This window comes from Thamnophis sirtalis, unplaced genomic scaffold, assembly GCF_051295495.1.
Source record: "Thamnophis sirtalis isolate CommonGarterSnake01/CBP01778 unplaced genomic scaffold, rThaSir2_p1.2 scaffold_9, whole genome shotgun sequence".
NCBI lineage: Eukaryota > Metazoa > Chordata > Lepidosauria > Squamata > Natricidae > Thamnophis > Thamnophis sirtalis.
The window spans coordinates 2,294,079-2,356,426 of NW_028261389.1; the positions used below are offsets into that span (position 1 = coordinate 2,294,079).

General features: G+C 48.1%; 3 protein-coding genes across 3 annotated transcripts in view; all 3 read right to left on the reverse strand.

Moving 5' to 3' along the window:
- The window catches only part of AHCYL2 (adenosylhomocysteinase like 2), a gene marked incomplete at its 3' end in the record, with an annotated part of 55,777 nt that extends 39,292 nt beyond the window's left edge, over positions 1-16,485 (reverse strand). The window contains 1 exon segment of the mRNA XM_087722443.1: positions 16,107-16,485. Coding sequence (XP_087578569.1) covers positions 16,107-16,415 — 309 coding nt within the window.
- Positions 16,486-23,675: 7,190 nt separating this feature from the next.
- On the reverse strand, positions 23,676-48,187 carry SMO (smoothened, frizzled class receptor). Its single transcript, XM_087722616.1, has 12 exons — positions 47,595-48,187; positions 45,815-46,020; positions 40,966-41,175; positions 39,110-39,282; positions 37,119-37,338; positions 35,462-35,585; positions 32,891-32,983; positions 29,765-29,873; positions 27,826-28,011; positions 27,486-27,634; positions 26,099-26,233; positions 23,676-24,819 (listed from the first exon to the last, which is right to left on the reverse strand). Exons 1-12 carry the CDS (start codon positions 47,836-47,838, stop codon positions 24,179-24,181), a joined length of 2,490 nt encoding a protein of 829 aa, XP_087578742.1. The 5' UTR covers positions 47,839-48,187; the 3' UTR covers positions 23,676-24,178.
- Positions 48,188-52,351: 4,164 nt separating this feature from the next.
- Positions 52,352-60,185, reverse strand: TSPAN33 (tetraspanin 33; the record flags this gene model as incomplete). Its single annotated transcript, XM_087722617.1, is given in 5 exon segments — positions 52,352-53,200; positions 55,102-55,263; positions 56,871-56,999; positions 59,151-59,246; positions 60,111-60,185. Coding segments are annotated over 5 exon segments (561 nt in total), but the record flags the coding sequence as incomplete, so codon positions are not given.
- Between the last annotated feature and the right edge of the window lie 2,163 nt (positions 60,186-62,348).

The following is a 62,348-nucleotide window of genomic DNA, read 5'->3' on the forward strand; positions in this document are numbered from 1 at the left end:
TGAAGTCCACAAGTCTTAAAACCACCAAGTTTGGAGATCTCTGGCTTAGAACATAGAATCTTTGGGCTGGAGGGGACATGGGAGGGCTTCCAGGTGACCACGCCCCTGAGAAAGGGGACAGGATCATCTTTCACACCACCATTGCAACTTCCCTGTGGTCCCGGGATCAAAATCCCAGCTCCTTAAAGAATGTCGCCTTTTCAAACCTGTCCCTGTTTGATCCAAACAGCTCCCCATTTTGTTTGATGAGCAAGAAACGGCTAATTTCCTTCCCATCCGTGCTTAGCACCAATAGGGAAGCTAGATTTACAGAGATGAGACAGACAGATAGGGGGAAAAAAAGTCCTTGAACCAAGCTGGAAGTATCCTATCGGCACGGCAAGCTGACTCCCCGATAGGCAGGCTGGCAAGTGGCTTATCTCACGGCTCGGCCAATCTGAAAGCCCGGGATAACAGATAACCTGGCTTGAGATGAAAGAGGGCACGGATCAATAATTCACCAGGGCTCTATTATGATGGAGAAAACCTGCCAAGGGAACAAAGGGGCACCCAGCCTGCCAGGCTGGCACGGAAAAGGAAAACACACACAGACGGGGCACAGAGAACAATCGGTGCCTTTTCTGCCCGATTCGTCAGCCCGACACGCGGAGGGGATGGCAGGGAGAAAAATACCGGGAGAACAGGGCGAGGGAGGGGGGCGGGGGGGGGGGGAGACAGGCAGCTTGCTTGAGGAATGCCAGCCAGGAGGACAAACACAGATTGTGCAGCTGGGGTGCCATGGTTCCCATTTGTTTCCCTACCATCTTTTCACCAATAGTTCGGAGAGTTTGAGTAGGACAATTGCCCTGAAAAAGGAGAAGTAAACTGGGGGGGGGGATTCTGGGAGTTGAATCCCACCCCTCTTAAAGCATGCTGCCTGGGGGGATTCTGGGAGTGGAAGTCCACCCATCTTAAAGCATGGCTCTACTTTCCACTAAGGATGCCAGAAATTCGCCTGCAGTGTTTCTCAATCTTGGCCACTTGAAGATGTCCGGACTTCAACTCCCAGAATTCCCCAGCCAGCATTCGCTGGCTGGGGAATTCTGGGAGTTGAAGTCCGGACATCTTCAAGTGGCCAAGGTTGAGAAACACCGTTGTAGGTGCTCCAACACTGGAGATTTTTAAGAAGGTTGGAGATCCATTGTGTGTCTGCCTCCTCCTCTTCCTGCCCAAGCAGGGGGTTGGTCTAGAAGACCTCCAAGGTTCCTTCCAACTCCTTCCTGTTCTAATAATCTACTCTGTTCGATTCCTTTCTTATCCTTATTCTACCTACATTCTTTGTTCTGCTCCTTTTACATTCTATTCTATTCCCTTCCATCTCTTTTTAGCAGAGCATATGAATACAGATTTCCCCCCCCCCGCCTTCCTAAATTCGAAGAGAAGCAGCGTGCTTCCTTTCTAGGAGCTGTATAGTATTAACGCTGCTCTTGGCAGCTCCCCATGGGGGCCCATTTCCTAGCACAGAGGAGGGAGGAAAACGATGCCAGCCTAACCACCGATGAAAAGATACTGGCTCCAGACACAAAGGTTACACCTGAAGGCAACCGGTTGGCCTGCCTGCCACAGAGGTGGCATTGAAGTGACAATGGTTGTCAAGGTTCCTTTTCAATTGCCACTACGCTAGCCTGAAGTGCCCCCCTCTGAGCCCCCCCATTCAGGAACTTCCCACTGTTTGGCTCTGCTAAGAAGCTCCAGGTTTTGTCAGGGAGACAAGAGATAATGTACTCCCTCCTTGGGAGTTTTTACTGCAATCCTCTTCTCCAAAGGATTCGGCGTAAATACGGAGGAGGCCAGGTGGAAATTAAATCCAGAAAGAGAGCACCAGTCGAATGGTGGAGGGAGAACTCAGGTAGTTGGCGGAGGGAAATACAGGTAGTCCTTAGCAGTAGCAGTTAGACTTATATACCGCTTCATGGGGCTTTCAGCCCTCTCTAAGCGGTTTACAGAGTCAGTATATCGCCCCCAACAACAATCCGGGTCCTCATTTCACCCACCTCGGAAGGATGGAAGGCTGAGTCAACCCTGAGCCGGTGAGATTTGAACCGCCGAACTGCAGAACTGCAGTCAGCTGAAGTAGCCTGCAGTGCTGCATTTAACCACTGCACCACCTCGGCTCTTATAAGACTTGACTTACAACCGTTTATTTAGCGACCGTTAATAGAATAGAAGGGAATGGGGATAGGATAGGACAGAACATGGAATAGAATATATAGAAGAGAACAGAATATAGAACAGAAGAGAACAGAGACTAAAAAATAGAATACAGAACACAGAATAGAATAGAATGGAATGTAGAATAGAAAAGAATAGAACAAAATATAGAATAGAGAATAGAATAGAACACAGAATGGATATGTAGAATAGAGAATAGAATAGAGAATAGAATAGAATAGAATGGAATGGAACAGAACGGAATAGTATAGAATGAAATGGAATGTAGAAAAGAAGACAATATAGAAGAAAATAAAGAATAGAACAGAATACAGAGTAGAATGGAATTGAATGTAGAATAGAAAAGAATAGAACAAAATATAGAATACAGAATAGAATAGAACACAGAACGGATATGTAGAATAGAGAATAGAATAGAGAATAGAATAGAATAGAATGGAACAGAACGGAATAGTATAGAATGAAATGGAATGTAGAAGAGAAGACAATATAGAAGAGAATAAAGAATAGAACAGAATACAGAGTAGAATGGAATTGAATGTAGAATAGAAAAGAATAGAACAAAATATAGAATACAGAATAGAATAGAACACAGAACGGATATGTAGAATAGAGAATAGAATAGAGAATAGAATAGAATAGAATGGAACAGAACGGAATAGTATAGAATGAAATGGAATGTAGAAGAGAAGACAATATAGAAGAGAATAAAGAATAGAACAGAATACAGAGTAGAATGGAATTGAATGTAGAATAGAAAAGAATAGAACAAAATATAGAATACAGAATAGAATAGAACACAGAACGGATATGTAGAATAGAGAATAGAATAGAGAATAGAATAGAATAGAATGGAACAGAACGGAATAGTATAGAATGAAATGGAATGTAGAAGAGAAGACAATATAGAAGAGAATAAAGAATAGAACAGAATACAGAATAGAATGGAATTGAATGTAAAATAGAAAATAGAAAATAGAATAGAACAGAATAAAATGGAATATAGAAGACAATATAGAAGAGAATAAAAAATAGAACAGAAAACAGAATAGAATGGAATGTAGAATAGAAAATAGAATAGAAAGGAATAGAACAGAATGTGGAGTAAAAAATAGAATAGAACGCTGTAACGGGCATTGGCTTCTAATGGTGCATTTTAAAAATGGTCTTATTTAAAATGAATCTGTGCTGCTGGACCTGAATCAAATTTGACAGCTACGTTCAGACAGATTTGCCTCCTGGTGACAACCCTGGACAAACATCACACGTGGCCAGATGTCCTCCTATCCCCCCACCCCCACCCCACCCCAGGCTCTGCCCAGGACCACGCTGAGCAAGCCGTGGTTTAGGGCTGCCTTCGGTAACGCTGCCTTCCTCCCCTCCTCTACGTGAGGCCCAAACCTCATGGTGTCAAACAGGGGCCTGGTGTTTTTAAAACTATCCACTCCCCCCCCCCCCACACACACACACCTCAGCTCCCTGGGCTGGGAAGTGGCTCTCAGCACGCAGGGAGGACTGGGACATGGATGGGGGTGGGCCGTTTTTAAAAGCTTGGATGTATCTGGCCACTTGGGAGTCCTGCAATATGTAACGAGTCCTTTTATGTAAGCCGCCCGAAGTCCTTCGGGATTGGGCGGCATACAAATCTATTAAAATTGCAAAATTGCATGCAAGACAAGCGGCTGTAGGAATGGAATAAATAAATGGTGTCCTCGGTGCTCTCTGAGCCGAGTCTGCTTTGCCAACAGACATTTTATTACCCAATTAGGTTACATCATCAGAGGTAGTCAGTGTGGGGCTTACACCCTGGTGACATGCAAGAGCTTGCCCTGCCAGTTTTGCAGGAGATTGGGGGGGGGGTGTCCCCCGCGTTGGGGCCTGGACTGACTGTATCTTAACAGGGAACAAACCCCAAACTCAGACGGGTGAAGTTACCGTGTTGGGAAACAGCTGCAACAGCCTCAGGGAGCATCAAGGACTCCACAGTTTAACTGCAGGACAGATATTGAAGGACAAAGAGATAGGGAGGGATGAATAGGAAAGAGAGAGAGAGAGAGAGAGAAAGAGAGAGAGAGAGAAAGCGACAAAGAACTGGAAAAGGAAAGAAAGGAAGGAAGGAAGGAAGAATAGGGAGGAAGATAAAGAGGAAAGCAAGCAAGCAAGAATGAAGGGAAGAAAGGAAGGAAGGAAGGAAGGAAGGAAGAAGAAAGGAGGGAGGAAAGGAAGAAAGAAAGGAGGGATGGATGGATGGATAGGGAGGAAGAAAGAAAGAGGGAAAGCAAGCAAGAATGGAAGAAAGAAAGGAAGGAAGGAAGAAGAAAGGAGGGAGGAAAGGAAGAAAGAGAAAGGAAGGATGGATGGATAGGGAGGAAGAGGGAAAGCAAGCAACAATGAAGGGAAGAAAGGCAGAAAGAAAGAAAGGAAGGAGGAAAGGAAAAGGAAAAGGAAAAGCAAGGAATCAGGAAGGAAGGAAGATAAAGAGGGAAATAAGGAAGAAAGAAAGGAAAAGCAAGCAAGGAAGCAAGAAGGGAGGGAGGGAGGCTAGCAGCAAGAGAAAGAGGGAAAGAAGGAAGGAAGGAAGGAAGGAAGGAAGGAAGGAAGGAAGGAAGGAAGGAAGGAAAAAAGAAAGAAAGAAAGAAAGAAAGAAAGAAAGAAAGAAAGAAAGAAAGCAGTTGAGGGAGGGGATGGCTAGCCCCTTCCTAAAGCTCAGGGCTTGGGCAGGATGACTTGACACGGGTCAAAGGTCGCAAGGGTTCCGTGGAGGAGACTCTGGAGCAACCCAGTTACCCATCCAGATGTTCTCACCTGGCCAGCCTGCCTTGTCCAGGAACCTGCCTGCCAGCTGGAGGAGGAGATGCAACTACTGAGGAATTACTGTCAGACTGGGAAGCTGCTGGGTTCAACTTCTGCATGTAGAGATTATGGGGTTTTGTTTTGTTTTAAAAAAAGAAGACGATGCCGAGGACCGAATGCCTTTTCCTACTCAGAGCTGGGCTCCGGGTGCTAATTTCACAGGATAATTCTCCGGTAAATAAAATAGGCGCTCAACTCTTTTGGGGAAGCTGTGGAAGGATGAGAGAAGCAGGGATCGGATTTGAAAACCCCCCTGGCCTCTGCCATCCCCTGCCCATCCAAGGGCTGGGCATAGGAAAATGGGCCCCGGCTCAGATAAACCCTTTATCTGGGATAAGACAGGCCATCCGAGAGGGGGTTCTTGTCTCCCAGGCATGCAAAGAGGGGCATCCTGGTAGTAGCTAAGAGGGAGCCAACTCCACAAAAGGCAGGCAGGCCTCTTCAAAGGAGGACAAGAGGGTTCCTTTGTTGGCTTCTCCCCGGGATCCCTCTGGATCATTTAAATCTGGTGGAGGTAACAGGATGAGAAGGGAAATGCTTCCCTTTAAAAATCCACAGCAGGGAGCTGAAGCCGATGCTTAGTACAATTAGGGCAGATGGCGGCGGGGCTGAAACGGCCCACTTCCTTCCTGCAAAAATGAATATTCAGTATTCAAGGGGAAGCAGGAACGGATGAGCTAAGGAAGGGAGGGAGGGAGGACTGTGGTGGCACAGTGGCTAGGCCATGGTTTGGGTGGAGGGAGGGAGGGAGGAAGGAGAGAAGGAAGGAAAAGAGAAATAAGGAAGGAAGGATGGAAAAGAAAAGAAAGGAAAAGAGAAGGAAGGAAAAGAGAGAGAAGGAAGAAAAGAGAAAGAAGGAAGGAAAAGATGGATGGATGGATGGATGGGAGGGAAGGAAGGAAGGAAGGAACGAAAAGAGAAAGAAGGAAGGAAGGATGGAAAAGAAAAGAAAGGAAAAGAGAAGGAAGGAAAAGAGAGAGAAGGAAGAAAAGAGAAAGAAGGAAGGAAAAGATGGATGGATGGATGGATGGATGGGAGGGAAGGAAGGAACGAACAAAAAGATGGATGGATGGATGAGAGGGAGGGAAGGAAGGAAGGAAAAGAGAAGGAAGGAAGGAAAAGATGGATGGATGGATGGATGGATGGGAGGGAAGGAAGGAAGGAACGAAAAGAGAAATAAGGAAGGAAGGATGGAAAAGAAAAGAAAGGAAAAGAGAAGGAAGGAAAAGAGAGAGAAGGAAGAAAAGAGAAAGAAGGAAGGAAAAGATGGATAGATGGATGGATGGGAGGGAAGGAAGGAACGAATGAAAAGATGGATGGATGAGAGGGAGGGAAGGAAGGAAGGAAAAGAGAAGGAAGGAAGGAAAAGAGAAAGAAGGAAGGAAGGAAGGAGAGGAGAGGGAAGGAAGGAAAATAGAAGAAAGGGAGGAAGGAAGGAAAGAGATAAAAGGAAGGAAGGAAAAAAGAAAGGAAGGAAAAATGGATGGATGAGAGGGAGGGAAGGAAGAAAGGAAAAGAGGGATGGATGGATGAGAAGGAAGAAAGGAAAAGATGGATGGATGGGGAGGGAGGGCGGGACATAGATCAACAGACAGTTCGAGAATGGCAAAAACAGACAGACACATAGAGATACTGCCGTTGTTTAGTGTTTCTCAACTATGGCAAATTTAAGGGGTGTGGGCTTCAACTCCCAGAATTCCTCAGGCAGCCCTGGGGAATTCTGGGAGTTGGAATTCACACCTCTTCCAGTTGCCGAGGTTGAGAAACAAGACCCCAATGGGATGGTATAAGCCAGGGGGTTGGACTGGAAGACCTCCAAGGTCCCTTCCAGCCCAAGGATTCTACTTCCACTGCACAAATGTCTTACTTGGAAGCAAACAGAACGGAATAGAACAACAGAGTTGGAAGGGACCTTGGAGGTCTTCTAGTCCAACCCCACTGCTCAGGCAGGAAGCCCTCTACCACTTCAGACAAAGGGTTGCCAAATTTCTTCTTAAAAACCTCCAGTGTTGGAGCACCCACAACTTCTGGTGGCAAGCTGTTCCACTGGTTAATTGTTTCCATTCTCGGGAAATTTCTCCTTCATTCCAGCTTGCTTCCCTCCTTGATTAGTTTCCATCCCTTGCTTCTTCAAGGGGCTTTGGAGAAGAGGTTGACCCCCCCACCCCTTTGGACTCAATTGTGGTCGTAAGTCGAGGACTCCCTATATTCTCTGCAAACACTTGATGGCAGAAGCTCAACCATTTAACTGCAGCAAACACACCCAGAAGGGCAATGGGTTCAAGAGCCTTTAACCTCCAAAACATTTGTATATATATATCTATATCTGAGATCAAGTAACAGGCAGGATTTTGAGTGACGGCCCGTATTTGACCTCACCCATCCATTCCAGGGTGTCAAAAGAGTTTGCCCAAAGGCAAAGTGTTCATCACACATATAATTTCTGCAGTTATCAGCAGAGGTTAACGGGTTAATGTCACTTCTGGCAGGCAACGAGGTACAAAAATAACGTTAACATCAGCAGAGTTCAAGGAGCAGCAAAGAGAGAGAACCTCCGAGGGCCTCGGGATTGGGCGGCCTATAAATCTTATTAATAAATAAAAATAAATAAATTGATCGATCACTTTGTTGCTTGCATGTGCAAATTGCCTGTGTGTCCAATCACACTTGGCCAATTCTATATTCCAGTGTTTCTCAACCTTGGCGACTTTAAGTCCCGTGGACTTCAACTCCCAGAATCCCCCAGCCAGCAGAGCTGGCTGGGGGAATTCTGGGAGTTGAAGTCCACGGGACTTAAAGTCGCCAAGGTTGAGAAACACTGCTATATTCTACTAGCTGATAATCCATCGTTGCCCTGGTATTTATTTATTTATTTATAGGGGGGAAATATCTGGACCAAACGTCATTTCTGACAATGTCCCCTTTACCAGAGGGAGTCCCCTTGTGGAGTACTGTGAAGCCATGGCAACTCTACTGAGCTGTACAGTAGAAGCCATTTTACAGCACAACAGGCTGCATCTTAACAGAACACACACCCCCAAGGGATGTTAGGGGTGTCTTGGCCCCACAGTATTTTTTTTCCAGAGAGTAAGTCATCTGTATACCAAGTTTAGTTGAAATTGTTCAAGGCATTCCAGAGTTATGCTGGAACACACACACACACACAGTGAAAGTGAGAATGAGAGTGAGAGAGAGATTGATTATATATAGATATGGATATTGTTGTGACTCAGCAGAAGTCTCCTGTGAGTCTTTTCGGGATGCAAGATTAACAATGCAGCTGGGGCTCGTTAGTGGCGGCTTCTGGTGATAAAAGAATGGATGGTGCCACGGCCTGGTTGCAGGAGTCAACGTTCATTCAACGTTCATCGGTCGTGGTTTGTTTGTGAGAGACACTTGGAGAAGTGATTGGCTTTCTGTAACCCTGATTCAAGGAGACACTTGGAGAAGTGCATTGCTTTGTAAGAGTTTTGTTTTGCATTCTGTTATCTTGTCAGAGACTTCATTTATGTTTATTTTTGGGCTCGCAGCCAGTCAGAGCCGAGGACTGATAAAGTTCTTTCCCTTTGAGTCTGCCTGCCTGTCGTCTGTTAACGAGCGGAGAAGGGGGGACAGAACAGATATAGATATATGGATGGATAGCTAGATAGATAGATTCTATTTTCCTCCCCTGAAACAGATACAAGGTATAGAAAAGCTAATCTTTCTACTGCTGTCTGTTCTAGGACAACTTTTAAGATACTGGCTAGGGAATTCTGGGAGTTGGAGTCCACCCATCTTAAAAGTTGCCAAGTTTGAATGTTCTAGGTCTTCCTTCCATCCTTTTGATTAAAGATTCGTGTATCCAGTTAAGTTCTGGTAGTCTAGGGCAGTGTTTTTCAACCTTGGCAACTTGAAGATGCCTGGACTTCAACTCCCAGAATTCCCCAGCCAGCATTCGCTGGCTGGGGAATTCTGGGAGTTGAAGTCCAGGCATCTTCAAGTTGCCAAGGTTGAAAAACACTGGTCTAGGGACTCCACACTTTAATATAATTAATTTTAAGGTCTTTTATCCCCCTCTCCCCCTCCCCGCCCTTAATTTATTTTATGTTAGCATGTCTAAGCTGGCAGCAGGAAATGGAATCCACTGGATTTCCATTCGGATCACACGATGCAGAGAGATGCAAATGCTTGGCTTTTCTCAGCCACGAGTTCTGAATCCCCCCCCCCATTTGCAAGATCATCTGAAGCAGATTTTTTTAGCTTTGGATTTATTGAGGGTTTTATCAGGACAAGTTTTCTGTTCCTCAGCAACCAGACCAGGCAACAGAGTTTGCTCTTAGTGACAGAACGATTTCAATCAAGAGCCTCCTTGCCCTCTTTCGACGTTCAGTCCCGAGCAATGCTTTTCAGAGCGGATCTACATTTTAATTCCAAACCGCCGTGCCGCATCAATCTTTATTCCACCAACTTTGACAGGCGTTGTGATAGCCAGGAAGTGTCCATCACCCCGCATTATAAATTAATATTTATTCCTTCTATAACCACAGCGGTTCAATTGGGGTTTATAAATTAACAGGATGATGCCAAAATGTTCACTTGTATTGTTATGGATGACCCTGGGCCAAATAGCAATAGCAGTTAGACTTATATACCGCTTCCTAGGGCTTTCAGCCCTCTCTAAGCGGTTTACAGAGTCAGCATGTTGCCCCCAACAACAATCCGGGTCCTCATTTTACCCACCTTGGAAGGATGGAAGGCTGAGTCAACCCTGAGCCGGTGAGATTTGAACAGCCGAACTGCAGTCAGCTGAAGTAGCCTGCAGTGCTGCATTTAACCACTGCGCCACCTCGGCTCTTGATTTCTGCTATAGATAACGTGTGGCAAAATACCCCCCCCCCCTGTTGTGGCCCTCCAGCGGTCAGCAGAGCTGGCAGCAGATTCGGACAGTGAGGAGGTTGGGGAGGAACCTGGGCCAGTCCTGGAGTCTGGGGGAGGCTCTGATGAGGGCTCTGTGTCGGAGGCAGAGAGGGGTTATCAGCTGCCTTCGGAGTCGGACATCAGTGAGGCAGAAGAACAGCTGGAGCCTGTTCCCAGTGGGCGCATGGGCAGAGCTGCCAGACGAAGGGAACAGCTAAAGAACAGGAGTCGACTTGGGAGTAAGGCCACAGGTGGACGGTGAATGGCCCCTCCCAGAGGGAATAAAAGAGGAGCGACAGGGGAGTGGAGTTTGCAGGAGACAATCAGTTCACTTCATTGGTTGGTGACTCTCCGAGACTCCTTGCCAAGTTTTGCAGATATATCGGCCTGGCAGCTCTCCAAGCCAGATAAGGTCTGTGACTGCAAATCCTCCCTCGAAAGACTTTGTGAATGAGCAGAATTCACAGACAATTAATAAAAGGGTTTTTTGTTGGGACCAGGAGTTGGCTTCATGCTCTTGGGAAGCCTCGCTCAGAACACCCCAAAGGCTAGCTCAGCTCAATGAAATATTCCAGGGGTCTCCAAATTTGGCAACTTTTAAGACTTCAGACGCTGGCGTGGGAATTCTGGGAGTCGAAGCCCACAAGTCTTAAACGTTGCCAAGTTTAGAGACCCCCTGGGTTATTTAATAAACTAAACCAAACCAAATACAGGAGTCTTTGTGATGCTGGTTATTTTAATAAGCACAAACCTTGGTTATATCTTCTGTGAAGGTTTCCCTGTCTGTCTGCCGCCAGGACATTTTATTCGATTTTTATCAACATCCATCCAAATGGGGACAATTTCTTCTTCAAAATGTTCTACCCTTCCAGATTCTGCAACAGCTTTGTTCCCTAGGCCACCCGTCTGGTAAACTCGCAAGATTTGTTTCTGTCGCCGAACTAGACTGTGTGGTTTCTCTGGGTCGTATAATATATGTAAGTATAGGCATAATTTTTGAATTTATTTTATTTATTCTGCCGTGTTTCTGCAGTGTATGTGGGAGGTGGTGACCCTTTGAGAGCTTTAATGTATGCCAATTAGTGTGCATTCAAAGTGACAATGAAGTTATTCATTCTCTTATCTATCTATCTATCTATCTATCTATCAATCTATCTATCTATCCATCCATCCATCCATCCATCCATCTATCTATCTATCTATCTATCTATCATCTATCTACCAGTATCTATCTATTTATTTATCTATCTATCTATCTATCTATCTATCTATCTATCTATCTATCTATCTATCTATCTATCATCTATCTATCTCTATTATCTATCTATCTATCTCATCTACCAGTATCTATCTATCTATCTATCTATCTATCTATCTATCTATCTATCTATCTATCTATCTACCATATCTATTTATCTATCATCTATCTATCTATCTATCTATCTATCTATCTATCTATCTATCTATCTATCTATCATCTATCTATCTATCTATCTATCTATCTATCTCATCTACCATATCTATTTATCTATCATCTATCTATCTATCTATCTATCTATCTATCTCATCTACCATATCTATCTATCATCTATCTATCTATCTATCTATCTATCTATCTATCTATCTATCTATCTATCTATCTTTATCTATCTTTATCTATCTTTATCTATCTCTATCTATCATTTACTATCTCTACCCATTTGTATCTATCTATCCATCCATCCATCCATCCATCCATCCATCCATCCATCCATCCATCCATCTATCCATCCATCCATCCATCTCTATCAATATACATCCATCCATCCATCCATCCATCCATCCCTCCCTCCCTCCCTCTCTCTCTCTCTCTCTCTCTCTCTCTCTCTCTTCGGAAGGTCGCAAAAAGGGGTCAGCTGACCCTGCAACCGTCATAAATATGAGCTGGTTGCCAAGCGTCCAAATTTTGACCATGTGACCATGGGGATGCTGCAATGGTGGTATGTGTGAAAAACAGTCATGGGTTTTTTTAAAAAAAACTTCACTCACTCACGGAATGAAGGGTTTTACATCTTGCACTCCCTGTATCCAGTAAGACAGGTAGGGAATGCAAACTATTTTTTTGCCCTAAGAGTGATTTTTAACCAATAACCAGGTGACATCAAAAGAACCACCTACCTAGAGCAATCCATGTCAAAAGCCACTGAAGGCCCTACCCACCCCCCAAAAACGGTCTATCCAACCAAGAACAGCCCTTAAGACTCATGATGTTCCCTACTTGGGTCATGAGACGCCTGCAATAAATCAATCACAGAGCACCGAGGACCCCATACTCCTCCTCCTACCTTCTAGCACTGATGCTGTTACCTAGTTGGGTAGTGAGATGCCTGCAAGAACACCACCAAGCTCAGAAGGCACCCAGGATGCCAGAGTCCCAACTCTATTAGCCCAGCAGCTCCCATAAGGCTCAGCCAGCAACGCCTGACATTTCAATGGAAGCAATGGGCCCATATGGACTTCCGAAATCTAACTGGCTATTCTATTTCCTATCCTATCCCTTATTCTATTCTATTTCCTCTTCTCTTCAATATTCTCTTCTATATTCTAATTCAATTCTATTCTATCTTCTATCCTATCCTATTTAATTTCTATTCTTCTGTATTTTTCATTATTCTATTCTATTCTCTATTCTTTTCTATTCTTTCCCACTCTGTTCTTTCCTATTCTATTCTATCCTATTCCGTTCCTATATATTCTATTCTATTTTCTCTTCTATATTCTAACCCTGTTCTATTCATTAAATGGATCAGTGTTTCTCAACCTTGATGACTTTAGCCCAAGGGGAATTCTGGGAATTGAAGTCCCCCCACCCCACCTTAAAAGGTTGAGAAACACTGAACACCAATTGTCTGGAAGTTGAGTCACAGTTGAGTCCTTTTTGGTTTGACACGTTTCGCTGCTTATCCGAGTAGCCATTCTCCCTTCCTCTTCTTACTCCAAAGTGCACGTAGACTTGAAATTTCAAGTATATGGTGCTTTAGTCTATTTTGCGTTGCAAAAGGCATTCTCGGACTGCCTTGTTAACCCTGAGAACCAGGGGGGGGAAGCAAGATAAGACCCTGTCTTATCAGGCAAAACAACATTCCTGGACCGAGAAAACCACTGTTTTATCTTCAGTTATTCAACGGCCCGCAATCCTTCTTGAGGCACCTGCTTTCCTTTTTCGCTCCGTTTAACCTGGGAACGAATTCTGCAGAAGGGGCTGGGACTCAAAATATAAAGTTAGGATGACTTAAACAGAACAACAGAGTTGGAAGGGGCCTCGGAGGTGTTCTAGACCAACCCTCTGCTCAAGCTGGAGACCCTAAACTATATCAGACTAATGGCTGTCCAGTCTCTTCTTGAAAACCTCCAGTGTCAGACAGAGCACCCACCACTTCTGGAGGCAAGGAGTCCCACTGGTTAACTGTCCTCACTGTTAGTTCCAGGTTGCTTATCTCCTTGTTTAGTCTCCACCTGGTGCTTCTTGTCCTGCCCTCAGGTGCTTTAGAGCAGTGTTTCTCAACCTTGACAACTTGAAGATGTCCGGACTTCAACTCCCAGAATTCCCCAGCCAGCATTCGCTGGCTGGGGAATTCTGGGAGTTGAAGACCGGACATCTTCAAGTTGCCAAGGTTGAGAAACACTGCTTTAGAGAATAGGTGGGCCCCCTCTTTTTGGGAGCAGCCCCTCAAATATTGGACCACGGAAGGTTTGAAGGCTCCCTGAGTTAAATATACGGTACTCAGATCTCTGTTTTTCTCTGCTTGGGTTGCAATGAAGTGCAAGGGAAGAAAAACTAGACGATCCCAAATATAGATTCCCACCACAACATGCCTTAGAATCAACTAACCACCATGTAATTTAAGGGAGAGCAAAACTGAAAGAGGGAGGGAGGGATTGGCCCAAAGTCATGCAGCTGGCTTTCATGCCTAAAGTGGGACTAGAACTCACTGTCTCCTGGTGATTGGCCCAAAATCACCCAGCCGGCTTTCATGCCTAAGGTGGGACTAGAACTCCCAGTCTCCTGTTTTCTAGCCTGGTGCCTTAACTGCAAGACCAAACTGGCTCCCTCTCTTAACCCAGAGCCATAATGAGACATATACATTGAATAAAATCCATAACGTACATGCCTAAAATTGCTCTTCACTCTGAGCTAGAAGACGTATTGGGGTGTAGAAAGGAAGCTTCTGAAATAACGGGGGTCCCTGCTCCCAAGAGGAGCCGGTCCATGCTTCGCACACAGAAGCCCCTCGGGCACAGCCAATGCCCGCAACAATGCCAAGCTGGGGGCCAGGAAGCAGGGATGCTTTTCCTTCAGAGAAGGTGCCGAGGGCCACACATGGCAGGAGAGAGGGGGGGGCAGGCTTTGGCCACCCAGAGGGGGTCACTCAAGGGGGCTACCAAGAGGAGGGGGGAGAGAGACTGGTTTGATCTCAACTGGCCATGTTCACCCTGATTCCTAGGAGGAAGGGGGCTGCAAGACCCCCAACTTCTCCCAGGTGAAGGCTGCAGAGAACAAGACTCCCATACCCTCCCCAGGCTGCAAAAATCCTCAAACCGCCCCCCCCACTCGACACTGGAAAGGACCCCAACCACCGTAGCCTGCAAAGACCCTCAGATCCTCCCCCAGACTCCAAAGAAAGACCCTCAATGCCCCTCCAGGCTACCAAGGGCAAGACCCCCACGCAATCTCCCCAACTGCAAATACTCTCGACCCCCTCCAGGCTACAAAGGGCAAGACCCCCCCCCCGGTCTCCCCCCAGGCTGCAAAGACCCTCCCTCCTCCCACCCACCCATGAGCCTGCAGAGGAGAAGACCTCTGATGGCCCCTGTTGCAAAGACCCTCCACCACACCCCAAGGCTGCAGAAGGCAAGACCCCCAACCCCTCCAGGCGGTGAAGCCCCCCCCCCCGAAAGCTCCCAGACTCCAAAGAAAGACCCTCAATGACCTCCCCAGACTACAAAGAGCAAGACCCCCGATCCCTTCCGTCTGCAAAGACCCTCGACACCCCAACTCCGCAAGTCTGCAAAGGACAAGAGCCCTGATTCTTTCCAGGCTGCAAAGACCCTCGACTCCAAAGAAAGACCCTCGATGGCTCCCCTGAGCTGCAAAGGGCAAGACACACACACACCCCGATCCCCCCAACTGCCAAGACCCTCGATCCCCTCCCCATGGCCCTAGGCCCCTCCAGGCGGCAAAGACCCCCGAACTCCCCCACCCTCAGACTCCACAGAGCCTCAATGCCCCCCCCTCAGGCTGCAACTCCCCCCCAGTCTGCAAAAGGGAAGACCCTAGAACTCCCCCCCCCCAAGAAAGACCCTTGATGGTCCGTCGTCCCCCCCCACAAAGGACAAGCCCTCCCACCCCCCCAATTGCAAAGGCCCTCGCCCCCCTCCCCCAGAACCACAAGGGGGCAAGACCCCCGATCTCCTCCCCAGGCTTGAAAGACCCCCCCACCCCACCCAACACCAGGAGCTTCTCTGGGGACCCTCTCCCCCTCCCCTCCCGGGGGACTACAACTCCCATCATCCCCCAAGGGCAGGAGGGAGCCCTTCTGACAGGGGACGATGGGCCCTGTAGTCCCGAGAGGAGGCGACCCCCACTCCCCTCCTGGGGACTACAACTCCCATCCCCTCAACCCCCACGGGCAAAGGGAGGGAGGAGTGGGGGGGGAAATCCCCTTCTGACAGGGGACGATGGGCCCTGTAGTCCCGAGAGGAGGCGACCCCCACTCCCCTCCTGGGGACTACAACTCCCATCCCCTCAACCCCCACGGGCAAAGGAGAAGGGAGGAGTGGGGGGGGAAATCCCCTTCTGGCCGGGGACGATGGGCCCTGTAGTCCCGAGAGGAGGCGATCCGCCCTCCCATCCAAGCGACTACAACTCCCACCACCCCCAACGGGCAAGAGTGGGGAACCATATCTGGTAGCCCGGCGGGTGGGTGGGGGTGGGGGCAGGGGACGATGGGCCCTGTAGTCCCGAGACGAGACGACCCCCACTCCCCTCCTGGGGACTACAACTCCCATCCCCTCAACCCCCACGGGCAAAGGAGAAGGGAGGAGTGTGTGGGGGGGGGGGAAATCCCCTTCTGGCCGGGGACGATGGGCCCTGTAGTCCTTACCTTCTTGACGGTGCGCGGGGCCTCCGTGACGGTCCCGTCGGGGCTGACCAGCGCCTCGCCCAGCGGCCCTCCCGCCCCGTCGCCCCCGTGGCCGGCCAGCCGGAGCGGCGGCTCGCAGCGCTTCATGGCCGAGGCCTGGGGGGCTTTGGTCGCAGCCGAGCCGGGGGGCGCCGGCGCCGCTTTCTCGCTCGCCAAAGCCGGGCCGGGCGAGCAGGGCCCGGGGGCGGAGGCGGCGGGGGCCTTGTCCAGAGGCCCGGCCAGCTCCTTCAGCTCCACGGCCGGCGGGGCCGCCACCCGCACCGACATCATCCCCGCAGCCGCGCTCGGCTCGCCCGCCCGTCCGTCCGCCCGCCCGGCTCCCTCAGGCTGGACACGCCCACCGGACACGCCCACCCCCGCGCGCGGGGCACGCCGGGAAACGAGTCCCGCGCCCGCCTGGGCAGAGCGGCGCCCGGGCCTTCCGAGACTGCTGCTCCCGGCGGGCTTTGCGCGGGGGAGGAGGCGGCCCGCGCGAAGGCTCTTGGGAGGCGCAGTTCGGCGCTGGCAGCAGGGAGAGGCGCTTCCGGAGCGGCCGGACTGCAATTCCCAGGAAGCGCCGCGGCCTTGCTGGAACTCCATTGGGCGCTTCGGGGTGGACTGGGGGGGGGGGTGCTTGGAAGGCTCAAATGGGTGCTGGAGTTGGAGGACTGCCTGACCCATCCATCCAGGACCCATCATCCTTTCCCTTGCTAGCCTGCAAGGCTGATGGCCATCAACATCATCATATTTTCTTTCTTTCCGTTCTTCCTCTTCTCTTCTTTCCTTCTTTCTTCCTCTGCCTCCTCCTCCACTTGTCCTCAACTTACAACCTCTTCTCTCTCCTTCCTTCCTTCCTTCCTTCCTTCCTTCCTTCCTTCCTTTTCTTCTCCTGTAATTCTTCCTCCCCTTCTTTATTTGCCTTCATTCCGTCTCCTTCCTTCTTTCTCCCTTCTCTTCTTCATCTCCTGTCCTTTTTTTTCTTCCTCCTCCTCCCCCTCCTCCTCCACTTCTAGTCCTCGCCTTACAACCCCTTCCTTCCCTCTTCTGCTGTAATTCTTCTTCCTCCTTCCTGTTTCTTCTCATTTGCATTCCTTCTTTCCTTCCTTTTTTCCTTCTCATCTTTTTTTCTTTCTTCCTCTTCCTCCCCCCCTCCACTTGTAGTCCTTCACTTACAACCTCTTCTCCTTCTTTCCCTCCTTTTCTTCTCTTGTAATTTTTCTTCCTCCTTCCTATTCCTTCTCATTTGCCTTCATTCCTTCCTTTTGCCCCTTTTCATCTTTTTCTTTCTTCTCCTCCTCCTCCCTCATCCTCCTCCACTTGTAGTTCTCGACTTACAATCTCTTCCCCTTCCTTCCTTCCTTTCTCTCTTCTGTAATTCTTCCTCCTCTTCCTGTTCCTTCTCATTTGCCTTCATTCCTTCTTCCTTTTGCCCCTTTTCATCTTTTTCTTTCTTCTCCTCCTCCTCCTCCACTTGTAGTTCTCGACTTACAATCTCTTCCTTCCTTCTTTCCTTCCCTCTTCTCCTGTAATTCTTCCTCCTCTTCCTGTTCCTTAATTCCTTCTCCTTCCTTTTTTCCCTTCTTCTTCTTCTTTCTTTCTTTCTTTCTTTCTTTCTTTCTTTCTCCTCCCCCCCCCTTCATCAAAAACCAGCCCAACAAAAGCTATTAACAATCCTTGATTGTATAAACAGAAGCATCAAATCAAAATCACCGAGTGTATTAATGCCGCTTTATAAAGCCTTAGTAAGGCCACAACTGGAATGCTGCATCCAGTTTTCGTCACCACATTACAAAAAAGAGGTTGAGACTTTGGAAAAAGTGTAGAGAAAAGCAAATAGGATGATTAAAGGCCTGGAGATTAAAACTTGAAGAACAATTGCAGGATTTGGGTTTGGCTAGATGGATAAGATGATGGATATAGTTGGATCAGTGTTTCTCAACCTTGGCAACTTGAAGATGTCCGGACTTCAACTCCCAGAATTCCCCAGCCAGCGAATGCTGGCTGGGGAATTCTGGGAGTTGAAGTCCGGACATCTTCAAGTTGCCAAGGTTGAGAAACACTGAGTTGGATAGATGATGGATAGTTGGATAGACAGACAGACAGACAGAAACAGAACCAAGGGTGTGAAAAACATTAGCGAGGAATCTGGGAGACCTCGGGTAGATGTGTCCTTTTTTTTGGCAAGATATAAAACGATTTGAAAACCTCGCTCGCCTCGCATTTTCTCAGCCCTCTCTCTGTGGCCAATGAAATTATGTATTTATGTATTTATTTCCTCAACCATTCTAATCCACGCTGATGCTGAACGGCTTATAAAACCGCCTCTTGTAAGAGGATTAAAAATAATGCACGAGCACCAGGAGGAAAAAAGGCATGAAAAGAAAGAACAAATTAATAGTTTTAGCAGAAGGAGGGAGATAATAAGATGTGACTTCTCTTTCTTCACCTGCGATTTCGGGAGCAAAGCAGAAAGTCCTTTACCCCAAAGTCGAATTAATTGTTCCCAGAAGTTTAAAAAAAAAAACTTGTCCTTTTGCTCAACCTCTGGTTTGTTTTGTTTTTTCAGTTAAGGCTTAGCAGGAATGTTACAAGACACAATCACTGTGTGTCACTCCCCGGGAGTGTTGAAAATGCACTCTGCACATGTTCTGAACCAAGGAACAATTCCTACGATGCTTTCTAGGAGCCTGTATATGAATAAGTGTTGATGCCATGGAATTTAATCATTAAATCAGTCGAGGGAAAGTGCCAGCAGGACGCAGGGTGCTAAGAACACCAAAAAATGATCACAAAACTTGTGATGGTTTCAGGCAAGTAAAATTGACCTCTGGATTAAAACTTGTTTCTCAAGCTTGGCAATTTGAAGAGGTATGGACTTCAACTCCCAGAATTGTGTGTGTGTGTGTGTGTGTGTGTGTGTAATGCTCCCTCCACCTCGTATTTGGGCATACCAGGTGCTTTTGACATAACACTTAATCATTTCCTTGGCTCAGCTGATAAGGGAGGAGAGCTTGTGGCTTAGAGGCTAATACAACTCCCTAAACATGTAAAAACAGCCCAGGTTCGAATCCCAGTAAGGGTAGGGCTAGCTGATGAGAGCTAAATAGCTTGAAATAGATCTATACTAGTCTCCCTTTATTTATTTATCATCACAAATGCAACACAAAAGTGGTTTCCTGCCTGGAAGGCTCCTAGGGTGGAGCTGAAAGGCAAAAGGGAAGCAGTGTGCTCCCTCCCATAGTTGGGCATGCCAGGTGCTTTGACATAACACTTAAGCATTTCCTTGGCTCAGCTGATAAGGGAGGAGAGCTTGTGGCTTAGAGGCTAATACAACTCTCTAAACATGTAAAAACAGCCCAAGTTCGAATCCCAGTAAGGGTATTGCTAGCTGATGAGAACTAAATAACTTGAAATAGATCTATACTAGTCTCTCTTTATTTATTTATCATCACAAATGCAACACAAAAATGGTTTTCTGCCTGGAAGGCTCCTAGGGTGGAGCTGAAAGGCAAAAGAGAAGGAGTATGCCCCCTCCCATAGTTGGGCATGCCAGGTGCTTTGACATAACACACACACACACGTATGTATGTATATAAAAACAAATAAGCAATAATGTATTTGACAAATATTCAATAATATCAATCATCTTTGCAACGTATGTTATCTTCCATGATGGTATCAATCCCAGCGTCTGAATTCTGATCCCATGATCATACAAAGGTCATAACTCTGAAAAATGGTCATCCTAAATTTAATGCACTTTTGAACTGTCACTAAACGAAACATCGTAAGTTGAGGACTCCCTGTATAAATCTCTCTGTTTTTAAGGGAGTTTTGGCTGGGGAAGCGAAAGGCACAATTCAAACCCTGCTCTGCATTGCCATCTCCTGGCACAAATTTAGTTAATATTATTTTCTCCCCACTTTTAACATTTTGCAGTCTTTTATTTCTTTGGCTGCTTGCTGCCCATTTAATTCAGTTAAAGGATTTCGGAATTTTGGGTTAAATCAGTTTTAACTCTCCTGAATTTAGGAAACGGGAAAAAAATGTTCATGCCAAGACTTAACCAGCTGAATTCCAAATTAGTGAAATTCTTATTTTTTATTTTTTAAACAGAAACCAACTGAATTAACCCAAACTTCAAGAGAGACACAATAAAGGTGAATCCTGGGAACCAATGGTTTTCTTCTAAGTGTTGGGGACACATTTTAATTGGCAAAAACAAAACATATAAGCATGACAGATAGTCCTCAACGTGCAAGAATTTATTCAGTGACCGCCTGAAGTTACCAAAAAAAAAAAAGAAGGGACTCAAAACTGGTCCTCACACTTACGACTGGCTCTCCATCCCTACGGTCAAACCATCAAAAATCCTGGTTGCACGTATTTGCAACGTCAACACATGTCCAGTTGGCAAGCGCCACAATTTGGATCATGTGACGACGTGGATGCTACAACCGTCATTAAGCGTTAAAAAAAAACGATCCTACGTCGCTTTTTTTCAGTGCTGCTGTAACTTTGGTCACTAAATGAACTGTCGTTAAGTCGAGGAATACCTGTGTATAAAAGTAGAAAAACCATCAGGAGGAGAGAAACTAACCAACTGGCACTCCAGATGAGTTTAGTGGGGGTTGTGGCCCGCCGGCGGCCTGCGGAGGTGGCAGCAGAGTCAGACAGTGAGGAGGGTTGGGGAGGAACATGGGCCAGTCCCGGTGTCTGGGGAAGGCTCGGACGAAGGCTCTGCATTGGAGGCAGAGAGGGGGCCAGGGCCATCTGGGAGTTATGTGCTGCCTCCGGAGTCTGACATCGGTGAGGCAGAGGAACAGGGGGAGCCTGTTCCCAGTGTGTGCATGCACAGAGCTGCCAGATGAGCCTTTGCAGGAAGCAATTTTGTTCGTTGTGGTTGGTTTAAACTCTGAGAACCTCTGTTTAACTCTCTGCTCCATCTGACCTTGCAAAACTAATAGGCAATGAGGTCTCTGGCAGCATTTCAAGGTAGATAAAGGTGGGTGCTTATCAGTGGTGAGTTCTGGATTCCATTCCAACCATACCGATGTCAACCACACGGACGCGCGCAGTGTGCACATGCGTTGTAGCTGCAAATGCTTCCCCAATGCTCCAGCTGCTCGGCGGAGCGTCGTGCAGGAGCTGTATGTGCCATGCGCATGCGCGGAAGCGCCGCAAGCTTTAAAACACGGTAAGGTAACACAGAGCCGAGGTGGCGCAGTGGTTACAGTGCAGTACTGCAGGCCACTTCAGCTGACTGTTATCTGCAGTTCGGCGGTTCAAATCTCACCGGCTCAGGGTTGACTCAGCCTTCCATCCTTCCGAGGTGGGTGAAATGAGGACCCAGACTGTGGGGGCGATATGCTGACTCTGTAAACCGCTTAGAGAGGACTGAAAGCCCTATGAAGCGGTCTATAAGTCTAACTGCTATTGTTATTGCTAAGTGGGCCCTCCGGAGCACCATACCAGAATGGTACCGGGCTCCGGTACACCCATCCCGGGACGTACCGCCTGCAACCCACCACTGGTGCTTATCAGCCTTCCGCTGAAAGACTGTGGCAGACTTCGGACAGACTCTTCACAAACATCACGCACTGTGAATGACCCTAATTCACAGCTGTTGAAATAAAAAGAGGGTTTGGGGGACTAAGCGTGTGCTTTTCATCGTCTCAGGAAGCCTAGGTGGGTTTAAATCCAGCCCCGAGATTGTGCCAAGATTCCCAAAGTTATCCACATTGCAAACCCTAAGAAATTTCTTACCAGAGATGATAAAATGTTTAGATTTTGCCACCATGAAAAACAAGACGAAAACTGTGCATTATATATAGATATATTAAAGAAGAGTAACAAACCTGGAAATATTTTAACATGTTGCTACCGCCTCCTTCCATTCAACCCACCTGTATGCTTACTCCATGTTGTAATGCCTATCGCCATCTGGTCATGCCAGGGAGAGGATGAAAATTAAGACTACAAGTCCCATCAAGGTGCATGGGGAGGTAGAGGCGCAGCACGGGGTGTGGGTTCTCCAGAGGTTTAAGGCTTTCAGACGGAGTTCAAGGTGACCTCAGAAAATGGTTCTTCTACCTAGCTGGAGAGTTGACCTCATGAAGACTTGAGAAGTAATGGAGAAGATTCCAACTGTCCTACAGAATTCTACGAGGAGCTTTGAACCAGAGATGGGGATATGTTAAGGTTGGATCTCAAGGTCCATCAGGAAGAGATGGTGGACACAAGACTGAGTTTGAAGATCAAGGGTATGGCGGGCTACCAGGGAACATCCAGATGGCGGACATGGCGTCCCTCAACCTTGGCCACTTTGAAGATGGGTGGACTTCCAACTCTTCCATTCAACACAGCCTCTCTGCTTACTCCATATTCCAATTCCCATCTCCATCTGGTCCCACCACGGAGAGGTTGAAGGTGAACATTACAAGTTCCATCGCTAGCTGGGGAATTCTGGGAGTTGAAGTCCACCCACCTTAAAGGGGCCGGGGTTGGGGAACATGGACCTAACATCTGGTGGTCCATCGCATTCGTGACCTTCAAACTCGGTTCTGAAACATCGTCAGCCCTGGTTCTCTTGAGAAGACACCCAAATCAACTTCCTAGAACGTCCTTCATCTCCTCCGGGTCTTCTCCCAAGAAATCTGCGTTTTTCTGAAATAAACCTTTCACCCTCTACTTCCTGCTCAGAATTGCGACAGGCACGGTAGATGCCCAAAGCATATTTCAGTTGAATAGACAGGGTAGTCCTCAAATTGCGACCGTAATTGTGTCTGGAATTAGTCATTCGTTGTGTTGCTTGCTAGGCAGGTCATCATGTGACTGCCCCGAGTTTATGACAGTTTTTGTTTGGCAAGGGTTGGGAGGGAGGGAGGGATCAGAAGAAATCTGGCTGTTTTCTTGCAGACATTTCATGACCCAACTAGGAAACATCATCAGGAATAAAGGGAGGGAGGGAGGGAAGGAAGGAGAGAGAAAGGAAGGGAGGGAGAAAGATGGATGGAAGGAAGAAAGGAAGGAGAGAGAGAAAGGAAGGTAGGGAGATGGAAGGAAGGAAGGAGAAAGGGAGGGAGGGAAGGAGAGGAGAGAGGGAAAGAAGGAAGGAGAGGACAGAGATGGAAGGAGGGGAGGAAGAAGGAAGAAAGGAAAGAAGGGAAGGAGGGAGATGGAAGGAAGGAAGGAGGGAGAAAGGGAGGGAGGGAAGGAGGGGAGAGGGAGGGAGGTAAAGAAGGAAGGAGGGGACAGAGATGGAAGGAAGGAGGGGAGGGAGGGAGATGGGAGGAAGGGAGGGAGGGAGGGAAGGAAGGAGGGGAGAGGAGGGAGGGAAAGAAGGAAGGACGGAGGGGACAGAGATGGAAGGAAGGAAGGAGGGGAGGGAGAAGGAAGAAAGGAAGGGAGGAAAGAAGGGAGGTAGGGAGATGGAAGGAAGGAAGGAGAAAGGGAGGGTGGGAGGAAAGGAGGGGAGAGGAGGGAGGGAGGGAAAGAAGGAAGGAAGGAGGGGTAAGAGATAGACAGAAGGAAGGAGGGGAGGGAGAAGGAAGGAAGGGAGGAAAGAAGGGAGGGAGATGAAAAGAAGGAAGGAAGGGAGATGGAAGGAAGGAGGGGAGGGAGGGAGAGTTGTGGGGGGGGGGTCCTTGGTGCTCTCTGAGCTTGGTTGTTTTCTTGCAGACTTTTCATGACCCAACTAGGTAGCATCATCAGTGCGGGGGGGGGGGGACCTTCTGCAGAAAGTGATGCAGAGTCTTCCTCATTCCGGACGTTAGAAAGTTTCTTGAGGTTCTCCTCATACCAAAACGAGAAGGACAATCCCACCCAGGGTCTTCTTGAAGAGGTCCACAAGATGGAGAGGGGGGAGGGGAAGGAAGGATGGTCTTCAGAGGGTGCCCAAGGACAGCCCCTCCCAATGACCTCTCCCGATCTCCTTCAACGTGATGGGGCAGCACCCCAAAGACGGTCATGAAGAGGCAGCCCCTTCCCATTCTTTCTACCAATCCCCCTATGGCTGATCAACCACCAAGCCGAGCCATTGGAAGCCCCCCCCGTTAGAAGTCAGAGTCCAGGTCCACCAACTCGGCGTCCATCAAATTTGTCCGGGAATGGATGGGGGGCAACCCACCCCTCCTGCCCAGAGGTGGCTGTACCCCATAGACGTCACCACCCAGGAACAAAGCAGCTGAGCTCCTGGGGGGAGCAGGGAAGGCGGCCCCCCGAAAACACGACGGCTGCGGTCTGGGGAACAGCCACGTTCCATGTTCCGGTCCCGTTTCCTCGGGACCCCCGAGTTCGGGGCAAAATGGGTGGTTGATGAGATCCGGGGGCTTGTTGCGCCGGCAGCTGCCGGGGGGACAGTCCCGGGACAGTCCAGCCAGGGGGGCCTCCCGCTGCCGAGGAGCTCGGGGTCTCCATTCGGGGTCTGCTCGAGACAAAAGGACATCATCCAGAGCCTGGCTCTGCTGTGGGTCGGCGACAAAACACTTGGTTTGTGGGAGCCGGGGCAGGCGTGGGACGGAGCTGGGCCCTCCCGTGGTGAAGTAATTTGGGGCGCAGGTCTCGGCCGCCGTCCCGGAGGGGCAAACGCCCTTCTTCTTCCTGTGCTTCTTTTTCTTCCGTGACGGTTTCTTGGCCCGCCGAGAGGAGAATTCGCCCTCCATCAGCCAGTGACTGGCCCTCTCCTCGGGGGGCACTGGAAAAAGAAGGGCAAATGAGATACAGGAAGATAAGGTAGAAAAAAAGAAGTGAAAATAAAATGCAGATAGATGATTTCACTGGGATTTACAGTCACAAAGGAAAATTGGCAAAGGGGGAGATTTGGTGGCGCAGTGGTTAAATACAGCACTGCAGGCTACTCAGCTGACTGCAGTTCTGCAGTTCAGCTGTTCAAATCTCACCGGCTCAGGGTTGACTCAGCCTTCCATCCTTCCGAGGTGGGTAAAATGAGGACCCGAATTGTTGTTGGGGGTGATATGCTGACTCTGTAAACCGCTTAGAGAGGGCTGAAAGCCCCATGAAGCGGTATATAAGTCTAACTGCTATTGCTATTGCTATTTACCAAAAAAGAAATTGCAAAACAGTAAGGAAAGGAGGAGAATAGGGGAAACCCTGGGGAAAGTCACTACAATAATAAAAGTAAATACTTCGTTTGTTTAGTGACGGTTTGAAGTTACAACAGCCCTAAGAAAAGGGACGGGACTGTTTTTCACACTTACGACCATTGCAGTCTCCCCCATGGTCACCACGATCAAAATTTCGGACACTTGTCGATTGGGTTCATATTAACGACGGTCGCAATGTCGCTGGAATCATGTGATCCCCTTTTTCCTGACCTTCTGACCAGCCCAGCCAATGGGGAAGCCAGATTCACTTAACAACCAGGTTACTAACTTGACACCTGCAGCGGTTCACTTAACGTGGTGAGAAAAGTTTTAAACTGGGGGGGTGGGGGGGAGAAAACCCCACTTAATCACTGTCTGGTTTAGCAACAAAATTCTGGTCTCAAACTGTGGTCGTAAACCGAGGACAACCTGCACAGTTAATTTTCATTCCACCTGGTATAAAGGAAATCAAATGTAGTTTTTGTCCAGGCATTGCCTATTTGCGGAGACAAAATCTCTCCCTCCTTCCCCCTCTTTCTTTAATGCGCGCGCGCATGCGCACGCACACACACACACACACACACACACACCCTGGAGGGGTGACCTTTCCAGTTGACCCCTTCCCTGAAGAAAGCAGAGGAATGTCCCTCTGTATCCCAAAACTTTCCAACCCAGGAGTATTCATTACAGGTGGACTACCTGTAATTCCAGTGTTTGGCCAGCAGCCGGCAGCAGTGAGTCGAGACAGAATGGACACCAATGGATGGAATGCCACATTGCCCCCAAAAAGGTTAGCTTCCGGTGGCATTCGAGCTCTTTTGACAGCCCAGCCTGACCTCCTGCCCACCCAACCTCTAAGAGAACCGTTACCTGGCGTGGCTACAGGTGTGACAGAGACATCCTGAGAGAGGATGGCGCCTCTCCTGGCTACCATCTTGGTCACATGTTGCGCCCAAGCCGAGGACATGTCTCCCGAAGGCTCGCTGAGATCGAACGCCAAACCGGCTGGAAACGGAAACAAATATACTTTAATTCAATTATCAAAGCGGGAGGGCGTTCCTTTTCGTCAATGTTCATCTACTACGGGTAATCAATCCTCAATGCACAGCCACAGCTGAGCCCCAAAGGAGGACCATTACTGTCAGGTCCTTGGCGCCTTCTAAGCGTGCTGATTTTCTTGCCGACATTTCGTGACCCCACTAGGGAACATTATCAGTGCTAGAAGGAACTGCACTTCGATTCCTGTTTATATAACGCCACTCCCTTCCAGCTCTGATGATATTCCGTGGTCAGATCATGAAACGTCTGAAAAAAATCCAAGTTCTGAGTATCAGGCCTGCAGCCATTTTTTTCTTTTGGGTCTTTGGCCTGCCACTTTCTATTCTTCTACTAGGCATTTTCTATGGTGGGAAAATGGGAGGGAGGATTGTACGGAGTTAGATGAGATGTAGCCATAACAACATTCTTTCTAGAAAGTCAAGGTCATCCTTTGTCTCTCGTAACTTATAAAGCCCTTCATGGTATTGGATCTGGGTACTTGAGAGACCGCCTGCTGCCAATTACCTCCCAAAGACCCATTAGATCTCACAGGGTTGGCCTCCTCCGGGTGCCATCTACCAGCCAATGCCATCTGGCTATTACCCGGGGGAGGGCCTTCTCTGTGGCAGCTCCGGCCCTCTGGAACGAACTCCCTGCAGGGATTCGGACCCTCACCTCTCTCCAGGCCTTCCGAAAAGACTTCAAAACCTGGCTTTGCCGGCAGGCCTGGGGGTGATGAGTTCCCTCCCCTCTCAACATGTATGGTTGTGCGACTGTTGCCTATTTTTATTATTTGTATTTCGTTTTTATGTTCCCCTTTTCCCCCGTTTGAATTGTTCGCCGCCCTGAGTCCTCCCGGAGAAGGGTGGCATACAAATAATAAAATTCTATTCTATTTTACTCTATTCTCTGCACCTGGCCGGATCTGGATGGGTGGAACTGCCAGAATGGCAGTGGGAGATTGGACCATGGGGGTGGACTTGTATGTGGGGGTGGGGAGATCTTGAACTTTCAACTGGGTGGGAAACCGGGAAGCTTTCAGATTCGGGTTTTCCCAGATGTGCCAACGTGGCTCTCTTCATCAATTGCAACTTTGAGCAATCCTTTGCCTTGAACTCTGATTTAGTTTTGGATGCTATTTGGAACCCGGACACCGAAAGCAATCGAGGCGCCCACGGAACAAGCGTCCTCGCTTTTCCCTCCTTTCTCTGGGACGTACCGACGGGCCCCTCATGCGAGACGGTGCGCAGGCTGAAGGAGAGCTCCTGCTCGGGGTTGTGCTGCAGCTCCTTCCTCCTGGAGAAGGCTTTGGCGATCATCTTGCTTTTCTTAATCCTTTGGGGCTCGTTGCTGCTCCGGCCGGTCAACCTGGAGGAGTGAGGACATCAGAGGCCTCCGGACCATGCCCCACCACTGACCCACAACCTCCGGGCAGGCAATTAGGGCCAGGCTGTTCGGGATGGCTGCGGACATCCACCACCACCACCCCCAAATCCCTCTGGGACTCCAACCAGCTCCCTTCCCCGTAAGGCGCCATATCCCTCCAGCGTCCCTCTGACCTGCCCCAGGTGCGCTTCCAGATGAGCAGCGTAGCCTTGGTCCACACCCAGGTGCTCATGGAGATGCCCGTGCCGAACATGGCGAAGAGGTTGATCTTCTCCACCAGGAGGCTGGGACGGTTCTTGATCTCACACTCTGGGATCGGCTTGTTGGTCTGGGTGGCGATGGTCACGTTGGCCTCACACCTGCAGCAGGTGAGACCAGCGTGGATTTTGTTCTGACCGAGGCAACCTGAGAGCCTGAAGCCAACTCCCTGTTGCCCCGACAGAAATCCCTTGTATTTGGTCTGTGAATTCTGCTCCTTCATCTCCAGCAAAGCCTTTCGAGGGAGGATTTACAGTCACAGACCTCATCTGGCTTGGAGAGCTGCCAGGCCCATATCTGCAAAACCTGGCAAGGAGCCTCGGAGGGTCACCAACCAATGAAGCGAACTGATTGTCTCCTACAAACTCCACTCCCCTGTCGCTCCTCTTTTATTCCCACTGGGAGGGGCCATTCACCGTCCACCTGTGGCCTCACTCCCAAGTCAACCCCTGTTCTTTAGCTGCTCCCTTCATCTGGCCGCTCTGTGCATGCGCACACTGGGAACAGGCTCCAGCTGTTCTTCTGCCCCACTGATGTTTGACTCTGAAGGCAGCTGATAACTGTCAGACGGCCCTGGCCCCCTCTCTGCCTCTGACACAGAGCCCTCGTCAGAGCCTTCCCCAGACTCCAGGACTGGCCCATCTTCCTCCCCAAACTCCTCACTGTCCGAATTTGCTGCCAGCTCTTTCTGGCCACTGGCGGGCCAGAACAGATTTGATTGAAGTCGATTTAAATCACAATGTAGATCACAATTTAAATCATAATATTTAAAGAGCATCTGTCATCTTTGTCCCACAGCGGCTCCTCCTCTGACCTTCTGTTGACCCACTGACTGTCCCGTTCACTTTAACGGGACGGCTGGGGATGCGGCAGGGACGCCACAAGGTGAGGGATGCGGTGGGCAGCAGGTGAGTGGATGCCCGCTAACAGGCACTGCCCTGATGGATCCGGAATGACAGGTGCTCTTTAATATTATATTTATAAGCTGCTTGAAAGGTTCCACTTTCATTTCCACTGCTTGCCCTTCCTCCTCACAGACATTTCTCTCCGGCCAATCATCTAGGAATGCAGCGTACATAGAAAAACAAAATTACCGTACCCCCCTCCCCAAGTGGGTGGAAATGCTTCTGCATCTTATAGAGCAGGGAGGGCAAAAATACCAATAGCAATAGCAGTTAGACTTATATACCGCTTCATAGGGCTTTCAGCCCTCTCTAAGCGGTTTACAGAATCAGCATATCGCCCCCACAGTCTGGGTCCTCATTTTACCCACCTCGGAAGGATGGAAGGCTGAGTCAACCTTGAGCCGGTGAGATTTGAACCGCCGAACTGCAGATAGCAGTCAGCTGAAGTGGCCTGCAGTACTGCACCCTAACCACTGCGCCACCTCGGCTCTTCGCTCGTCTGGGCCACAGCCGGAAGAGGAGCTGGTCAGGGCACAGGCCCCCACCCAAAAATGAACTTCCAGTTTCCGGCGCACTCATGCGTGCCGGCCAGATAGTCTTGCAGGTTTCTGGCGCACAAGTGCGTGCAATGATCAGCTGGCTGGCCCCCAGGGAAACAGAAGATGAGCTCCTCCAGTTTCTAGCACGGCCGCCCGCACAAAGGCTACCTGATCGTCGTGCGGGCATGCGTGCCAGAAACCCAGAAGAGGAACGGGCGAAGCAGCGCGTGCCATGCAACCTGGTTCCGCGTGCCACTTTGGGCACACGTGCCATAGGTTCGCCATCACGGTTATAGAGTGAATGTTGCCGAAGTCCCTCCCCTCCCCGCTGCTTCCCCCTCCTCCCCCTTCAGCCTCTGCGTTAAGCCAGAGACGCTCGGAGTGAGGAACGTCGACGGCTCTCGACTTACAGCACGTACTCCCGGAAGCTGCGCTCCCACTCCGCCTGGTTGAAGAAGTCGTAGAAGTGGCAGCCGAAGGTGATGAAGACGAAGCCGAAGGCCAGGAAGCCGAAGGTCCCTGCGAAGGAAAGGCGACAGTCACGAGGCAGGGGTCTACGGTTCCACCACAAAACCGCATTGGACTAAACCGTGCTCGACAAAACCGCGTAGCTGACGTCATCAACAGCGCGACAACAGTGCGGAGACAGAAGCACACTGTAAACGCTAAACCTAAAATTAACCCCTAAACCTAAATCTCACCCCCCTAAACCTAACCCTAAACCTAATCCTTAACCTAACCCTAAACCTAACCCTTAACCTAACCCTAAACCTAACCCTTAACCTAACCCTTAACCTAACCCTAAACCTAATCCTTAACCTAACCCTAAACCTAATCCTTAACCTAACCCTAAACCTAATCCTTAACCTAACCCTAAACCTAACCCTTAACCTAACCCTAAACCTAACCCTAAACCTAATCCTTAACCTAACCCTAAACCTAACCCTTAACCTAACCCTAAACCTAATCCTTAACCTAACCCTAAACCTAACCCTTAACCTAACCCTTAACCTAACCCTTAACCTAACCCTAAACCTAACCCTAACCCTAACCCTTAACCTAACCCTAAACCTAATCCTTAACCTAACCCTAAACCTAACCCTTAACCTAACCCTTAACCTAACCCTTAACCTAACCCTAAACCTAATCCTAAACCTAACCCTTAACCTAACCCTTAACCTAACCCTTAACCTAACCCTTAACCTAATCCTAACCCTAACCCTAACCCTAACCCTTAACCTAACCCTAAACATAACCTAAACCTAACCCTTACCTTAACTTGAACCGGCTTGCTTTCAAAGCGCTATTTAAAGCGCCCTTCTTTCTCCGCGCTCGCTGTTGTCGCCCTGTTGATGACGTCAGCGACGCGGTTTAATCGGGTGCGGCTTAGTCGGACGCGGTTTTGTCGTGCCACGGGGGTCTACAACCTGGGCCACTTGAAGACGGGTGGACTTCAACTTCCAAAGTTCCACAAGTCTTAAAATGCCCAAGGTTGGAGAGCCCTGGTACAAAGGGACCACTGACCTTGGGGAGGTCCTGAGAAGCGGCTGCATTCGTAAGTGAGGCTGAACTCCCTCCCTGCTTTAGCTCGTCAGCCAAGGCACACTTGGCAGAAGCATAAACAATGGAGTGATTTGATTTATATGGCACCATTTGTTATTGTTTATAAACAACTCAAGGTGGTGAATATTCATTATATTGCTTCCTGGTTCTTTAATTGCCCTTTGATTGCCCAACATGTCGGGAGAGGGAAAGAGGGAGAGAGAGAGGGAGAGAGGGAAAGAGAGAGAGGAAGGGGGAGGGACGGAGAGAGAGGGATAGAGAGAGGGGAAGGGAGGGAGGGAGAGAGAGAGAGGGAGAGGGAAGGAGAGAGGGAGGGAGGGAAAGAGAGGAAGAGAGAGGGAGAGGGAGGAACGGAGAGAGGGCTAGAGAGAGAGGAAGGGAGGGGGAGGGAGGGAAAGAGAGAGAAGGAGAGAGGGAGGGAGGGAGAGGGAGGGAAGGAGAGAGAGAGTCTGCCAGTTGTCATGCCTGCTGTCATGCCTAAGGCGGGACTAGAACTCCCAGTCTCCTGGTGATTGGCTCAAAGTCTGCCAGCTAACTTTACAATAATACAATAGCAGAGTTGGAAGGGACCTTGGAGGTCTTCTAGTCCAACCCTCTGCCTAGGCAGGAAACCCTATTCCATTCAGACAAATGGCTATTCAACATCTTCTTAAAGACTTCCAGGGCTGGGGCATTCACAACTTCTGGAGGCAAGTAGTTCCACTGATTAATTGTTCTCACTGTCAGGAAATTTCTCCTCAGTTCTAAGTTTCTTCTCTCCTTGATTAGTTTCCCCCCATTGCTTCTTGTCCTACCTTCAGGTGTCTTGAAGAATAGCTTGACTCCCTCTTCTTTGGGGCAACCCCTGAGATATTGGAAGCCTGCTATCATGTCTCCCCTAGTCCTTCTTTTCATTAAACTAGACATTCCCAGTTCCTGCAACCGTTCTTCATCTGTTTTAGCCTCCAGTCCCCTATTCCTCTTTGTTGCTCTTCTCTGCACTCTTTCTAGAGTCTCCACATCTTTTCTACATTGTGGCGACCAAAACTGGATGCAAATATTCAAAGTGTGGCCTTACCAAGGCCTTATAAAGTGGTATTAACCCTTCACGTGATCTTGATTCCATCCCTCTGTTGATGCAGCCTAGAACTGTGTTGGCTTTTTTGGCAGCTGCTGCCCACGGCTGGCTCCTATTTAAACGGTTGTCCACTAGGACTCCAAGATCCCTCTCACAGTTACTACTATTGAGGGAGATACCACCTACACTGTACCTGTGCATTTCGTTTTTCTTGCCTAAATGTAGAACCTGACTCTTTTCACCCTTGAATTTCATTTTATTAGCTAGTGCCCAATGTTCAAGTTTGTCAAGATCCTTCTGTATCTTGAGCCTGTGTTCTGGAGTGTTGGCTATTCCTGCCAGCTTCGTGTCATCTGCAAATTTGATGAGTTCCCCATTTATTCCCTCATCCAAATCACTGATGAAGATGTTGAAGAGTCCTGGGCCTAAAACAGAGCCTTGGGGTACTCCTTTCATATTTAAGACGGGACTAGAACTCACTGTCTCCCAGTGATTGGCCCAAAATCTACCAGCTAATTTTCATATTTAAGATGGGACTAGAACTCACCTAATCCCTGATTTTAGCCTAGTGCCTGAAACCAGTAGACCAAACTGACTCCGTGAAGTAAATTAATTCCTTAAGTAAAGGCCTTGATTCACACATATTGACCCAATGAGCTCAACCCTTCGGAGAAAGCATCCTATGGAAACTCAGTGTTTGGTGCAAGCAGTGTGCTAAATGGTGGCTTGTTTTAATAATGGCTTGCTAACCCAGCTACAGGGGCTGAATCAACCCATGAAGGAACAAGCCGCGTTTCTCACCATCACAACCAGGCACTCGGGAGACTTGGTCACAACAAGCCGCACCGTGAGTTGACCCCCCTCATTTCAACTCCCCGAGCTACAAATATTTTCCTTTATGGCTGCCTCTACTTACCCAAGCGTAACATGGTTTCGTTGATCTTGCTGGCCGCCTTCTCGCTCAAGAGGCCGGGATGGTTGCTTTTGATGGAGAAGAGAGTCATCACTCCTGGGGGGGCGAAAAAGAGGGCATTTATGAGGGCCTTTGTAGAGGAAGGAGTGGCAGAACTGAGGGCGGCGTCAAAAGAGGAATCAGTCTAGCATCCCTACGTAGCCACAAGCAAACTAGGTCCAACCTCTCTTAAATGCCACGGGCCCTTATCTAACTCATAGCACAGGGGTGTCCAAACTTGGGAACTTTTAAGACTTGTGGAGTTCAACTCCCAGAATTCCTCGGGGAATTCTGGGAGTTGAAGTCCACAAGTCTTAAAAGTTCCCAAGTTTGGACGCCCCTGTCATAGCAGCTGCCAGCAGCTGTTGGTTGAGAAGATTCCTGCGCATGGGCTTTCAGCAACAAAGCGGTGTAATTGGGACCTTCATGTACTGATCTGGTCCTTCCTCCCCGACAGCCTTGCAACCTTGACGATTCAAGGAAGACCAACAAGCAGATCGGGTGTCCTCACCTCTGCCAAATATTTGTCAAAACCCCAAAATCTGAAATGAATTTTCATCAAATGAAAAAAAGGGAAGAAACAGGCTGCAATGCTGCATTCTAACCACTGCGTCACCACAATCCATCCATCCATCCATCGTTCGTTCATTCCTTCCTTCATTCCTTCCTTCCTTCCTTCCTTCCTTCTTTCCTTCCTTCCCACTTAGCAATAGCACTTATACTTATATGCCACTTCACAGTGTTTTTATAGCCTTCTCTAAGCGGTTGACAGAGTCAGCCTATTGCCCCCAACAATCCATGTCCTCGTTTTACTGACCTCGGAAGGACGGAAAGCTGAGTCAACCTGAAACCAGTCTAAAAGTGCATTTTAGAAATCTTTTTTAAAAAAAATACATTGACAGGCATTTCTAAACTTCCGTTTTCACCGTATCCTGACTGGGTGTCCTGAGTATAGATTAATGAGAGGGGGGGAAACAACACCGTGAATTTCAACAACCGCAGCATCGGTCTGCAGCGTAAAAAAAATTAATTGAGAAAAGCAAAGGGGTGTTTGTGAATACCGTATTTTTCGGAGTATATGACGCACTTTTCCCCTCCCTAAAAGAGGGTGAAAGTTTGGGTGCGTCTTATACACTGAATGTAGCCCTGCCCACTCACCGTCCCCCTTTGGCCTCTGCCTCCCCAGCAATTTGCCTCCTTGCAGCAAACCGGGAAAATTGGGGCTCGCGGCGGCTGCAATAGGCTATACTAGCAATCCCTGCAGCCTGAAACAGCTGGTGATCGGGAGGCCCCAGCTGAAAGCGAAAGTGAAACTTGCTGTTTGCTGCAAGGAGGCAAATTGCTGGGAGGCAGAGGAAGATTTTTTTTTCTTGTGCTAATCAGGCTGTTTGCCGTTTGCTGCAAGGAGGCAAGTCAATAACTATAAATGCCCATAGAATATTCAAATTATTAGACATTTTTTAAAGACTGCTTTATTGTTGTTCTAGACAGCTTAACAAAATGAAGAAGCTTCTTAAAACAAATGCTTGATCTGAAGAGTCCCAGTGCTATTGCATCTTCTTTTAAATAGCAGAGAATGATGTATATTTCCAGAAAAGCCACCTCAATTTTAACAGCATCTGTACGAGTATAGTCTGAAATGTAACACCACAAACAGCGTATATTGTCTGTTCTGTTTGCTGTTTGCTGCAAGGAGGCAAATTGCTGGGAGGCAGAGGAAGATTTTTTTTCTTGTGCTAATCAGGCTGTTTGCTGCAAGGAGGCAAGTCAATAACTATAAATGCCTATAGAATGTTCAACTTATTAGACTTATTTTTTAAAGAGTTAAGCTGTCTAAATTGTTCTAGACAGCTTAACAAAATGAAGAAACTTTTGAAAACAAATGCTTGATCTGAAGAGGCCCAGTGCTATTGTATCTTCTTTTAAATAGCAGAGAATGACGTATATTTCCAGAAAGCCACCTCAATTTTAACAGCATCTGTACAAGTATAGTCTGAAACGTAACACCACAAACAGCGTATATTGTCTGTTCTGTTTGCTGTTTGCTGCAAGGAGGCAGATTGCTGGGAGGCAGAGACAGATTTTTTTCTCTTGTTCTCCTCCCCAAAAGCTAGGAGCCTCTTATACTTCGGAGCGTCTTATACTCTGAAAAATACGGTACTTCCTGAATGCCTTGTTAATTGGATTGGATTGGATTTATTACATTTATATGCCGCCCTTTTCCCCGAAGGGGACTCAGGGCGTCTCACAATTCAATCAGGGAAGGGGGTACAGACAGGGGGATAAAAAGACGAGACGTAACAATACAAAATTTAAAAACACACAACAACCATACCATTCGAGAAGGGGGGCAAAAACTCTTTAGCCCCAGGCCTGTCGGAACAGCCAGGTTTTAAGGGCTTTGCGGAAGGCCTGGAGGGTGGTGAGGGTTCGAATCCCCACGGGGAGGTCATTCCAGAGGGTCCATCCATCCATCCATCCATCTCTTGAGCGAAAAGGCAAGGCAAGGAATCCAGAGGGGGGAGAAACACTCACCTCTGATCAGAAAATAGCCCCCGATAATTAACACCAGGCCGATGGGGGCCAGGACGAACCCCGCGCGATAATGGTAGTTCTTGTACCCCACGAAACAGATGCCGCTCACCGAATCTCCGTCCACCTGGAAGGGTTAGAAAAGAAGAGGAACGACAATCAAAACAACTTCTCATCTCTCGTCCGTCAACTCCCCTAAACACAGGGAGTCCTCGACGTACAATGGCAACGGAGCCCCCCCCCCCCAAATGTCCGTGGTTAAGGGAAACGTTGGTTGAGTGAGTCTTGCCACAATTCTGCAACTTTTCTCACCACGGTTGTTAAGTGAATCGCTTTGGGGGTTAATGAGTTAACCAGGTTGTTAAATGAAATCGAGGCTTCCCCATGGACTTTGCTTGCCGGGAGGTCGCAAAAGGGGATCACGTGACCTTGGGGCGTTGTGACCGTCATAAGTACGAGTCAGTTCCCAAGCGTCTGAATTATGATCACATGACCATGGTCGTCAGTGTGAAAAAGTGTCGTCACTTTTTTCCAGTGGCGCTGTAACTTCAAACAGTCACTAAATGAATTGTCGTAAGTTGAGGACTACTTGTATCATCATCATCATCATCCTCCTTTAACGACCTCATAATCCCTCGCAGGATGGAGTCTGGCAACTGAATGGAGCTAGCAGATTGTTTTAATGGCCGGATGCCTTTCCCTGTCGCCAATGCAGATACATTCTCATCATGCTCAGAGAGAAATATCTGCCTCTACTAGGGATTGAACTCACAGCCTCCTGAGTATGAGGTGAGAGCTTCACCTCTAGGCCAGGGATCGGCAACCTTAAAAACTCAAAAAGCCATTTGGACCTGCTTCCCACAGAAAAGAAAAAAAACCAGGAGCCACAAAACCTGGGTGGGCGTGGCCAACTCGACATCACTCACCCCTCCCCGTAACCACGCCTACCCAGGTTCTGTGGCTCCCGGTTTTTTTTTTTTAAACAGGCATGTCTCTGCAGCCGGAGGCAGCGAGAGGAATATGGGGAGACACGCGGCTTTCTCTCTGCCCCAAGACGCACGCTGGGCCGGCTGCGGTTGATGCCGCTGTTATCACTGTCTCCGTGGCTGCTTGCTGCTCTTGCAGCACCTCGCGCAGCGCACAAACCTAGCGCACTTCACAATGAGGGAGACAACGTCCCTTCCTCCTCCCCCTGGAACCCATTACGACACAGACCACCGGCTGCAGCCGGCCCAGCCGGCGTCTCGTGGCGGAGGAAAGCCGCCCATCTCTCCCAGTGGCCGAGGTGCACACAGCACCAATAAGGGCCAGAACAAGAGGCAAGTAGAAGGGCTACTCCTGCTCTGGAATACAGAGTGAGTCTACATCTGCCACTGTCGCCCTCAGGGCAGGCGAGGAGTGAGTGGGAGGGGAGAGGGAGAGGGGCAGGGCCAGCCAGTGGCGGGACCATCCAACAGGGAGCCGCAGGAGAAGGACGAAAGAGTTGCATGCGGCTCTGGAGCCGCACATCGCCAACCCCTGCTCTAGGCCACCGCACCACTCGAGGGAAACTGAGGGTCAAGCATGGCTCCTATGGGAAGAATTCTAGAATCAAGGTGCTGCCACCGAGAAGACCCCGCTCTCCCCCCAAAGCTCCCCTGAGCTCCTCCAGCCCCGTTACCTGTGCCACCGCCAAGATGGCCACCGTGAGGACAAAGGGGATGGACCATGTCACCAGGTGGAAGTAGGACGTCTTGCCCGCCAGTGGCTGGTAGGTGGTGCCCAGCGCCTTAAAGGAGGTGTGCCAGGCGTACGTCAGCATGACGAACCAGATCACCCCGGACATGAGGGAATAGTAGACAATCACGAAGATGATCACGCAGGAAAGGGTCTCGTTGGAGCTGTGGACAGAGAGAGAGAGAGATGGGAGAAGGAAGAGAGAGACAGAGACAGAGAGAAAGAGAGAAGAGAAGGAAGAGAGGCAGAGAGTTAGAGAGAGGGGGGGAGAGAGGGATGGGAGAAGGAAGATAGAGACAGAGAGAAAGAGAGAAGAGAAGGAAGAGAGGCAGAGAGTTAGAGAGAGAGGGGGGGGGAGAGATGGGAAAAGGAAGAGAGAGACAGAGACAGAGAGAAAGAGAGAAGGAAGAGGCAGAGAGGCAGAGAGAGAGAGAGAGAAAGAGGGAGAGAGATGGGAGAAGGAAGAGAGAGAGAGACAGAGAGAAAGAGAGAAGAGAAGAAGAGAGGCAGAGAGTTAGAGAGAGAGAGGGAGAGAGATGGGAGAAGGAAGAGAGAGAGAGACAGAGAGAAAGAGAGAAGAGAAGAAGAGAGGCAGAGAGTTAGAGAGAGAGAGGGAGAGAGATGGGAGAAGGAAGAGAGAGACAGAGAGAAAGAGAAGAGAAGGAAGAGAGGCAGAGAGTTAGAGAGAGAGAGAGAGAGATGGGAGAAGGAAGAGAGAGAGAGACAGAGAGAAAGAGAGAAGAGGAAGAGAGGCAGAGAGTTAGAGAGAGAGAGAGAGAGGGAGAGAGATGGGAGAAGGAAGAGAGAGAGAGACAGAAGAAAGAGAGAAGAGAAGGAAGAGAGGCAGAGAGTTAGAGAGAGGGGGGGAGAGAGATGGGAGAAGGAAGAGAGAGACAGAGACAGGGAGAAAGAGAGAAGAGAAGGAAGAGAGGCAAGTTAGAGAGAGAGAGAGAGAGAGAAGGAAGAGAGAGAGAAGGAACAGAGAGATAGACAAAGAGTTAGCAAGAAAGAGACAGGGAGAGAGAGAAGGAAGACAGAGAGAGAAGGAAGAAACAGAGAGATAGACAGAGAGTTAGCAAGAGAGAGGAGAGAGAAGGAAGAGAGACAGAGAGACAGTGGGAGACAGAGTTAGAGAGAGACAAAGAGAGAGAGAAGGAAGAGAGACAGAGATAGAGAAGGGAGAGAGGCACAGAGAGAGAGAGAGAGAGAGAGAGAGACAGGGAGAGAGAAGAGAAGTAAGAAACAGAGAAACAGAGATAGAGAGACAGAAAGAGACAGAGTTAGAGAGAGACAGACAGACAGACAGGGAGAGAAAGAGGAGAGAGACAGAGAAGAAGCCAATGAACTACAAGGACTGCCAACCTGCTCTAGATCCCTTCAAAAGTTCTCCAGATGCCTTCAGAAGTGAGTGAAACACTCTTCTGTCCCTTCCCAATTCTTGGTACTCTAAATCAGGGTTACTCAACCTTGGCCACTTTAAGATGCCTGGACTTCAACTCCCAGAATTCAAGACTCCAGCCAGTCCACAGAGAAGGGGAGGAGTAAACATCTGTAGTCCAATTGTGGTTGGACACCAGTTCCCATAAGCCTGGGCCACAACGAATGGGGTGACTGAGAATTGGAATGTTTTGGGGGGTGGGGTCTCAAAGGTGCTTTTTCAAGAAGCTTCCTCGGTTCTCAGTGAATGACTACAAGGAATCGAAGTCCTTCCATTCTCCACCATTCAGCCAGAACTGAAGAAGCTTCTTGGATGTGAAGCGAAACCTCTTCAAAGAAAAACAAGCCCAGATGTCTTTTCAAAAAGCACCTTGAAGACAAACCATGATTATCTCCAAAGAGACCAGTATATCGGGGGAGAGGATCTCTGTCGTGTTTCGTGGGTCCAGCTCAGTGGCAAGGAGTTCCCCGGGCAAGCCCCACCACCCCTGAACCTACGTGGGCTCTCCCAAGCGCATGGTGCCGTCCGCCCGGCAGACGATCTCGCCGCGGGCGCCGTCCATGAACTGGGCCAGCCAGCCGATGCTGCCCATGAAGAAGCAGGCGTTGACGTAGAAGAGGATGACGGCGGGGTAACGGTTCGAATTCCTCCAGTCGGCTAAGAAGGTGGCCTGGTTGGGAAAAGCACACAGAGTCAGGGGAGACTGATTTTAGGCCCTATGAGTCGGCTCTGGAGGATGTGGAGGACCCTAGACAGGGTTCCGACTCCGAGCAAGGCGCAGAGAGGCTGGTTGGCCACCAGGAGGCGCCTGAGCTTTGGACCAGTGGGGAGGAGACAAGGGAGTTGTTCCTAGATGCCCACCACCGGAGAGCTAATAGACGTAAGGAACAATTACGCAGTTACAGGAGGTAATTGCACTCAGCTGGTGGTAATTAGGCTCCTCTCCAGACTATAAAAGGACTGCTTGTGCACACGCCCCTTTTGCAGAAGTCAACGCATTAACTAATGTTGGAGAAAAGTATTGTGAGCTTGGCAGGCTGGATTGCTGCCAAGGCTTGTCTGTCCTGGTTTGCTGCCAAGGACCTGTCTGTCTATTAATAAATTCCGTAAAGTATCTTTGGCTTCGAGTGCTTTGGTGTGGGACGAGGGGCGTCAGAACAGATGAGAATCCACACCAGCCGACTGTTCTGGCCCAGGCTTCCTTCAAAAGCCAGAAGCGGAGTCTTGGACCCGGCAAAACCCCATTTACGCGACTGAATTCCTCTCATTCACAGTCCGCAAGGCTTAGCAAACAGTCTTTCCGAGGAATGTTTATCCACACGCACCTTATCTCGTTTGGCGAGCTGCCAGATAACTAGTTTCCAAACACCGGGCAAGGCAAAACTTGGCACAGAGTCTCTTATAGTCACAGAACTTTCCCCTCTTGAAATGACCGAAGGGACGAATTGCTTCCTGCAAAAGTCCCCTCCCCGTTCGCTCCTCTTGGGAGGGGCCAATCACCTCCACGTGTGGCTTTACTCCCAAGTCGGCCCTGCTTTCTTAGTTGTTCTTGTCTTCCGGCAGCTCTGCGCATGCGCACAGTGGGAACAGGCTCCAGCTGTTCTTCTGCCTCACTGCTGTCTAGCTCCCTCTCTGCCTCCGACGCAGAGCCCTCGCCTGAGCTTTCCTCAGCCCCCCCAGGACTGGCCCGTGTTCCTCCCCAACCTCCTCACTGTCCACTGCCCAGCAGGTCCCACAAATGTGAACCCAACTAGAATCTTGGCCAAGGTTCTAGGTGGGTTCACATTCGTGGGACTACCTAACTAGGTTCCACCACAAAATCGCGGAGGACAAAATCGCGCTCGACGAAAGCGCGCATTTGACGTCATCACAGCGCGACGAAAACATCGCGCTGTGATCGAAAATGTAAAAATAAAGCTAAAACCCTTCCCCTAACCCCCACCCCCCAACCTACCCCTAAACCTACCCTAAACCTAACCCTTAACCTAACCCTAAATCTAACCCTAAACCTAACCGTTAACGTAAGCTAAACCTAACGCTAACCCTTAACCTAACGCTAAACCTAACGCTAACGCTCTAAACCTAACCCTAACCCTTAACCTAACCCTAACCCTAACGCTTACCTTTATGTGAATCGGCTTGCTTTAATTTTAATTTTATTTCAATTTTTAATTTTTTTCGCCGCGCTGTGATGATGTCACATGCGCGCTTTCGTCGAGCGCAATTTTGTCCTCCACGCTTTTGACGGGTCACGCCTAACTATGGGTTTATAAGCCGGGGGGCCCCCCGATCAAATCCCACCCTCCCTCTCGTCCACGCCAGGCGTGGCTCTCCCCCCCCCCCCCATGCTCACCAGCGTGAAAAAGGTGCAAAAAATTGTGACCGAGCTGAAGGCGGCGATGTAGATGTGCATCTCGCGATGTTCCTTCTGGGTGAAAAGGGGGTTCTGGCATTGGATCCCACAACCTTCCACATCCTCGTACCAACTCTTGGGGTTGTCGGTCTGTACCAGTGGGGCTTCGCATCGCCCCGAGCTGTTGAATTTAATATTCTGGACCTCGTTCTGGAGGGAGAGACGAGGACGCAATTTACTTAAGTTAGTAGCTATGCCAGAATGGTTGTGCGAAAAATCACTTGTCAGTCGCAACGGTGCTATTTTTCAGGAGGCAGCTGGATTTTTCTTTGAAGGACATTTTGCTTCTCATCCAAGAAGCTTCCTCAGCTCTGGATGGTGGGGAGCGGAAGGATTTGTACCCCTTGCAGACAGCTGGTCATTTGCATCCTTTTACGGAGTACGGTGGTAAAAACGTTGGATACGCTTCAAGGCGCTAGTCGTCACTTATAAAGCCCTTCATAGTATTGGACCTGGGTACTTGAGAGACCGCCTGCTGCCAATTACCTCCCACAGACCCATTAGATCCCACAGATTAGGCCTCCTCCGGGTCCCGTCCACCAGCCAATGCCATCTGGCTACCACCCGGGGGAGGGCCTTGATTTGATTTGATTGATTTGATTTGATTATATTTATATGCCGCCCTTTTCCCCCGAAGGGGACTCAGGGCGGCTCACAATTCAAATCAGGGAAGGGGGTACAGACAAAAAATAAAACAAAACATAATAATGCATAATTTAAAAACACACAACAGCCATACCATTCGAGGAGGGGGGCAACAGCTCTTTAGCCCCAGGCCTGTCGGAACAGCCAGGTTTTAACAGCTTTGTGGAAGGCCTGGAGGGTGGTGAGGGTTCGAATCTCCACGGGGAGTTCGTTCCAGAGGGTCGGAGCAGCCACAGAGAAGGCCTCTCCTCTGGGTAGTCCCCAGTCGACACTGGCCGGCGGATGGAATTTGGAGGAGGCCTAATCTGTGGGATCTAATCGGTCTAGTGGAGGTGATTGGCAGCAGGCGGTCTCTCAAGTACCCAGGTCCAATACCATGAAGGGCTTTATAAGTGACGACTAGCGCCTTGAAGCGTATCCGGAGACCAATAGGCAGCCAGTGCAGCTCGCGGAGGATAGGTGTTATGTGGGTGAACCGAGGTGCACCACAATCGCTCGCGCGGCTGCATTCTGGACAAGCTGAAGTCTCCGAATGCTCTTCAAGGGCTGCCCCATGTAGAGCACGTTGCAGTAGTCCAGTCTAGAGGTCACAAGGGCACTTCTCTGTGGCAGCTCCGGCCCTTTGGAACGAGCTCCCCGCCGAGATTCGGACCCTCACCTCTCTCCAGGCCTTCCGAAAAAGCCGTTAAAACCTGGCTGTGCCGGCAGGCCTGGGGTCGATGAGTTCCCTTCCCTCTCGATTTGTGTGGCTGTTGGTTGTTTTTTTTTAAATGCTTGTATTTGTAGTCTTTGTGTTTCCCTTTCCCTCCTTGGGTTTGTGTGCCGCCCTGAATCCCGCTGGGAATAGGGCGGCATATAAATAAAACGAAACCGAAACCGAAACCTTGTTGAGGCCGCTGGGAGGTTTGTGTGTGTGTCCTCAGGGCCACCCGAGTGGTGCAAATGGGCGTGGAGCCTTATTGGAACAGTAGTCCTTTTCTTCCAAACCCATTTGCCCCACTCGGGTGGCCCTGAGGACACACACACAAACCTCCCAGCAGCCTCAACAACTCCGTAAAAGGATGCAAATGACCAGCTGTCTGCAAGGAGTATAAATTTCAGTGCTGCTGTAACTTCGAATGGTCGCTAAACGAACACCTATACTTTTATTCGTGGTATTGCAGGGGTGCCAAACTCCAGGCCCACAAGCCAGATCCGGCCCCTTGGGGCGCTTAAATCTGGCCCGCGGGACCACACTGGAAACAGCGAAGGACCAGCTCACGGTACCTCTGCCAGCAAGAACGTATGTGGCCTCCCTCCGAGCTCCGTTTCCGGCTGCGACGGCCTCCTGCAGCGCTCTGCAATTGAATACGGAGCTTGGGTAGGCTCTGTACGTGCCCCCCCACCCCCGAGCTCCATTTCCCCTGGCAGGGCGCTGAAAACGGAGCCTGGGAGGGGTGCCGAAGAGACAAGTGATGTCAAGTTGGTCGTACCCGTGACCCGTCCAAACCGCGCTCGACTAAGCCGCGCCCGATTAAACCGCGTCGCTGACGTCATCAACAGGGCGACAACAGCCAGCGCGGAGAAAGAAGGGCGCTTTAAATAGCGCTTTGAAAGGATTAGGGTTAGGTTAAGGGTTAGGGTTAGGTTTAGGGTTAGGTTAAGGATTAGGGTTAGGTTTAGGGTTAGGTTAAGGTTAGGTTTAGGGTTAGGTTAAGGATTAGGGTTAGGTTTAGGGTTAGGTTAAGGGTTAGGCTTTAGGGTTAGGTTTAGGGTTAGGTTAAGGGTTAGGGTTAGGGTTAGGGTTAGGTTAAGGGTTAGGTTTAGAGTTACGTTAAGGGTTAGGGTTAGGGTTAGGTTAAGGGTTAGGGTTAGGTTAAGGGTTAGGGTTAGGTTTAGGATTAGGTTAAGGGTTAGGTTAAGGGTTAGGTTTAGGGTTAGGTTAAGGGTTAGGATTAGGTTTAGGGTTAGGTTAAGGGTTAGGTTTAGGATTAGGTTTAGGGGGGTTAGGTTTAGGGGTTAATTTTAGGTTTAGGGTTTACAGCGTGCTTCTGTCTCCGCGCTGTTATCACCCTGTTGATGACGTCAGCTACGCGGTTTAGCCGGAGGGGGTTTTGTGGTGGAACCGGTCGTACCCATCCCGGTCAAACCCCCGAGGTCGAACACTACCCTGATGCAGCCCTCAATGAAATTGAGTTTGAGTTTAACTACAGCTAGAATAACATTTGCCCAATGCTGGAAACAAAATAATACCCCCTCGGACGAATTAGTGATTTTAAAAAAAAACATTGGATTGTGCAGAGACGGACAAATTAACACTGAAATTAAAAGATAAAGAAGAGTCGGAATATTATGCAATTTGGAACAATTGGTACAAATGGCTGCAAGGATAAACTTAATTAAGCCAAAAAAAACCAACAACAATATATATGAATTATATATATAGAACTGTGTATAAAGGTGTGCAAATATAGAAGCGAAATATTATATACATGTACAGGTAGGATGACATAACAATGTTGATGTAATGACTGTAAGGTGTTGTAGAAGGGAAAAAATTGTGACCCGTCAAAAGCGCGTTCCACAAAAGCGCGGCCGACGAAATCGCGTATGTGACATCATCACAACGCGACAAAAAAGATCGAAAAAATTGAAATAAAAATAAATTACAGCAAGCCGATTCACATAAAGGTAAGGGTTAGGTTAAGGGTTAGGGTTAGGGTTAGGGTTAGAGCGTTAGCGTTACGTTTAGCGTTAGGTTAAGGGTTAGCTGTTAGGTTTTTCGTTACGTTAAGGGTTAGGTTTAGGGTTAGGTTTAGGGTTAGGTTTAGGGTTAGGTTTAGGGTTAGGTTTAGGGTTAGGTTTGGGGTTAGGTTTAGGGTTAGGTTTAGGGTTAGGTTGGGGGGTTAGGGGAAGGTTTTAGCTTTATTTTTACATTTTTCAATCTTTTTCAATCTTTTCCGTCGCGCTGTGATGACGTCACATACGCGCTTTCGTCGACCGCGATTTTGTCCTCCGCGGTTTTGTGGTAGAACCGAAAAAATAATAATTTGGGCAGGGAAGAAGCCGAGAGTAAACTAAAAATAATGCAAGATGTGCGTGAGAGGGGGGAGGTTTGAAATTACCCAATTTAAAACTATACTACAACGCAGTAGCATTATCTGTAATTAGTGATTGGATTGATTTAACAAATGATAGGATGCTTAATATCGAGGGGTGTGATCTGGTATATGGCTGGCATGCTTACCGGCTATATAACAAAAGAAGTGGACAAGAATTTTAAAAAGTCATATTTTAAGGAATGCTTTACTGCGGGTCTGGGAAATAATAATAATAAAAAAAATCTGCTAATAAGAAAAGAAATTGAGTTTGATAATCCTGATGTACTGTATGCCGGTTCCACCACAAAACCCGCGGTAGACTAAAGGGCGCTCGACGAAAGCGCGTACATGACGTCATCACAGCGCGATGAAAGCACGCTGTGAGCGGTAAACTCAAAATTAACGCGTAAATGTAAACGTAACCCCCCCAAAACCTAACCCTAAACCTAACCCTTACCTAACCCTAAACCTAACCCTAAGCCTAACCCTTAACCTAACCCTAACCCTAACCCTTAACCTAACCCCAAACCTAACCCCAAACCTAACCCTTAACCTAACCCTAAACCTAACCCTTAACCTAACGCTAAACCTAACGCTAACCCTTAACCTAACCCTAACCCTAACCCTTAACCTAACCCCAAACCTAACCCCAAACCTAACCCTTAACCTAACCCTAACCCTAAACCTAACCCTTAACCTAACGCTAACCCTTAACCTAACCCTAAACCTAACCCCTAACCCTAACCCTTAACCTAACCCCAAACCTAACCCTAAACCTAACCCTTAACCTAATGCTAAACCTAACGCTAACCCTTAACCTAACCCTAAACCTAACCCTAAACCTAACCCTTACCTTTATGTGAATCGGCTTGCTTTAATTTAATTTTAATTTTAATTTTATTTATTTTTAATTTTATTCGTCGCGCTGATGATGACGTCACGTACGCGCTTTAATCGGGCGCGCTTTAGTGGACCGCGGTTTTGACGGGTCACGCTGTATGCCGTGTGTTAAATAAATAAAGCGCCCACCGACTCTGCCCTAGTGGGCACAGACGGACCCTTACCGGGCAGCCTTCGGGGAACCGATCCGTGGTGCATTTGAGGAAGTCGGGCCAGCCTCTCTCTCGCTCCACGATGGTGCAGGGCCCCCGCGTGGCTTGGCACAAGGTTTGGCTGGGCAGTTCCACTTGGCCATCTTGGCATTTTGGCATGTACACGGCGCACAAGAGGGGCTGGATCACATCCCAGCAACGCGGCGCATTCCGCAAACCTGAGCAAACCGGCAGGGGAAAAAAAAACATCAAGTACCAAAAACGTCCCTTGAGGACTAGAAACTTGAAAGATTTTTTGCCCTTTTTCAATACTAATTTTCTAAAGGAACAACACCGGGCATGGAGTAGGATTGAAGGTTAAGACCCTGGAGAGCTGATGTTGTGGTTACTTTTAAGCGAGAGGCACAAACTCACAAAACAACGTCCATACAATACGTTACAAAGCCCTTTGCCCAGTTCAAATGGTGGGGGGGGGTGTTAGTGTTTGCCTCAGTGGGTCCGGATGTTGTGTGAAGTTAGGAAATGTGGTTTGTTTAAGAGTCCGAAGTCTTGCCCGAACCTAGAACCCAGTGGTGAAACTCAATTTTTTTTTACTATGGGTTCTGTAGGGGTGGCTTGGTGGGCATGGCAGAGGAAGGATACTTCAAAATCCCCATCCCCTCCCCACTCCTTCCTTCTCTCCCCCCTCTCTCTTTCTGTCTTTCTGTCTCCCTATATCTATCTATCATCTATCTATCTATCTATCTATCTATCTATCTATCTATCTATCTATCTATCTATCTATCTATCTCCCTCCCTCTCTCTATCTATCTCTATCTATCTCTCTCTCTATTTATCTCTCTCTCTCTCTCTCTCTATCTCTCTCTCTACCTATCTACCTATCTATCTCCCTATCTCTCTCTCTCTCTCTCTCTCTCTCTCTCTCTCTCCATCTCCTTATCTCCCTCTCCCTATCTCCCTATCTCCCTATCTATCTATCTATCTATCTCCCCCCCCCTCTCTCTCTCTCTCTCTCTCTCTCTCTCTCTCTCTCTCTATATATATATATATATATATATATATATAACATACCTATCTACCTATCTATCTACCCCCCCCTCTCTCTCTCTCTCTCTCTCTCTCTCTCTCTCTCTCTCTATATATATATATATATATATATATATATATATATACCTATCTCTCTCTCTCTCTCTCTCTCTCTATGTATCTCTCTCTATATATATATATCTATATCTATCTATCTATCTCTCTACCTATCTATCTATCTATCTATCTCCATCTCCTTATCTCCCTCTCTCTCTATCTCCCTATCTATCTATCTATCTATCTATCTATCTCTCTCTCTCTCTATCAATCTATCTATTCTCTATCTCTCTCTCTCTCTACCTATCTCTCTATCTCTCTTTCTCTCCCTATCTCTCTATCTCTCTATCTCCCTATCTCTCTCTCTCTCCCTATCTATCTATCTCCATCTCCTTATCTCTCTCTCTCTATCTCCCTATCATCCATCTATCTATCTATCTATCTATCTATCTATCTATCTATCTATCTATCTATCTATCTATCTATCTATCTCCCTTTTTCTTTTTTCTTTGTCTCCCTACATTTATCCATCCATCCATCCTTCTATCTCCCTAGCTATCTCCCTAGCTATCTTTCTTTCTTTTCTTTCTTTCTTCCTTTCTCTATCTATCTATCTATCTATCTATCTATCTATCTATCTATCTATCTCTGTCTCCCTGTTCCCCCCCCTGCTTTCAGGATCGCGCCCTGCTTCCCCGCGCAACCTTACCGGACCAGAGCAACAGCTTGTCGAGCGCCTCCGCTTGCGTGCTCGAGTCCCCGGCCAGCAGCGTGGAGGTGGCGGCGTAGGGCAGCGGCGATCCTAAGCAGTTGCTCTCCCGGAGGGCCTCGCAGGGCGCGGCGCGCTTGCACCGATCCTCCGACGACGAGCTGCCGTTCAGCGAAGCCGCCGCACCGAGGAGCCCCAGCCAGCAGCAGGCCAGGGCGCAGCTCAGCCACCCGCCGCCGGCCATGGGGACCCACCGCGGGCCGGTCGCCAACGCGCGCCTAGGACCCCCCGGGCTGCGCCAGCGCGCCCGGTCCCGGGACTTGGGGGGCTGCTGGGCGAGGAGGGAGCAGCCGGGGAGCGCAGGCCATGCTCCCGCCCCGTTCCCGGCGGGGAAAGGCTTTCCCCCCGCCCGAAGAGGGGCTCTTTGTGCGAAGGAAAAGAAAGTTTGGCAAAGTTTAACAAACTGTTGCAAACTTTGGTAAACTTTGGGGTGGGGGGAAAGTTTGGGAAAGTTTAGCCGCGCCTCCCGGCTTTGTTAGGCTCGGAGCCGAAGAATGCGGCGGGATGGAGGGGAGGGAGGCAACCGCAAACCTCCAGCCTCGCCTCCGCCCGCCCGCCGCCCCGTCCCGTCCCGCACCAAGCGAGCGCTCCAACGGAGCCCCCCAAACGGAGACTCGCGCCCCCACAAAGGCCGCCCCGGGCCGCGGAGCCCCTCCTCGGCGAGCGGGGGAAGCGCGACCCTCCGAAGGCGGCCCTTCCCAAATGTGTCTCGCCCCCCCTCGGTTGGTCGAGGATTGTGGGAGCTGAGAAAGGAAGCGGAGGGCGCCCGGTTGCAGAAGGAGGCGCTGGGCAAAGCGCTTTCTCCCCCTTCGCTCCGCCCGCCGAGATTTAAAATAGGCTGGGAGGATGAACACGTTTGGTAACCGATTCAGACAAGCGGGTTCTTGTAAAGACGAGCGGGACACGCCTTCAGTTAAAGTGCAATTGCCCGGATTAATCAGAGGCTGGGGATGGACCATCATTGTTGGTTTAACGCAATTCTACTCCTGTCCTCTGACTCTCGAAAATATTCAATTTGAGTTAATCCTGGGTTAACATCACTGGGTTAATGTCACTTCATGACTGGAAGCTGTCAAGAAGCGATTGGACAGCCATCTGTCAGTAATGGTATGGGGTCTCCTGCTTGAGCAGGGGCTGGACTAGATGACCTCTAAGATCCCTTGCAACTCTATTTCTATTCTATTCTAAATCCTATTCTATTTTCCAGTTTCTCTTCTAGTTTCTCGTTTCTCTTCTCTTTTCGCTCGACCCCTGGAGGGGACACACGGCAGCCGTCGTAAATACGAGTCGGTCGCCGAGCGTCTGAGTTCTGCTCACGTTACACCTGGGAATGCCGCGACGGTCGTAAGCCTGGAAAAAAAAATGGGGGAAAAGTTGTAAATTCGAAACGGTCGCCCAGTGAATGGTTTTGTAAGTCAAGGATTGATTAACCTGTATCATTTTTATATCAATATAAAATATCCTGATTGTGGAAAATATGTAAATAAATAAAACAGATGACCAGTCTTACTTAGAAACAACAACCTAAAAACAATCACAAAAGGTGTGATCGACTTTTCAAAGAGCAGAACTCCAACGCAAGACAGGGGAGGGCCTCTACACCCCCCCCAACCTAAATATCAATAGCAGTTAGACTTATATACCGCTTCATAGGGCTTTCAGCCCTCTCTAAGCGGTTTACAGAGTCAGCATATTGCCCCCAACAACAATCCGGGTCCTCATTTCACCCACCTCGGAAGGATGGAAGGCTGAGTCAACCTTGAGCCGGTGAGATTTGAACCGCCGAACTGCTGAACTGCAGTCAGCTGAAGTAGCCTGCAGTGCTGCATTTAACCACTGTCCACTCCTCTTCTTCCTCCCGGCCTTTTCAAAGGAGTCTCCAATGACCCATCAGTGCCAGAAATTTGCCAGGCTCCAAAAAAACGAACCCACCCAAACAGATGTTTAACAGATGTTGTCGTGCTGGCTGCCATCTTGACTTTTTTGACCCACCTTGGCCAAGTGCGAGCTGTGAAGTTCGGGTGATTCTCCCAGGCTCCTTCCTGGACCCCTGACTTCAAGGGATGCTAGAAATTGGGATTGGGTTGGGGGAAAGACCCCTCTGCATCCTTTGATGCAGGATAAGGAAATGGGGGAGACCCCAATTCAGGGGTGGGGGGGTGTTGAAGGGGACCCCCCTTGGCTGGCCGCTGCCCTGGAACCACCCAGCAAATCTTTCCAGAGATTGAGGGGGAGCCCATCCCCTCCCTGCCAACCCCAGGAGGAGCCCATCCCTCCTGCCCGGACAGCCTGTGACGGACAGCCTGTGACGTGGCCAGATGAGGGGGAGAGGCTGCCTCGCTCTCTCCAGAGCCCCCGCTTGCTGGGAAAGTGGGGGTGGCTCGCCTGGGTGGTCCCCTACCCCCCCTCGCCCGCCCACTTCTCCCAGGCGGCTCTGCACGTCAGCAGGGAGGGCCCGGCTGCTGGAGGGGGCGGAGAGGAGGGCCCGGCCACTAGGGGGGTCCAAGAAGGGAGAGGCTGGTTGTTTGGGGGGGGGGGGCGCAGAAAGGAGGTGCTGGATGCTAGGGAAGTGTTAGCAGAAAGGGGCTGGGGGCTTGTGGAGAAGCAGCAGGGGAGGCTGGTTGCTTTTGGGGGGGGGGAATCAGTAGGGAAGGATTGATTCCTGGGGGACTCAGCAGAGAAGGCTGTTTTCAGAGGGGGGGGTCCCTGAGGGGGGCTCAGCAGAGAGGGACTGTTCCTTGGGGGGCTCAGCAGGGAGGGGGTGTTTTTTGGGGGGTGGGTGGGAGGGCCTGGTTCCTGAGGGGGGGGGAGTTCAGCAGAGAAGGACTTTTTCTTGGGGGGCTCAGCAGAGAAGGGCTGTTTTCGGAGGAGGCTGGTTCCTGAGGGGGGGGTCACTGGAGGGGACTTTTTCTTGGGGGGCTCAGCAGGGAGGGGCTGTTTTCTGGAGGGTGGGTGGGAGGGCCTGGTTCCTGAGGGGGGGAGTCAGCAGAGAGGAAGGGGCTGTTTCCTGGGGGGGGGGCTCAGCAAGGAAGGCTGGCGGGGGGGGGGGTGAAGAGGGGTTTCTACAGAGAGGGGCTGGCCAGGGGGAGGGAGTTTCAGCTGGGAGGAGCTTGTCCCTGGGGGGGGGGCTCAGCCAGGAGGGGGCTGCTGCTTGCTGGAGGGGATCAGCAGGGAGGGGCTGGTTCCTGGGGTCTCAGGGGCTGCCTTGAGGGGGAGGGGGTTTCAGCAAGGATTCTCTCCAGGGATCAGACAGAGCCCCCCCCCCCCCCCGACAAAACAGAAGGGGAGTTTCAAACCCAGATCAACCATTTCCTCAGTTGCAATTTTCATCCCTGGTCTGCACAGAAGATGGTTTAAGTCTGGGCTGTGAAGAAGATCCCCCCACCTGCCCAAAAGATGGCTTCAAACCCCCCCCCCCCACTCCCTTGGCCCTCTAGGGCAGGGGTCTCCAACCATGGCAACTTGAAGCTTGGTGGACTTCCAAGTTTTGCTGCCTGGGGAATTCTGGGAGTTGAAGTCCACTCATTGCCACGACACTCCAGATACCGTAGTCCTCGGTTTACAAATCATTCGGTTTAGCGACGGTTTGAAATTACAACAGCCCCACCAGAAAGGGACTTGTGACCGCTGTTCACACTTTATGACCGTTGCAGCATCCCCCACAGTCACGGAATCAAAATCCAGATGCTTGGCAACTGACTCGTATTTAGGACGGCCGCAATGTCCCGGGGTCCCGTGATTCCCTTTTGCGACCTTCGGACGAGCCAAGATTCACTTAACGACCATGCTCCTAACTTAACCACTGCAGTGATTCACTTAACGGCATTGGCAAGAAAGGTCGTAAAATGGGGCAAAATGCATTTAACGAATATCTCGTTTAGCGGCATAAATTTTGAGCTCAGCTGTGGTCGTAAGTCAAGAACCACCAGAATATGTGCCATTAAGTTGGTGTGAACTCTTAGCGACCAAGTAGATGTTCTCCAGGACAATCTGTCCCCAATCTGATTCTGGGCCTCCAATGGATCATCCCTTTGTAGCTGAGTCCATCTCCCTGGTCCACCTCCTCTCTTTCTTTCCATCTATCCGTGTTGTGGCCCTCCAGCGGTCAGCAGAGCCGGCGGCAGATTCGGACAGTGAGGAGGTTGGGGAGGAACCTGGGCCAGTCCTGGAGTCTGGGGAAGGCTCTGAGGGGGGCTCTGTGTCGGGGGCAGAGAGGGGGCCAGGGCCGTCCGACAGTTATCAGCTTCCTTCGGAGTCAGACATCAGTGAGGCAGAAGAACAGCTGGAGCCTGTTCCCAGTGTGCGCATGCGCAGAGTGGCCAGATGAAGGGAAGAGCTAAAGAACAGGGATCGACTTGGGAGTAAGGCCACAGATGGACGGTGAATGGCCCCTCCCAGAGGAATAAAAGAGGAGCGACAGGGGAGTGGAGTTTGCAGGAGACCATTAGATCTCTTCACTGGTTCGTGACTCTCCGAGGCTCCTTGCCAAGTTCTGCAGATCTCGGCCTGGCAGCTCTCCAAGCCAGATAAGGTCTGTGACCGTAAATCCTCCCTTGAAAGACATTGCTGGATGCAAAGGAGCAGAATTCACAGCGAATTAATAAAAGGGGTTTTTGTCGGGACCAGGAGTTGGCTTCATGCTCTCGGGAAGCCTCAAGTCAGAATAGTCCGAACTTCAGAACGTTCTCCAGAAGTTGGACCTTCACACAAAGTGTCCACCCTAGAATGATCTGAGCCTGGTCATGGATGACTTGAGTGGGAAATCTACCCAGATTTCTTCAATGTTCCATCTGGGTCTATTTTTTTCTTGATTGCCTTGTGCAGTGGTGGGATTCAGCCGGTTCGCACCTGTCCGGGAGAACCGGTTGGTAACTTTCTAAGCAGTTTGGAGAACCGATTGTTGGAAGAAATATTTTGTTTTTCCCCACTTTACAGGCTAATCCTGTAAGGAAGGCAGGAAGGAAACATTCTGGTGTTGTTTCTAGCCTCGTCTTTATTGCTTACAGAAACTGCCTCTCCAGTTAACCCTTATTACCATTGTAACAACTAAGGCGAAGTGCCCATCAACCTGAGTGACATTGACTTGGCCATGCCCACATAACCACCAAGCCCTGCCTACCCAGCTGGTCATTAGGGCAGAGAACCGGTTGGTAAATTATTTGAATCCCACCACTGGTCTTCTGGGATGTCTTCTCCAGCACCCAAGTTCAAAACCTCGTCAACGCTCTTCCCATCCTGCTCCTTCAAAGTCCACCTTATTGGGGGGGGAGTCTTCTTCCTAAATTCAGGAGAAAGGGAGAAGGTGGTGTCCACCTCTGAAGTTCCTGGAAGTTCAGCTGGAATGGAGATCTTTCCATTTCCTGAAGACCTCCAAGCAGGAAGTTCTTGGACATCTTCTGCTCCTCAGCCAAGGGGCTGTTTGTAGTCCTTTTGAGGCCTGGCCTTGGCTACCAGTAATCGGTCCGATGTCGCTGGTTGTAGCTCAGGAACTTGATCTGGTTTTTGATCTGACTGACCAGGACCTGGGACAACAGGATGCCAATCAACTGCACCGGTGAATCAGGGAAAGAGGAACACAAAAAAGACACAAAACATGAGTTCAATCCATCTCATCCGCAAGGGGCAAAACGAACGTCTCGCTTTGCAACAGAAATTTGGGGCACCATATTGTCTAGGATCGCCTATTATCCCAGGGAGGTCCATTCTAAGTTGGAATGGTCCCTAAGGGAACGGCCGTAACATCGAGGACCAGGTGCAATTTGGACTGGGCTGCACCCATGATCACCCGTCCTCCGTAAAGACCCTCTGTTGCGTGTTGCACCTAGGAAAAGTTACAACAGAGTCCTTACTCCTTATGTGAGCACTGAGAGGTTTAGCACCGGGGACAAATTCCTTGTGTGTCCCATCACTCTTGGCCAATAAGGAATGGAGTTCTTCTGTGCTGTTCCTATTCTATCCCTTATTCTTATTCCTTATTCTATTATTCCTTATTCTACTATTCCTTATTCCTTATTCCTTATTCGTATTCCTTATTCCTTATTCTATTCTTATTCTTATATTCTAATTCCTTATTCCTATTCTATTCCTTATTTTTATTGCTTATTCTGCCTTATTCCTATTACTACCGTAATTCCTATTCCTTATTCGTATTCCTTATTCCTTATTCTATTCCTTATTTCTTATTCTATTCTTATTCCTTATTCCTATCCGTTATTCCTAATTCCTATTCCTTATTTGTATTACTTATTCCTTATTCTATAATCTTATTCTTATATTCTAATTCCTTATTCCTATTCTATTCCTTATTTTTATTGCTTATTCTGCCTTATTCCTATTCCTTATTCTACTATTCCTTATTCTATTCCTTATTTCTTATTCTATTCTTATTCCTTATTCCTATCCGTTATTCCTAATTCCTATTCCTTATTCGTATTCCTTATTGCTTATTCTTATTCTATATTCTAATTCTTATATTCTAATTCCTTATTCCTATTCCTATGCCTTATTTTTATTGCTTATTCTGCCTTATTCCTATTCCTTATTCTACTATTCCTTATTCTATTCCTTATTTCTTATTCTATTCTTATTCCTTATTCCTATCCGTTATTCCTAATTCCTATTCCTTATTCGTATTCCTTATTCCTTATTGCTTATTCTTATTCTATATTCTTATTCTTATATTCTAATTCCTTATTCCTATTCCTATTCCTTATTTTTATTGCTTATTCTGCCTTATTCCTATTCCTTATTCTACTATTCCTTATTCTACTATTCCTTATTCCTTATTCTATTCCTTATTTCTTATTCTATTCTTATTCCTTATTCCTATCCGTTATTCCTAATTCCTATTCCTTATTCGTATTCCTTATTCCTTATTGCTTATTCTTATTCTATATTCTTATTCTTATATTCTAATTCCTTATTCCTATTCCTATTCCTTATTTTTATTGCTTATTCTGCCTTATTCCTATTCCTTATTCTACTATTCCTTATTCTACTATTCCTTATTCCTTATTCTATTCCTTATTTCTTATTCTATTCTTATTCCTTATTCCTATCCGTTATTCCTAATTCCTATTCCTTATTTGTATTCCTTATTCCTTATTGCTTATTCTATATTCTTATATTCTAATTCCTTATTCCTATTCTATTCCTTATTTTTATTGCTTATTCTGCCTTATTCCTATTCCTAATTCCTATTCCTTATTCCTATTTCTAATTCATCTTGTTTATTGCTTATTGTTTATTCCTTATTCTTATTCTGTATTCTTATTCTTATATTCTAATTCCTTATTCCTACTCTATTCTTTATTTTTATTGCTTATTCTGCCTTATTCCTATTAATTCCTATTCCTTATTCCTATTTCTAATTCATCTTGTTTATTGCTTATTGCTTATTCCTTATTCTTATATTCTTATTCTTATATTCCAACGCCTTATTCCTTACCTGGGGGAGGGTGAGGCCCAGGGCCACTGCCCCGATCAGCAGGAGGTTGCTATACATCCAGTCCACCATCCTCTGGATGCAGCCGTTGGTGTAGATGACTGTGCTGGCTACGGGGTCGCTGAGGCTCTGCATCCCTTGACCGCACAGGGTGTTGATGACCAACTGGGTGGGAAAAGGCAAAGAAGGCAAAACTATACCCCAAGCCAGTTTCTTTTCTTTTATTTATTTTTTAATGTATTTAGAAATAATATTTTGTTTATTGTGCATGGAATTTTTTAAAATAGTTTTACTTAAAAGTATTGAGCATAGAATATTTTATAATGGTTTACTTCAATTTATTGTGAGCGGATTCTTTTTTTTAATTGTCTTAGACTATTTAAAAAAAGATCCTATCCAAAATAAATTAAAATAAACCCTTTTAAAAATTTCTATACTCAATACTTTAAAATGTATTGTGCATAGAATTTTTTAAAATAGTTTTACTTAAAAGTATTGAGTACAGAATATTTTATAATGGTTTACTTCAATTTATTGTGTGCGGATTCTTTTTTTGAATTGTCTTAGACTATTTAAAAAAAGATTCTATCCAAAATAAATTAAGATGAACCATTTTTAAAAATTCACCTGGACTTATTCACCTGGAGCGATGACTCTTTAATTATCCCACATGGTTTTTTCCCCCCAGGGCAGCGAGGAAATAAGAAGGAACGGCAACATTTGGGGAAAACAGGAATGTAAAAGGGTTTCTCCCCAAAAAATTGGCAGAGGAAGCAATAGCACTTAGATTTATATACCATTTTGTTCTGACCCCCCTCGTCCCACACCAAAACACTCCGAGCCAAAGATACTTTACGGAATTTATTAACAGATAGACAGGTCCTTGGCAGCAATCCAGCACAGATAAGCCGTGGCAGCAATCCAGCCTGCCAAGCTCACAATAATGTTCTCCAACATTAGTTCCTGCGTTGACTTCTGCATAAGGGGCATGTGCACAAGCAGTCCTTTTATAGTCTGGAGAGGAGCCTAATTGCCACCAGCTGAGTGCAATTACCTCCTGTACTTGTGCAACTGTTCCTGACGCCTATTAGCTCTTCGGTGCTGGGCATCTAGGAACAACTCCCTTGTCTCCTCCCCACTGCTGACATCCGGATCACCCTCCCTTGTCTCCTCCCCCCTGGTCCAAGGCTCAGGCGCCTCCTGGTGGCCAACCAGCCTCTCTGCGTCCTGCTTGGAGTCGGAACCCTGTCCAGGGTCCTCCACATCCTCCAGGAGCCGACTCATAGGGCCCCTCGCTGTCGGAGTCTGGTGGCAGCTCCAACGGCTCCTGCTGGGCCACAACACCATTTCATAGTACTTTTACAGCCCTCTCTAAGCGGTTTACAGAGTCAGCCTCTTGCCCCCAACAATCTGGGTCCTCGTTTTACCCACCTCAGAAGGACGGAGGCAAAATAATCTTGACCCAGTCAGGATCGAACTGTTGGCAATGGGCAGAATTAGCCTGCAATACTGCATTGTAACCACTGTGTCACCCTGATCCATCCATCCTTCCTTCCTTCCTTCCTTCCTTCTTTCTTTCCTTCCTTCCCACTTAGAAATAGACTTATATGCCGCTTCACAGTGCTTTTACAGCCCTCTCTAAGCGGTTCACAGGTCCTCCATGCTTAAAGTTGCCAAGGTCGGAGACCCCTGATCCAGAGTCAATTCTCACGAGATGGACAGCCATATTAATTTGATTTTAGAAAGACATTTTTAAATCCGTTTTGCCTCACCTCGTCTTCCGGATGCCGGCAACAGGAATAAGGCACCGAACAAAATTCCCAGCTGGGATTTTGGCCTGTGCAATTGAAGTACATGTTTTGGGACCAGTCCTTGTAGGAGATGCCTCCGCAGCAGCTGAACTGCATGGAAAGGAAGCAGAGGGAGTTCAGAAACAATTTCGCCAGGTTTCCAAAGAGCATCCGAAATTAAATCAGAGTCCCAGGCAAAGGATTCCTCAAAGTTCCAATTGATGAAGAGAGCCACGTTGGCGCATCTGGGGAAACCCGGATCTGAAAGCTTCCCGGTTTCCCCCACCCAGTTGAAAGTTCAAGATCTTTGCCCCCCATAGCCACAAGTCCATCCCATGGTCCAATCCTCCACTGCCACGCTGGCAGTTTCCACCCATCCAGATCTGGTCAGGTGCAGAGGAGCAGAGACAAAAGGATGACCTTGGGTTTCTAGAAAGAATGTTGTTATGGCTACATCGCATCTAACTCCCTACAATCCTCCCTCCCCTTTTCCCACCATAGAAAATGCAGAGAGGAATAATAGAAAGTGTGGCAGGCCAGAGATCCAAAAGAGAACATGGCTGCAGGCCTGACACCATTTTTTCCGGCGCCTTCCATAACTTTGAACAGTTGCTAAAGAAATGGTTGTAGGGCCCTGAGAAAGAGGGCAGAGAAGAGCAACTAAGACAGCTATGCTGGCTGGGGGATTCTGGGAGTTGAAGTCCACAGGACTTAAAGTCGCCAAGGTTGAGAAACACTGAACTAAGATGATTTTAAGGGACTGGAGGTTAAAACATAGGAAGAACGGTTGCAGGAACTGGGTTTGGCCAGTCTACAGAAAAAAAGAATTAAGGGGGGACATGATAGCAGTCTTCCAGTACTTGAGGGGCTGCCCCAAAGAAGAGGTGGGTCGGCTTATTTTCCAAAGCCCCAGAAGGCAGGACAAGAAGCAACGGATGGAAACTAATCAAGGAGAGAAGCAACTTAGAACTAAGGGGGAAATTTCCTGACAGTTGGAACAATTAACCAGTGGAACAGAAGTTGCCTCCAGAAGTTCTATCTCTGGGAGGTTTTTAAGAAGAGACTGGACAGCCCACCTATCTGAAATGGTAGAGGGTCTCCTGCTTGGGCAGGGGGTTGGACTAGAAGACCTCCCAGGTCCCTTCCAGCTCATTCTATTCTATCCTATCCTATCCTATCCTATTCTTATTCTATTCTCTATTCTCTAGTCTCTATTCTATTTTATCCATCCATCCATCCATGTATCTCATTCTATTCTATTCTATTCTATTCTATCCTTATTCTATCCTCTATTCTATTCTATTCTATTCTATCCATCCATGTATCTTATCCTATCCTATCCTATTATATCCTATTCTTATTCTATTCTATTCTCTATTCTATTCTATTCTATCCACCCATCCATATATCTCATTCTATTCTATCCTATCCTATCCTATTATATCCTATTCTTATTCTATTCTCTATTCTTTTCTATTCTATTCTATCCATCCATGTATCTTATTCTATTCTATTCTATCCTAAGTCTATCCTCTATTCTATTCTATTTTATCCATCCATCTATCCATCCATCCATCCATCCATCCATCCATGTATCCTATTCTATTCTATTCTATCCTTATTCTATCCTCTATTCTATTCTATTCTATTCTATCCATCCATCCATGTATCTTATTATATTCTATTCTATCCTATCCTTATTCTATTCTCTATTCTATTCTATTCTATCCATCCATCCATCCATCCATCCATGTATCTCATTCTATTCTATTCTATTCTATCCTATTCTTATTCTATCCTCTATTCTATTCTATCCATCCATCCATGTATCTTATTCTATTATATTCTATCCATCCATCCATGTATCTTATTCTATTATATTTTATCCTACCCTATTCTTATTCTATTCTATCCTATTCTATTCTATCCATTCATGTATCTTATTCTATTCTATTCTATCCTACCCTATTCTTATTCTATTCTTATTCTATTCTATTCTATTCTATTCTATCCATCCATGTATCTTATCCTATCCTATCCTATCCTACCCTTATTCTATTCTCTATTCTATCCTATCCTATTCCATTCTGTTCTAAGATTCTACAATTCCTATTGCAGTAAAATCCTCAGTTCAACAGGCTGTAGAGGGAAAGATTATCCAATAAAGCCAAATATCTGAATTAAATCTGAATTTACACCATTGACATCAATCAGAATAGAGCTAGAAGGGACCTGGGACTGGGTGGTCCCATCAAACCCTACCTCCTTCTGACCAAAATCGATCAGGTTCTGGAGATCCAAGTCATCTCGGTAGTGCACAATGGCCTTGTTGACGACGTCACTCATCGTCCCTTGCACCTGGAACAACAAAAGAACAGTAGCATGTAGACTTATATACCGCTTCAAAGGGCTTTACAGCTCGGTCTAAGAGGTTTACGGAGTCAGTTGTTTGCCCCCAACAATCTGGGTCCTTGTTTTATCCACCTTGGAAGGATGGAAGGCTGAGTCAACCTGGAGCCGGTCAGCATCGAACTGCTGGCAGTGGGCAGAGTTGGCCCCCCAATACTGCATTCTAACCATTATGCCGCTAAGGCTTTCTTTCTTTCTTTCTTTCTTTCTTTCTTTCTTTCTTTCTTTCTTTCTTTCTTTCTTTCTTTCTTTCCTTCCTTCCTTCCTTCCTTCCTTCCTCTTTCTTTCTCTTTCTTTCTTTTTCTTTCTTTCTATCCATCGATCCATTCATCCTTTCTCCTTCCTTTTCCTTCCAACCATCCTTCCTTCCATCTTCACATCCTTTCTCTACATTCTCTTTCCCCTTCTCTCCTTCCTTCCTCCCCTCCCTTCCTTTTTCCCCCTCCCTCCCCTATGTTCCTTCATTCCATCCCTCCTCCCTCTCTGTCCTCCCTCCCTCCCTACTTAGCACTACCACAGAAGACTTATATACCGCTTCACAGCCCTCTCTAAGCGGCTTACGGAGTCAGCCTCTTTCTCCCCAACAATCTGGGTCCTCGTTTCACTGACCCCGGAAGGCCGGAAGGCTGAGTCAACCTTGAGCCGGTCAGGATCGAACTCCTGGCAGCCGGCAGAGTCAGCCTGCAATGCTGCATTCTAACCACTGTGTCACCACAGCGGCACAAGAGGTTGATTCACCCCAAAGAACTATTTCCTGAACAAATGATAATCGAGGTTGACGTTTGATGCCAGCTGGAGTCATTTTGCACCCACCTTGTCAGAAAAAACGAATCCGAGAACGCCCGCAGCCAGCTGCAGCAGGAAAAGGAGGGACAAGCAGAAGGAGAACTGCAGGAACAAAATATTTATTTATTTTTTTATTCCATTTCTACACCACCCATCTCAGTCAAGGACTCTGGGAAAATTGAAAGAAATGTATGCAGTTGGTCCTCAACTGGCTACCACAATTGAAACCACAATCTCCGTCATAAGCAGGGCTGTAAATCACGTCATCGCATTGACCAGGCCCGATTTCGCCAAGCATTTTCCACGGTCGTAAAGCGAATCGCCATTGTTGTTAAACAAGTCCAGATTCCCCAAGCGATATTTTCTACTGGAAAACGACAGGGAAGGTTTCAATTCAGGAACATTGCAACCGCCATAAGTACGTGCCAGCGGCGCATCCAATGTTGATCATGCGACCGTGGGAATGCTGTTGGCCGTCATAAGTGTGAGGACCAGTTGTAAACCACTGTTTTTTATGGGCGTTGTTATTTTGAAACGGTGCATCATATTTTCTTTCATTATTAATTTTGTAAGAGTTTTCGGCAGAATATTATTCGGACTTTTAAAAAAAAACAAACTATGCCAAGGCATTTCTGAACGAGTTAAAGTTTTACTTGCAGATAAACATTCTAAAATTACGCCAGAAATGTTTCGACAAGAGTTATAAAAGCCAGGTCTTTCGTTACACATCCGAAGTTTGATTTGCAAATGCTTCACGGAATATTGATTGTTTTTCATCAACTGTTTTCCTCTCCAGCCAAATGTTGGATTCTATCAGGTCTGAACTATTTGGTTCTCTTGGCTGTAAATAAAAGTTCATTTGTGAATTTATTTCTTTTCAGCTAGTAGCGTCACTCAGGAGGGAAAAAAAGTTTCTCAAATTAGAAATTAAGAACTTTTTGGTGTACAAGCGGACTCTGTAAACCACTTAGAGAGGGCTGTAACAGTCTAAGCACTATTGCTAAGTGCTGAAGAAGGAAGGAAGGGAGAAACAGAAAGGAAGGGAGGGAGGGAGGAAACAAGGAAGGGGAGAGAGAGAAAGGAGTTGAATGGATGGGGAAGGAAAGGAGAGGGAGGAAAGGAAGGAAGGAAGGAAGGGAAGGAAGGAAGGAAGGAAGGATGAATAAGAGGAAGGAAGGAAGGAAGGAAGGAAGGAAGGAAGGAAGGAAGGAAGGGGATAAAATGAGGGCCCAGATTGCTAGGGACAAAATGCTGACTCTGTAAACCACTTAGAGAGGGCTGTAACAGTCTAAGCACTATTGCTAAGTGCTGAAGAAGGAAGGAAGGGAGAAACAGAAAGGAAGGGAGGGAGGGAGGAAACAAGGAAGGGGGAGAGAGAGAAAGGAGTTGAATGGATGGGGAAGGAAGGAGAGGGAGGAAAGGAAGGAAGGAAGGAAGGAAGGGAAGGAAGGAAGGAAGGAAGGGAAGGAAGGAAGGATGAATAAGAGGAAGGAAGGAAGGAAGGAAGGAAGGAAGGAGGAAGGAAGGAAGGAAGGAAGGAAGGAAGGAAGGAAGGGGATAAAATGAGGGCCCAGATTGCTAGGGACAAAATGCTGACTCTGTAAACCACTTAGAGAGGGCTTGTAACAGTCTAAGCACTATTGCTAAGTGCTGAAGAAGGAAGGAAGGGAGAAACAGAAAGGAAGGAAGGGAGGAAGGAAACAAGGAAGGGGAGAGAGAGAAAGGAGTTGAATGGATGGGGAAGGAAAGGAGAGGGAGGAAAGGAAGGAAGGAAGGAAGGAAGGAAGGGAAGGAAGGAAGGAAGGAAGGAAGGAAGGATGAATAAGAGGAAGGAAGGAAGGAAGGAAGGAAGGAAGGGGATAAAATGAGGGCCCAGATTGCTAGGGACAAAATGCTGACTCTGTAAACCACTTAGAGAGGGCTGTAACAGTCTAAGCACTATTGCTAAGTGCTGAAGAAGGAAGGAAGGGAGAAACAGAAAGGAAGGAAGGGAGGAAGGAAACAAGGAAGGGGAGAGAGAGAAAGGAGTTGAATGGATGGGGAAGGAAAGGAGAGGGAGGAAAGGAAGGAAGGAAGGAAGGAAGGAAGGGAAGGAAGGAAGGAAGGAAGGAAGGAAGGAAGGAAGGAAGGATGAATAAGAGGAAGGAAGGAAGGAAGGAAGGAAGGGGATAAAATGAGGGCCCAGATTGCTAGGGACAAAATGCTGACTCTGTAAACCACTTAGAGAGGGCTGTAACAGTCTAAGCACTATTGCTAAGTGCTGAA

What these genes read in the sequence shown, in the direction of transcription:
- SMO (XM_087722616.1), bottom strand. Translation starts at nt 47,838, where the DNA reads ATGGCCGGCGGCGGGTGGCTGAGCTGCGCCCTGGCCTGCTGCTGGCTG. An exon ending in GGGCTATTTTCTGATCAGAG is followed by an intron (nt 32,984 to 35,461) that starts GTGAGTGTTTCT and finishes TCGCCCCCCCAG; the next exon opens with GAGTGATGACTCTCTTCTCC. An exon ending in CTCGCATGAGGGGCCCGTCG is followed by an intron (nt 26,234 to 27,485) that starts GTACGTCCCAGA and finishes TTCCGTTTCCAG; the next exon opens with CCGGTTTGGCGTTCGATCTC.